Source organism: Manis javanica, chromosome 3 (genome assembly GCF_040802235.1).
Source record: "Manis javanica isolate MJ-LG chromosome 3, MJ_LKY, whole genome shotgun sequence".
Classification (NCBI taxonomy): domain Eukaryota; kingdom Metazoa; phylum Chordata; class Mammalia; order Pholidota; family Manidae; genus Manis; species Manis javanica.
In genome coordinates, this window is record NC_133158.1 from 110,372,828 (window position 1) to 110,444,916 (window position 72,089).

At 36.4% G+C, this 72,089-nt stretch overlaps 1 long non-coding RNA gene across 1 annotated transcript; it reads left to right on the forward strand.

The window, feature by feature from the left end:
• Positions 1-4,507: 4,507 nt before the first annotated feature.
• Positions 4,508-43,748, forward strand: LOC140848190 (uncharacterized). The gene is made up of 2 exons (XR_012128742.1): positions 4,508-4,725; positions 43,539-43,748. It is a non-coding gene; the product is annotated as an uncharacterized lncRNA (long non-coding RNA).
• Positions 43,749-72,089: the final 28,341 nt, after the last annotated feature.

Sequence of the window (72,089 nt, forward strand, 5' to 3'; positions counted from 1 at the left end):
GTCAAATAGAGGATGAAGGCATAGCAATAAAAGCATATTGCATTTTTGCAATAGATTAAATTTATTCTGTAAACTAGTGGAAGACAGAAAATGTAAATCTAGTGATAATTAAGAAGAAGGTTTTATTAAGCAAGCCTATGTAACAAATCAACCTGTTCAGAAATGGACTCTGCAGCCCTGTGATTACTCCCTGCTGGTGGTATGCACAAGAACCTTTGTGATTCTATATGGGAGGGGACAGAAAAGAGGTTCTTGAGTTCAGAGGGAGGGTGCCTAACATGATATCTAAGATTCTTTCCAACCATATGACAGTATGATTATATCATTACTGTGAGGGAATTTCTCATTAGAATTATTTTCATACTGTAAGTACATGATTTCAAATGATTTGAATGTAATTCAATATGCATAGCATCAATTAATCTTTTGCTTTAGAAGGGAGTTATTCTAAGGCACTATTTCAGCATTAGGAATTTGAATGTACCTTAATAATAACTGTTAATAGAAAGTTAGTAAAACTACTTTCTTTAAAGCACTTTCACCTTGATTCCTTCTGTTGAACTGTTTCTCTTCCCTCAAACATCCCATTTTTATATTAACTCCAAGCTTATTCAAGCGAATGAGAGGAGTGAAAAAGAACTGCCCCTTCTAAACCAAAGAGAAATGTGATGGGGAAAAGCAATTTTCCTCAAAGTAAAAGTTCTAAATGTATTCTTACTGCTTTATTTAAATATTGTTTAAACCCAGAAAATTAGACAACTGATACATTCATGTAAATTCAACCATGAGTTCTTAAATCAAATCTTACCCTATTTTACATCAATTTACATTTCATCTATCAGAAGATGACTTCCATGGAAATGGCTCACCTGTAAATGTAAATCATTGTTGCACTTCCTAAGGTTTTCCTTATTGACAAATGATATCTGCTTCCTCTTCTATATATAAAACTAGGTCTATATATCATTGGCCAGTGTTAGAATAGTTTCCAAACCTAATATCTTTCTTTGAAATTTTGATGTCTTTAAGATTATGTGAGTCTAATAAACAGATGTAATGGAATATAATGAGCATTTAAAAGTTAAGCCGTTTACATAATTGCAATAGTATGAATAGGAAAAGAATGTGGCTAATGGCCTACACACAGCTGGAATAGCAAACAGGACTCAGAAGCAAGCGTTCTGTTTTAGAGCTGATGGAACCAGATTTTTGAGTGTATACAATGGAGTTTTAATGCAAAGTATAAACAGCTACACTGCAAGCATCACAAATATCATAAATAACAACACCAAAACATTAAGCACACTATGGAATTGAGAATCTTTTACTCCAGTACCACTGTGTAATGACACTGTCTTGTCTCTCACAGTTTGTGACCAAGCTCAATATTGATACGCAGAAAAATAAGATCTTCAAGGAGTAGGGTATTGAAAAAATGGGAATGAAAGCATTCAGAGGCACATCATCTAATGACATAAATTTTGAATTTATGTATCCTCACTAAGCAGTAGAAGACAGTATTTCCAAAGGCAATTAGGTAAAAACAAAGTATTTCTGCTCCATTTGTAAGTTTGAACCTATTGCTGTTTCAATTTTCTCTATTCAATTCTTCAGCAATCAAAATACAATTTATAAGTGCCTAAAAATAATGATCTTTTGAATAAAGCATTTTTTATAATTAAGTAGATTTGAAAATATAAATCAATTATTAAAATCAAGTAGATGATTCATCCACTTTCAGATTAGCATACTTAGATATAATAAAAGGTAAAATATGCCTAAATGGTCCTAATCTTAGGTTCTTCCAAATCAAAATCAATAATTTCTGAAATCAATAATGAATGTTTAAATTATTAACAAATCATTGCTGTATTTTCTCACTTTGAAAATACATTTTAGAGAAATTGTTATTGTGAATTAGGTAGAGGCAGGCTTTTGCTTTCTACTGCCATCAGTGACTCTTACTCTAACTTTCTGTCTACCACCCACATATTTTTGTGATGGATTTCATTCTGGTACTGGTTGCCTTGTGGCTACAGGATAGTTACCTCAACATCATGTTTAAGTTCTGTCATGGGTTGAATTGTATCCCCCTCCAAAAAGACACGTTGGGGCTCTAATTATAAGTAACTCTAAATGTGACCTTTGGGAGGTAGACTCTTTAGAAATTAGGGCTAATTCAATACGACTGGTATCCTTATAAAAAGGGGCAATTTGGACATAGCGACATGAGTGGAGGGAAGACAATGAGAAGAGACACAGGGAGAAGATGGTAGGCTATAAGCCAAAGGGAAATGCTCAGGACAGATTCTTCCCTCATGCATCTGAGAAGGAACCAAACCTTGGACACCTTGGTTTCAGACTCTTAGGTTTTCAGAACAGTAGACAATACATTCCTACTGTTCAAGCCACACAGTCATAACACTTCATTATGGCAGCTCCCTAGCAAGCTAACAGATTCAAACCAAGAAGATGGGAAGCCTTGTCTTTTCCAACTGTTCCTCTTTTTTTCAAGAAAGTACCTGTTCTAAAAAAACCCCAGCGGACTTCTACTCAGGTCTTACTGGCTGGGATAGGGTGTATGATAACCTCAAGATACAAATAAAGGAGTGGCTAGAGGGAGCAAAGAAAGTCACCCCACCGTGTTTTGGCTTTTAAAATTTTTAGTCCAGGAATCTCATTTATTTTGTTATTTCTACACACCTTTATTTTACATACACTTTTAATTATTCTATGAGAGTTTGGCTAGCTATACTTATGAAGATGAATATGTAAAGTAAATTTATAAGATTGAAAGAGAAGATGGAATGGTGAAGAAGGGCATTTAGGTTTCAGGGAACTTGAAATAAAGTTACTATGACATATTCTAGATATATTATTTATTTTCCTTCTGTAATTTAGTAATTTCAGACATTCTACACATTTTATCTCATTTAAAGTCGTCTGTTTATAATATAGTATAATACTGATAATCTAGATATATTATTTATTTTCCTTCTGTAATTTGAAATTGCAAATTTCTTTATTGCTTGATTTTAGCTCATGTTAATACAATAATTCAATGTTATTTCAAAATTCTTTTCTTGAATAGTCATCCCAGTGCTGGAATTATCTTTATTTGAAGAAGACAACCATTACCCAAATTTCCAAAGCAGATATTTACCAAAGGAAATATATTCTTTATGATAAACCTAAATCTGGCCAGAAAAGAAATTTTCTGCATGAAAAACTTAACAATGTTTTTGTTTATCAAATATTTTTAGGCTTTTTAAACTAACAGTTTTATCATTAATACTTCATGATTAATTAAAGGTATGAATGTAGTAAGGTAACTTATAAGTGATATTTTCTGTTTTACTCTGTGAGAAGTCTAACCATTCACCAAAATCTGGTCTCATCATTTATACTGTTAAATAGTAGCTAGAAGGTAGTTGACAAACCAATTATTAAATTTGCTCCCTCTATACACCACCTCTTTATTACCCTGTGTAATAATCGTATTAATCATTTCATTGTACTAGTTGTACTAGTCATCACCCAGAGGAATGGAAGTAGAAGTGGTGCATGCCACTTTGGGACCAGGCTTTCAAGAAGTGGTTGTGATTTCCTTATGTCCTTTCTGTTTGCTGGTGGTTGATGACAGTGAGGCCATGGCATCTACAATGGGATGGTAGAATAACAGAATAAAAAGAGTCTGAGTACATGAGTGGCAGCATGGATGAAAGCAAGTTCCTAGACATAAACAACTTGCCCAAAATTTAAATATGAACAGGATATAAACTTCCATTAGTTGAGCCCCCGTCTCTTTGGATATATTTTTACAGTAGCCAGCCTATTCTAACCAATGAGACCTTTTCTTTTCTTTTCTTTTTTTTTTTGCTGTTTTTGTTGAATACTTTAAGTGACCAACCAGTGTTTTTTAGATTGCAATTTCCGTAACAGTAGGATTGGTGTGTTGTTAACTGCTGAGAACTTACAGTGCCTGTCATTTCATAAGTACTTAATAGATGCTTGATGAATGAAAGAAGAAAATATTTTAGAATGCAATAAAAGAAAATGATGTTTAGTGTTGTCTGACTCATGCACAAAAATATGGATCTTATATTCTTAGCAAATATCTAGCTTTTGTATTTCAACCTAACTGAAATGTTTCTTCTAATGGCTTCTTAACAGAACATTCCCAGCTGTTTCAATACTGCATAGCAAAGCTCTGACAGCTTTTAGAGCAAGAGTCAATATTAGTTAGTAATCCATCTGCAATTGCAACTATTTTACTTCATCACAGTGACAACTTATATTCCTTCTGCTATTATTTCCTTTGGGATTGGTGTTGCTGAACTTTAGTATTCACAGCTAGTCTCAGAACTACAACTATAAATACCTTTGAGTTATTTATTATTAATTCCCACTCAACATGTTATAATTAACTCATAATAAATCCTCCCAAAATACCACATACATATCTTACATTTTGCATTAGGATCTAATAGGAAAGAAATTTTACCACTTTCCCTTCTGTTAACAAGCCATTTTTCTGCATCTCTTTACACCAGATGCATTTGATAATGCATTTTAGTTTGACATGTCGATTATTCAGCTCCATCAATGATCCAAATTATATCTTTCATTCTATAACAGAATACATTCAGAATTGATGAAACTTCAAGACAGGGAAGACTACATTCACTGACTAAGGGTAATCCTGGAGGCATTCTGGCATGAAAGGTGAGGATATGTGCAGTAATGTACAGCCTATTGTTATGTATTGTGTTCTGAAGAATAAAAGACCCTCTTATTTTCAATTTTTCATTTGTATTCTAGATTTATTTGAAGAAATTTTAGCACTTTTTGTTTTGATCTGTTTTTTAAAAATAACCTTACTTCTACTATTGAAGTAGTACATAGATGAAGAATATGTATGCTTTTCAGTTTTATGTGATGTGTGTGTTTGGTGCTTTTGCGTTGCTCTGATTTTTTGAATAATTTTGATGTAATAAAAGACCAAAGAATCTGAGAATTAGAAGAAATTTACTGTCCAAATAATTAAACCTTCTTGTCTGTTGGAGGTTCTTGAACAGATGTTGTTGAAAACCAATCTAAACTAAAGGCAAATTTGCAGATGAAAAGTACCATTGCTAGTTTCTCTTTGCTGATGCTGTTAAATAGAATGTCAGCCTTGCCTTCTTCCTCTATGGTTATCATACTGGCTGATGCCTCTACTCAAAAATAATAATTTTAAAAATGCCAGATTTGTTATGAATTATTTGGAATAGGTTTTCAAGTTGAAATGAAGAAAATGAAGAAGTTCTGAAGTTGTGTCAACAGAACATTAGAAATATGTGTACACAAGGTTAGGGCTATTGCTCGTGGGCACACAAATATAGCAGTTAGTGTTCTTGGTAATACATACACTGGATCTCAGGGTTCTGGGTCCAAGTTTTAGAAGGGTGGTAGAGAATGTATTTGCATAGTATTTGCATAGCTGTTAAAGCCTTATGAAGTCACTTTTTAAAAAAACATTTCAGCTTTTCTCAAATATTTAGGAATCTAGAGGTTGTGTATTTAACCATTCTTTTTTTTTCTTTAGTTAAGATGACATGAATTAAATATTCAAATGAAATAGATGTTCTTTCCGCTAATAGTTTTGGTAAACCCTTGGTTTAGGATACCACCATCTAAGCAGAACAAAATCAGTGTTTCTCCGTGGCGAGAGCAGCTTTACATAGACTTTAGCTCGCCAGAACTGCGTTGAGTCGTAAAAACTAATTCTGTAGTTTATTAAGCTTATTTTGAGATCCTTTAGAGAGGGGCTGTTTCATATATTTCAGTTTGAAAACAAAAATTCTAAATGGAAGAATTCTTTGTCAAATTGTATAGCAGAGGTTCTAAAAATATCAAAAGTTGACTGTTAGGTCCTAAATGCATATTCATTACAGTAGTTTGAATGATGTTAAAATTTAAAGAAGGGTCATGAAACAAGGTTTTTAGGCCTTCCAAAATAAGTGAAATAACAGTATTTCATTCCTGCTTCTCTTAATCACTATGGTTATAATAAGTGATATAAGTTTGGCTTTCAAAGATGATTATATTTGAATCATTTGAAAGGTAAGACATGAAATTTCAGGTGAGGAAAAACATCTTGGACAGCCGATAAAATGGGATTAAATCATAGCATCTAGTGTGTGCTCTGTGGAGAAAATCAAGTAATAAAATGATGGAATACTGCACTGGAAGGACAGGAAAGAGAATGCAAATAATAAATAATAAAATAAATCCTTGAATCCACAACCCTGAGATGGGTTGAAGTCAGTCTAACAGGGAAAACGAAGACAAATGATGAATCAAAGATGGCAAGAAATTAACTTCAAAACTAAAGAATGAAAGTATCCCAAAGTTTACAGGGAATGTAAAGCATATTGCTTTAACCCTTAACAAAGAAACTGCAGTAAGTTGGATATTTTGCATCTAGCTAACAGTTGTGTCTGAAGTGTTGTGGAGATAAAGGAAAATCATCCTTCTCCCAACTTCAAAATAAAAAATATATATATATATTTTTTTCCTTCAAAATTACCAAAAAATAATTATTTAGAACATGTTTGCAACTTCGGTGGATTTGTCACTCTTTCTTAACTGAAGAGTTTATATGGTAAGTATGATTCGAATCCTAATGATTTTACTGGCAAATCACATAAAAATCAACAAGTTTCTGAGAATTATATTTTCAGATACATGAACTAAAACTTAAATTCTGCATAATTGTACTTCATGAAAAAACAGATAGCTCATGTGACAAAACCTAGGAACGAAGATTAGAGGGCAAAAATAAAATAATTTTTATGCAGGTAATCATTTCTTTTACTAGATACTAAAAATTAAAAACAAACAAACAAGCAAACATCACCTAATCGGCTGAATCTACTGAATTTTGGGTTATTCCATTTTTCAAGTGCTTTATAAAGTATAATCCTTTACTTCAACTCACTATTCAATTATATAAAAGAAAATACAGGGGTAAAGGAAAATTACTGAGTGCTATTATGTCTAATGATGTTTAACATAGCGACAAAAAGAAAATACCTACTTGTACAGAAATCCTATGATTTAGGCCAATTATACACTTGGGAGGGGCAAGTCCTGTTGAATGTGGAGTATGTTGAAATGTCCAAGTTATTTTTTACATGTTTTGGGTCTTTTTTTCTTCTTTTAAAGAGTTTTTCCCACTATTTAAAAACCCAATGGGATTATAATGGAAATGGGAAATGTAATCCATATGTTTTAGAATCTTTTACAATTAAGTCATGAAATTACTGCTCAAAATATTTTGGCCGTTTAAAATTCAAGGTCTTTTTATAAACATAATATACCCACAGAAGAAAATCATGCAAAATTCATACAATTACTTTTTAGTTAAATATTTCATTTCCAAACAGTTATTTCCACGTCAGTGTTGAATGGTATATTAAACAAATACATGATACTATGATATTAGTAGTAATGTATTATTTAAAACTTATCAAGACCAATTTACTATTAAGTAGGAAAAAACTTGAATTCAGTATTCATGTATCTATCACCAATTCATTGTCCAAATGTAAATAAATATTCCTGCAAACGAATCCAACAAGGGGAACTTTCAGATGCACTCAAACCTGTTACCATTCTGCTGATACCTTTGGGAAAATAAAAACTTTTCAGGTGAATAATATGAGCATTTGATGTTTGGTGTCTTCATTAAAATATCTATTGGGTAAGTTCTTCATTCCATCACACTTGATTCAGAAATATAATATTTAATACTCTCATGAAAATATTTTAGAAAAAGTTGATTTTTCTTCTTCATTGGTTTAACACCATTTATTCTTATATCCATGTTTTCTTGTCTCTGGCACTAAACGAGTTATTTAGAAAAAAAGTCTTATGTTGGAAGAATCCCCTACTTTGTAATTTGCATTCATAATGTATACTCTGGGTATTAGTCATCATTTCTCAGTTACAGGTGAGGTAAGCTTAGCTTTACTCGCTGTGTGAGTCACTCCGTGGGCTGGATGTTCCCAGGGAGTCCTTTTCCTTTGCCTAATTATACTTGTGGGTATTGAAACCTTCCTTTCCTTTTTCTTAGCTAAGATTGAAAGAATTTTAACAAATGTTTCTGTCATTAGAGATTATTTATTCAAGCAACTCTAAATTTGAATGGTGCAATAAATTATAAATTGAAAGAGAGCATTTAAGAAAATGCAAGGTACAGGTATTGCTAATGAAACATTCTTAACCATAGTGCGTTTATTTCTTTGTACAAAAACATTGGTATAATGCTTATTATTATGAATATACTTTACATTTAAAGCAGTTTTTAATTCACAATAACCTATATTTTGATAATTCTGTTTCTTATAAATTATAAGCAAAATTATAGATGGGTGTCATGTACAATTTCTAAATAAACACACTATTACGGTTTTCAAAGACAAGGGCACTTGCTGTAATAACTACATGTGAGTGTATAATTACGCATGTGTTGCTATTGTTGTGTGGAGATAGCACAATGAAGTTACACAAACAGAATATAGCCATATAGCTTACATTCTAAAGTGTGCATTATGAAATCATTTGCAGCCCTACCCTGAACTTCCACAGAGAAAAATTACACAGATGGCATAGACACATGGGCATTGTGGTTTAAAAGTCCTGTGGAAGGTAAGATGAGATAAACTCATAAAGCAGAAATCCTCTTCTCTCACAATTATGAATATTGTGTCCTGGAAAGACCACAGATCTGGAGTCAAACATATGGAACTGTAGTGTTTCCACCTGGGCACATAATTCAAAAAGTTTCTGATTCTTAGTTTCTCCATTTCTAAACAAAAAATCAGACTGCTGAACTTTTATATACATTTGTATGAAAATGTTTAGAAAATAAGCATGTAATAATTAGTTGTTCGTGTCTGTATTTCCCTTCCAATCACATCACCACATATGAAATGCCACTTTAATACCTTAAGCTTCTTAGAGAAGGTCAATTAAAATTAAAGTAAAATAAATGTTATATGCAGTATCCTGTAACATGTTATATTCCTCATTTGATAATTAGAAAAGTTATTATTTATTAGAAGATTCAGGTAATCGCCAAATGAGTTTATTAACCAGATTAAAGTTCTGCATGTGAGAAAACTAGGAGAATACTGAGTCTTCACTGAATTGATAATAAAATATAGATCATGAACCAATAATTGTGTTACTTAGTATTTACCCAAATGAGTTTAAAATATATGTTCACACAGAAACCTGCACCTAGATACTCATAACATATTTAATCATAATTGTCAAAACCTGGAAACAATCAAAATGTCCTTCAAGAGTTGAATGGATGCATACATAGTGGTACATCCAAACAATGAAATATTATTCAGCATAAAAAATAGCTATCATGATGTGAAAAGATGTGGAAGAAATTTAAATGCATATTACTAAGTGAAAAAAAAAATCAATCTGAAAATGCTCTATACTGATTCCAGCTTTATGATATTCTAGAAAAGGCAAAACTATGGAGAGAGTAAAAAGATTCATATTTGTTAAAGATTAAGGGGAAAGAAAGGTGAATAGGCATAGAATAGGGACTTTTTAGGGCAGTGAAACTACTCTGTATGATATTACAGTGGTGGATACATGTCATTATGTACTTGTCCAAATGCACAGAATGTAAAAGACCAAAAATGAACTGTAGTGTAAACTGTGTATTTGGGTTATAATGATGTGTCAGTGTAGGCCCATTGATAGTAAAAAATACACCACTGCGCTATAGGATGTCGATAGTGGGGAATGCTGTGCATGGGTGGGAGCAAGGGCATCTGGGAATTCTCTATATTTTCCACTCAGTTTTGCTGTGACTCAAAACTCTAAATAATAAAGACTGAAATGTAGATGGTGAACACTGATTAAAAAATTTAGTAATTTTACAGAGAGAACATATTAACTTATCTCTGATTTATATAAAGTCAGCTTTTAATTTTCTAAGAAAGAAGATGTCTATGTATTAGCTAACTAGCTGAAAATATATAGAAGCAATAGTCATCACAATAATAGAAGAAATTAAATATTATGTTGTGCGAAGAGGCAGGAAGACACACAGCTTCACAAACACCTATATCGCCTACATTAACAATGGCAATCCTCATAATGACTCCAAGGTAGATACTATAACACCCACCATGTGCATATAAGGACCCTGAGTCTGGTTAGGTAATGCTTATCCCAAAGCCACAGAACTAGCAAATGCTGTAGGTGGCTGCAATCCCAGAGGGCTAACTTCAAATATTGTGTGTATAAACTTATGTTACCTATGTATACTAAATATAGTACACATCTCTCTTTTTCGGCAATTTTTGTAAATGAAGCTGATATACTGTTACTTGTAATGAGAAAATTCACAGAAATGTACCATGCATTACTCTTGAAGATGAAATGACTAAAATAAAATGAAAATTAAAAGTTAGGTTGGGGAGTTCCAGGTGAAAAGATGGCAGAGTAGGAAGGCAAAGCAGAAACCTCCTCCCACATACAAGCCAAGGAAGCAACTACAGCGCATACAGCTAACCCTGGGAATGAAGGCTGCAGAACAGGACTCCTATACCCAGAGAAGAAAAGAAGACCACACTGAGAAGTGTGAAGTGGCAGACTGGTGATTGATCTGAACCTAAGACCTCCTACCATCCCAGCCCACAAGCAGGAAAGAGAGGAATAGGGTGGGGAAAGGATAAGCATGCAGGAATCCTGCCCACCTGGCCCTGGAGAGCTGCTCAGGGAACATGAGTCCACCTTTCACTGGGCTTCCGTGATGTAGGTACAGGACACCAAAGAGAGTTGGAGCATCCTAGGAGGCAAGAGTCCTATTACCTGTGGAAGACAGGCATGCTCTGTCAGTCCTGCTGAGACCCAACACAGAGGTGGCAATTTGAAAGATTTACCAGAGAAATGGGGGTTGGAAGGAGCTCTCTCTAGAGGAGAGAAGGCATGTGGACGATGCTACCTCAGCCCTCCCTCAGCCCAGCTGGTTGCATGTCTGTGGGAGCCAGATCCAAAAGCTCCATATCCCTCGCTCACAGCTCAACCCCACAGCACACCTCCCCGTGCACTGGCCCACCTGGCCTACTCAGCCCAGCAGTGGTCTGACTTTTCTGCCTCGTGGGCAGGAGACTTCCTGAGCTTTCTCAGTCCTGTTTCAGCCCAACCTGTTGGGCATCAGTGGTAGCCAGGTCCAAATGTTCCCTCCCTACTGGAGACTCAGCACCAAGGTGCTTCCCTGTGCATCGGCCCTGCCTACCCCCTCTGGCCCAGTAGTGACACCATTGCTGCCTAGCAGGCAGAGAGTAGCCCCACCACAATGATCCCAGCAGAGGTAACTCCCAGTACACAAAGGGCACTCTGAGGTGAGCTGTCAGCCTCTGTTGATAGAGATCTGCCACTGCTGGCAGACAGTCAAGGCAGCCCTGCCCACAGCCCACCAAGAGCACCTGTGGTTGCACTGTAAAGGAGAATCAGGCAGTGCTGAGCAGAGTCTTGAACTTCTAGGCACCACTTGATGCCTTCTTCATAAAGCCATGATTTTCTACACAGGGAGGCATAGTGGATCCATCTAATACAAAGGAAGAAACACAGAAACTCAGACAAAAATGAAGGGGCAAAGGAATACATTCCAAACAAAAGAACAAGATAAAAGAACAAAATGAAACAGATCAGCAATATTCTTGATAAAGATTTCAAAGTAACAGTCATAAAGGTGCTCACTGATCTGGGGGAAATAATTGATGATCTCAGTGAAAGCTTCAACATAGAGAGAAAATTTGAAACAAAGCCACTCAGAACTAAAGAATACAAAAGATTAAATGAAAAAATAAAGTGGAGGTAATGAAAAGCAGACTGCTAGAAGTAGAGGAAAGAGTAAATGAGATGGAAAATAGAAAAGAGGAAAATAGCAAACCTGAGGAACAGAGAGAAAAACAATTTCTAAAAATGAGAAGATACTAAAAGGGCCATGTGAAAACTCCAAATGAAACAATATTCATGTAATATGGATCCCAGAAAGAGAAGAGAGAGAGACAAAAGAGTAAAAAGTCTCTTTGAAGAAATAATTGCTGAAAACTTCCCCTGGAAGAAGAAGAAAATCTAAACAGACCAACTGCTAGTAATGAAATTGAATTGGTAATCAATAAACTTCCAACAAATAAAATTCCAGGAGTAGATGGCTTCAGAGCTGAATTCTACCAAATATTTAAAGAAGAGCTACTATCAATCCTTCTTGAAGTATTCCAAAAAAATAGAAGAGGATGGAATACTTCCAAACTCATTCTTTGAGGCCAGCATCACTCTAATATCAAACCAGACAAAAAAAGAAAATTATAAATCAATAATTCTGATGAACATAGATGCAAAAATCCTCAACAAAATATTAGCAAATCAAATTAAAAAGTACATCAAAAGGATCATCCATCACAACTAAGTGGGATTTATTCCAGGGATGCAAGGATGGTACAATATTTGTGAATCAAGCAATGTGATATACCACAATAACAAAAGGAAGGATAAACACCATATGATCATTTCAATAGATGCTGAAAAAGCATTTGACAAAATTTAACATCCATTCATAGTAAAAACTCTCATCAAAATGGGTACAGAGGAAATATACCTTAACATAAGAAAGGCCATATATGACAAATCCACAGCTAACATCATAATCAATGGTGAAAAGTTGGAAGTTTTTCCTCTAAGGTCATGAAAAAGACAAGGATGCCCACTTCCACTACTTTTATTCAACATAGTACTTCAGGTCCTAGCCACAACAATCAGACAAGATAAAGAGATAAAAGGCATCCAAATTGGTAAGGAAGAAGTAAAACTGTCACTATTTGCAGATGACATAATACTGTAGATAGAAAATCTTAAAGACTCCACCTAAAAACTATCAGAAATAGTAACAGTATTCAGCAAATTTACAGGATACAAAGTCAATGTACAGAAACTCTTCATTCCTAACAATAGAATATTACTCAGCCATAAAAAAGAAAGCAATCCTGCCATTTGCAACAACATGATGGATCTATAGGGCATTATGTTAAGTGAAATAAGCCAGGTGGAGAAAGTTACATACCATGATTTCACTCATATGTGGAATCTAAAAACAAAACAAAACAAAATGAAAAAAACAGTAGTAGACTCACAGATACTAAGAGTGACTGTGGTTACCATGGGGAAGGGGTTGGACTGGGTGGGTGAAAGAGGTAAGGGGGATAAAGAGGCACAAAATCTCATTCATAATATAAATTGTCACTCGGATGGAATTGCAGCATGGAGAGTATCATCAATGGTTCTGTAACATCTTTCTATGTTGACAGTAATTGCACTTGCTGAAGTGAGGATTTAATATTGTGTGTAACTGTTGTATCATTCTGCTGTATACTTGAAACCAATATAAAATTGTATATTAACTGTACTTCAATAAAAAGGTTAGGTTGATTTAATTTTATATGAAATACATAGTCCAACTGAAATGCAACTATAATCTAGAACAAATCTTTCAAATTTCTTACACAGTATATTGTTGGATAAACATGAAAGATTTATGAGAAAAACTTAAGGTTAACCCATTATTGTCTGGTTAACAATTTTTATTTGTTTAGCCATGTATAGAATTAAATTTCAATCATTAATTTAGACTTATGTTTTGAAGTTTTCAGACTTATTTCATGCTTTCTTAAGAGATTAACAAGATTATCAACTCATAAGATTATTTGAAAATCTTCATTACTTTGAGTTTGAGTCTTTTTCCTAATATATAGTATTTCTTTCTACACATGGTTTGTTTCATTCCTATGCTCATCCATGAAAAATATCCATGAACAATGAATTACATCACTAGCTTGAATTCTAAATTACAGAAAGTTAATTATCTGACAATTTCTTATTACCTGAAAAGCAAATTACAGAATGCATAATTTTAGATTTGTTGGTGTTTTACTGGAGAAATTATGTTACTGTTGGGACAGATAATTGCTGTCAAACTATATTAAATTATGTATCAGTTTTTATTTCTTTTAGTGTCAAGGGCAGATATTAAAGGCCTAACCTTGAATGTCAAATTTAGTTGTTTTTTTCATTGACTTTGTTTCAAAGTTGTTAAAATCTCAGTTGACCAGCTGCGTGTGTCAGTGCAGGTTTAATGTTCTTGCACAGACCAGGCTGCCTGCCAGTTGCTCATTACTTCCAATTGCACAGGCATATTTATTCACAGTGTAAGCTATCAAGATTTTATTTGAAAAAAATACACACAGTTAACATTTAAAAGATCTCAGTTGTCATGGTAGTTTATAACTCATTATCAAAACAAGTCATTCAAAGAAACTAATCCAAACTTACTCTGAAATTTTCCATAATATTTGTAATAATTTGTTTATATATATTATACTTATTATGATAAATGTTATTATAAATAATTACATATTTAGTATATTAAATGTACTAATCAATTATATAGTCAAGTAGAATTCTTAACATTAAATCATCTATTTTAGCATAAATAGATGTATTATACTTATTCATCATTTATAGTAAATCATCATTTATAGATAAGGAACAACAGTATTCGGTCAGTGACATCAGAATCACATTTTGCTAAGAGGCTCTGACTACTTTCCTCCTCCTTACATGGTATCATAGGTTATAAAGATTTTAGCATAGTCACTGTTAGCCATTTGAAATCATGATGATTTGTTCCAAAGAGCTTAAAATAACCTTTAGTTTCCACAAATGTTAGAAAGACATTTATAATAATTACATCTGGAAGTAGAATTTGGACACTATTCCATTCTGCTACTCATTCTACCACAGTGAAAATTGAAATAGAAATAAAATTTCCATTGCTTTAGTTTTGTTTTGTGTTAATGTTATAGGAGTTTGAACATAAATGTTGCCTTAAAACATCTATATTTAAAATGAAGTCATAAATATAACATTGCCATTTAAACTGGTTTATGGCAGTCAAATTCATGTATATGTTGATTAAAAAGTTACTTCATTCCAAATTTCCAGTAAGTCATGGAGATGTATGTAACATACTGCAAAGTGTCCACCGTAATAACACTGTAGAGCATATTTGGAAGTTGCTAACAGTAGGTTTTAAAAGTTCTCATTACAGAAAAAAAAGGTTTTTATAACCAAGTATGGTGACAGATCTTAACTAGATTTATCTCTGTTCCTTTAATAATCCTGAGCAGTTGATGGCTAAAGATGGAGAGATTTATACCAGGGCAAAACCTCAACCCTGTGTTTATATACTAGGTTCTTTGCCAGCTCTGTGGGAGGGACCTGCTTGCATGGTGTGACTAGAGGAATGACAAGCATGCCAAATGACCTTCTCCCAGTTCACTACAATGTTTCTGAACTTTTCTGAATTAGACATGCATTAAGGGCTCCACCTGAGCAGGTTTAAGAGACGGTGGCTAAAAACAATTAGCTTGTAGAGTTTATTTAATTACAACAGTTTACTATGTAGCTGTAGGCAAGGCTTGGAAAGATTGACAAAGAGGTAAGTAAACTTTGATGAAAGGGGGGGTAAAGAAAATACAGTAAGATGCTATTCAATTATAACTCAAACTCATCGAAGAGTACTTAAAGTCAAGCTCTGTTTGTTCATACATCATTATGTCTTAATGATTATATCCAAAAAAAAGCCTACTGATTTAAAAAAGGAAAAAAGAAGGAAAGAAAAAAAAGCAAATGTAGGAAATACATGACCAAAATGTTATATCTGAGATTCTTTTAAGACCTTTTCTGTTTTATACAGAGAACAAACTAGAATTAGTATCATCTCATAAATGAAATACACTGATGTTGACTTATTTATTGTATACTGTATGCTCATCTGAAAATTCAAACTTCATCATCTGGTTTTATTTTTCAATTGTGAAATGCTTTAATATTGCAGAAAATTTATATGAAAAGTGTGTTTTAAGAAATATTAGTAAATATCTATGTAATTACCATCCAGGTTAAAAAAAGAAAGAACATTGCCTGTGGCTTAAAAGTCCTGTAAATCTCTCTCAAATTACCTCCTACTTCTATTTGCAAATCAAGAGAATCTTGGTGTACTAGTCAGGGATTTTAAGAAAAACATACATCTTAAATATATAAGGATAATTGATTAAATTAATAATATATTCACAACTATTGTAATTATAACTGTATAATTAATCAATGTAGGTAAAATTGCAATATTTCCAGAATCTCTCACCTGGCCTTAGTGCATCTCTGTATCAATAGGTGTTTCTAAGGAGTAGAGAGAAGTAGTCCATCTCCACATCAGTAAGTGATTACAGGGGGTGAGGGAAGCAAGGTGTGTTTGGTCTGGAGAGGTGTGGTGGGATCCTTTTGCACTCGGGTTGTGAGAGACATGGGTGAGCAGAATTGACGACTAAGCAATAAACAGGTTTCTCATGCTTAATTTTTCCCTTTGACAGGCTTCAGCTTCAAAGGTTATTTGCCCTGGGCTGAGAACATATTTACCCTGGAGTTACACCTGATGGTAGTAGGCAGGACCTCTGAACCCAAAATCTTTCTTCATGGGTACAATGCTTGGGCAGGCTGCTCATAGAGATGGTAGGGAGATTTCTGGAAATCCCCCTGTGGATGGTGGGGAGGCCCCGGTGGCTGCTGCAGTAGGGGGCAGTGGCTCATCCTTACCTCCAGCAGCAGTGGTGGGTGCTGCTTCATCCAGGAGTCTCCTATCCCTGGGGCTTCTGCTTGGGGAGCTCCTAGTGGGAAATTGGTCTCAGGTAAAGCACCTTCTAGATGGGTGAGCTCTTCCCCAGAATTGGGGAAGGGTGGATACTGTAAATTGTGGAATTAGCCCTCTATGAGATAGAAGACTGCTTAGAAGCCCTGAGGGGCCATGTGGCAGCCAAGGTTGGTTGATATTTGTTTCTCCATACAGTATAAAGGGTTATCTCTTGGAGGAGCTGGGCAATGACCTGTGGGATGCCCTTAAGAGACACAATTATTGAGAGGACAGGTCATGCTCCTGGAAGATATGTTAGTAGCAGGGGAGGAAGCAGTAGGCAAATCTGTGTTGCAAGAGACCGTGGGGAAGCGGGAGGAAAGAGCGGTGCCTTCAGCCTCCATTGTGATAGAGGATATGTCAGGAGAGGATGAGGGGGTGGAGCAAAGGGCAGACTGTTGCCAAGGCCACTGAAAGAGGTACCAGGCCCTCCCGCATTAAAGGCCCATCTAGGTGTAATTAAGAAAATAAAAACACAACAACTATAGGCTCCTCAGGGGGATGAGCAGCCTCCTCCCCAGGTTGTGGGGCACTCCATGCTCCGCCCCTATGCCCAGGATGAGCTGGTAGACATGAGCATCTGATTTTGGCCCAAGCCATTGGAATGTCTGGCTACATGGCTTTTGCATCTCTGAGATATGGGGGTGGAAATGTCAGGTTCTGAAATAGGTAGACTGGCTTCCCTGAAAATTCAGCCTTCCCTCCATCAGTGGTTGTAAAGTGCCCATAACATCTTAAGGAATCAGGTGCTCCTGGATTGGCTGATGGCAGCCATCAGGACAGTTTGGCCTAATCAGGGTGATTTACCATACTTACCCACTAGCTAGAAAATGTATGCAGAGCTCCAGAGGTGTTACGGGAGATGGGCATGAAAAATATCATCTATAATATGGGTCACCAGGACCCTGATGAGGAGTTGTTCACCATAAGAATGAGAAATCAGGTGCTCCATACAGCTCCTCATCTTCCTTTGGGTCCCTGGTGACTATTCTTGCCCCCCACACAGGGCAACTCAGAAATGAGGCTACTTGTACTTTAGCAGATCTGGGGAAGGTTGAAACATAAGAGCACAGAAGGAAGTATAGACTACCACTGAAAGGAGAGATACACAGGGCACCATGAAGGTCTCAAGGACAGAGATATGGGTTGATTTGATAAAGATGGGGTAGTGAAAGAAAAACTTAATGGGTAGCCCAATAGGATCTACTTAGAACTGTGGCACCAATTAAAGCCAGACTGTCAGTTCTAGCCACTGAGGTCTAGGACGTGGAAGCTGGAGACAAAGTCCCATGTCCGGCCCGTGTCCCTGCAGGACTTCCTGAGGGACAGTACTCAGGCTCTGCCTGAGCCCTCACCCCCACAGGTCTGACTGAGAGGGGGTTGAAGGCTGCCACCTTTGGGGACATGGTGGGTACTGGAGGCCACATATAAAATAAGCAATTCATTGGTCGCCCATGAATGTACAACATGTCCTCACACTGGTGGATACAGGAGATGAATGTTCTCTGATTTATGGCAACCCTGAGCAATTTTCTAGGACCCCTGCTGTGATAGATGGCTATGGCAGTAAGGCAATTAGAGTGAAGAAAGCCAAAATCCCATTGGGGATAGGGCATTTACCCACAAAGGAGTATGCTATGTACATTTCTCCCATCCCTGAATATATTTGGGGGTTAGATATACTGAAAGGCCTGTGGTTACAGACAACTGCAGGTAAGTTCAGACTGACAGTATGTGTAGTAACAGTAATTCTGAGAGACATACTAAGCACACACCAGTAGCTCTGCCCATACCTTGGCAGGTGACAAATACTAAGCAATATAAATTGCCTGGGGGACACAAGGAAATTGGAGAAACTCTACAGAAGTTGGAAAATATGGGCATCATAAAGCTCACTCAGAGTCCAGTGAAGAAGCGGGACAGCTCCTGGTGTATGACCATGGATTACAGGGAATTGAATAAAGTCATACCCCCATTTGCATGCTGCTGTCTCCTCTACAGCAGCCCTTCTGGACACCCTCAGTCATGAACTAGTGACGTATCACTATGTTGTGGACCTTGCTAATGTTTTCATCTCTATTGTCATAGCAGGTAGTCAGGAACAGTTTGCCTTCATGTGGGAAGGCTGGCAGTGGACATTTACTGACTTTCTACAGGGATACCTCCACAATCCCACCATTTGTCATTGATTTGTAGGCCAGGAATTGGCCACATGGAAGAAACCATAAATGGCTTGGTTGTGTCACTACATTGATGATATTATGCTCACATCTGATTCTCTTTCAGATTTAGAAGGGGCAATACCTAGATGGCTGCAACATCTAAGGGGAAAGGATGGGCTGTGTACAGCACCAAGGTCTAGGGACCTGGTTTCTCAGTAAAGTTCTTGGGGGTTGTCTGGTTGGGTAAAACTAGAAGCAGTCAGAGGCAAGATCTAGCCTTTCCCTACCCCTACCACTGTGGCAGTATTACAAGAGGTTTTGTGTCTTTTGGGCTACTGAAGAGTATTTATTCTACACTTGGCACATATTCTGAAGCCTTTAAACTGGTTTGTATGAAAGGGCATCAGTGGGACTGGGATGAAACATGTGCAGCTCCTTTTACTGCTTCTAAGTGAGCAGTCAAGGCCTGTTTGAGTACAATGGATTCATCAAGGCCCTGTGAGCTAGAAGTTCATGTAACCGAAGATGGTTATGGATGGGGCCTTTGGCAGTGACTTGAACAGATCCGCCACAACCTATTGGATTCTGGTCATAACTATGGAAAGGAGCAGAGGTCTGGCACACCTTGATAGAGAAGGAACTGGCTGCTGTGTACCACACCTTGCTGGCTATAGAGCCCATCACCAGAACAGCTCCAATCAAGGTAATGACTACTTATCCCATCACAGAGTCAGTGCAAGGCTGGACCCAAAAGCCATGGACGGCCATGACACAGATGCCTACACTGGCCAAATGGCCAAATTTACAGCAGCATAGTACCTTTCCCACCAGCTCCTTAAGTGGAGAACTCCAGTGCTGACTGGGGCCAGTGACATACACCAGTAGAAAGCATGAAGAACTTGCTTTTGAGTCATTGTAGCCAAGAGTCCTTATCAGAAGGGAAAATCCCTGTACCTGATGATGCTTGGTATAGAGACAGCTCCAGTCAAGGGCATCCCCCGAAGTGGAGGGCTGTGGCTTTCTATCCTAAGACTGTAATAATATGGATGGAGGATGGAGAGGGGAAGAGCAGCCAATGGGTTGAGTTGTGGCAGTATGACTCGTAAGCATCAGGAGCCTTCCCTTATAGTTGTCTGCACTAACAGCTGGGCTGTCTATTGCATCCTGACCCTGTGGCTACTGACATGGTACCATGCCAATTGGATGGTTGGTCGCTGGCCCCTTTAGAATAAGAGCTGTGGCAAGACCTATGGGCCTCTGGTCAGACTAAGACAGTTGCCGTATATCATGTGACTGTCTATTTGCCTTTGGCATCCCCAGGGAATGATGAAGGGGACACATTGGTCCAGGTACTTTGGCTAGAAAGAAAGTCTGCCTCTGATGTGGTCCAATAGTTACATCAGTGTTTGTTGCACATGGGGCAAAAGACAATGTGGACTGTAACCCATCGGTGGGCCCTGCTGTTGATCTTTGAAAAAGTCAACAGGGCCCAGAAAGAGTGTCTTGTGTGCTCTAAGAGTGACTTACATCAAGTCCCACAGCAACATGGGACAATTGTCAGGTAATAGACTGTATTGGGCCTCTGCCCATATCAGAGGAATATCGGGATGCTATGACTTGTGTGGACACACCTACTGGATTTTAGGTTGCTTTTCCTGCAATGTGGTGCAGATCAGCAAATGACCAAAAGAAGCCTAGCAGCCTATGCCTGGCCACAGGTGACTGAGAGTGATCAAGGCACTCACTTTACTAGACATGCATTTAAAGAATGTGTGAAGCAATTAGGAATAAAGTGGAAGTTTCATGTACCATATAACACTACTGGGGTAAGCATGATAGAGAGGTAAAATGGTTTGTTGAAATCTGGCCTTAAGTTGGACACCAATATGCAACAAGGCTGGTCAGTTCCCTTATGGACAGTGCCATGGCATTTGATTGGGAAGCCCCAAAAAGGAGCCTTGAACCCTGTGGACATGCTAACACACATTGTTACCTCTCCTGTACATTTGTATGTACAAAACAAAGAGAAGTTATTAAAGACAGGATATGGCCAGCAGAGCAACATCCTGCTGCCAGCCCTAACTGTGTTAAACCGTAGAGACTCTGTTGAGAAGACATGGCCCTGGACATTTCAGCACATGGACCAGTGATGGCTGGCCCTTCTGGCACCTTGAGGAAAATGCCTGGAAGCTGGCCTCCTGTGTGTACTTGGAATAACAGCAGAGTGGCCTACAAAGATAATGGTAGTGTACCTAAAACATCTGGGAGGTAATAGCATCTTGCGGGGAAGTTTTGTTTTATCTTTATGGTTAGTGCAGGTACTTCCTGTAGCCCCATATATTGACCTATCTGTAACTCCCACAGGGAGCAGGGTGAAGGTCTGGTGTACTAGATCAGGACAAGATCCCATTCCTGCCACTCTACTATCACAGGACCACTCTCTTACATGCATCCTACCTGATGGACAAGATTTGCCTACTTTGGTGTCATTAAAACATGACACCACTCTTAAGGTTATTTTCTTCCACAGTCCCTATGGCCTGGATGTGCCCCCTGGCTGCAGCTCCAAGTTATGGACTTAACCAGCTTAGGTCTTTGAACCTAGTTGAATCCTCCAGCTTGAGGATTATTATGATTTTATTGCTGTTGTAGCTTCAATTTTCTCACACAGGGGTCATTGTGGAAGATGAGGAAGAAATAGATTGTTAGGTGAGATTTCTGGAGGAGTGGGTTGTGGGTAAAATTGCAATATTTCTAGAATCTCTGGCCTGACCTTAGTGCATCTCCATATAAATAGGTGCTTCCAAGGGGTGGAGAGAAGTAGTCCATCTCCATATCAGTAGGTAATTATAGGGTCAGGGAGCAAGGGCAAGTCTGCACTGGATAGGTGTGGTAGGGTACTTTTGTAGCTGGGTGCAAAAGACATGGGTAAGCAGAAGTAGACAACTGCTTGTAAGCACTAAATGGAATTCTCCCACTTTATTTCTCCCTTTGGCTGATTTCAGCTTCAAAGGTTATTTGACCCAGACTGGGAACATATTTCCCGCCCAGAGATATAATCAATAATATCTAATCTTATTTATAACCAAGTATTTATTTCTTAAATATATTTGAAAGACTTGGTTTACATGACTATGAGGGCTTTGCAGTTTGAAATCTGCAAAGCAGTACAGCAGGATGGAGACCCAAGAAAGAGTTGATGTTACAATACTTCAGGGAAACTCAGTCTTTTGTCTAAGGCCTTCAGTGGAATATGTGAGGTCCATCCACATTATGGAAGGTAATTGCCATATTCAAGTGATGAATCAAAAATTCTAGAGACTGAGAGATCTCCGAAATAAAAAGGTTTATTTAAAGATGCTAGGTGTAATAAGGACTGAGTCCTGGGACAGGAAATTTCTGCTTCACTAGCAACAAGGCCAGTTATCAGAAAAAACTTGCCTAGCAGAGTCAAGAAACACATGTATGAAAGGTTTCAAGGAAAGGAAGTTCTTTAAATTCACATTTGCTACAGATAAGGTAGGTGGGCTAATGCAAAGCAGAGCAAGTCCGGGGATAGGTAATTAGTCCATAGGGAAAGATCACAGATGGGTGGTTGGTGATAGTTGACACTGGTCACACACAAAGGGGATGCAGTGGTCCTGGGGACCTTCTGGATGATTGGTGAAATGTCTTCATCCAGTATGTACAGTTTCTGGTTAGCTATGCCTGCGGCTATTTACTGATGACTTCCTTTGTCTCCCTCATTCTCTGACCCTTACATTACCTAATTTAGGACATTTCACAATATTTCCTTATCAAAGGTATACTGATTCAAATGTCAATCACCTCTAAAAATACCTTCACAGCAACATCTAAGACTAGTAGTTGACTAGTTAGGTACCATAGCCTAGTTGATTTGACACATAAAATTAGCATCAGAACAAGAAATCTCAAATACGTCAATTCGGATGTTTATTTCCAGGTGAAAACAAAGATGTGAATGCAATATTACTCTATACCTCATATTTTAATTATGCCTTTTAAATTTGGGAGGGCCTTAGTTTCATGTCCAATGACTTATAGAATGGCACTATATGTACTAAACCCCAAAATAATAATTGATACTCTACAGAATATTTACTTTTATTAATTGGCAAGACCTTGTTTTCAGTACCAAATTGGGAAAGAAAATATCCAAAATATACGCTGGTATTATAGTTATTATTCCTCTAACATAAAATTTACCTCTTACAAAGATATAATGTAGCTTTCATTTTCTGCTACCAGTCACACAAATGTGAAATATACCTGAATCTAAAAATAGTCACTTTCTCCCAAAACTGCCAACCTATCTTTTTATCTTGTCACAAACCTCACCAATGTTGTCCATGTCCATTCTCTCAATTTCCTCATCACTGTTCAATTCCTTATCTTTATTCCTATTTGGACAAACCTACTTTATTATTCCACCAAAATCACTCTTGCTAACACTAGGCTAGTAAGAGTTTTAATTCTCATGTTATGAAACTCTTAGAAGCATTCAATACCTTTGACTTTGCTCCTCATCTTGGAGGGATCAAGTTACAAGGTCAAAATCAGTCAGCCATACAGGACTAGAACTCTACCTAGATGTGTCTATCAGAGATGTAATTGTGTCATTTAAACCAAAGTAGGTAGTAACATGCAATTATGGATGAAATCATCCAGGAACTGAGTATGGTATGTGAAGAAAGAGCTAACAAAGGGGCTGGAAAAATTGATTAGTACCTCTTAAAGATTCTTCTCCAATACACTATAAATCATACCCATTCATATTCCATTGGTCAAAGCACATCACAAAGCCAATTCCAATGTCAATAGAGTAGGGAATACATCGTCCTTCATAATGAGCCCCTTGAAGGCCCCTTGTAAGGCAACCAACAGCAACGTATAATTCCTTTACAGGAAAGGAAGAATGAGTAACTATCTGCAATAAAGTTATCTCCAGTGCAAATATTTATTCCTATGTTTTTTCCTATAATTATTTATAGGAATATAAATAATTCCTATAATTTATTATTTTTAGAAGCACTTATATTTTAAATGGCATCTGCTTTTCAAATTATAGTCTAGCATCTTCCTATGCTGATAGACCATGACTGCACTAGAGGGGTGAGGCCTTGATAATATGGGTGAATGTTGAAACCACAATGTTCACATGAAACTTTCATAAGATTATATATCAATGATATTTTAATTTAAAAAATGTAGTCTAACACTATTAGTCATCTTAAGGAATACAACCTGCACCATTTACTTTTAATCCTCACTTACACAGGGAGAAACAAGTTGTACTGGGCTTGTCAAGAGAAGAAGTGATACCTTCTGTGAAGGCCCAGTGATGCTGATGGAAGTTACGGAGAGCTGAAAAACAAGAGTCATACTCATTTTACTCAGAAGTCTAATTCCTAGTATACTGAGATCAGTTTTTAATCATAATTGATGGTAATGTGCTAAAACCACAGTGTATTATTTGTGGAGATACAGCAAATAATTAAAGGATGAAGCCTTCAAAACTTAAATGATGTTTACAATAAACCTATAAATAAATATGCTCAAAACCAAGAGTTCTTTGTAAAAAAGACTATTGATTTAAAAAGATGATAGAAACAGATGTTCAACATTTCATATATAAATATTGGTACTTTGTGGGGTTCTCTTAAAATAACACTTAGAGTTGCTGAGACTAAAGCACATGCAATTGTTGACACGTAAAAGAAAGATATTTGCTTGGACAAAAGATAATTGCTTGGAAGAATCTGCGGTATGAAGTTAATCAAATACTGCTTTCCAGTGATATTGTGTATTTAGGAACTGAGTGATGGTTATAGCAGACCAATTAACAGAATAACTAAAGCCTTCGGGGTTTTTTTTTTATTGCAACTGGATTAACGTACCAATACTGCTAACGTGCATTCTTTAGGCATACAGCATTTTCAACATGATGTTGATAGATGGAATTTTTTCTTCATTGTTGACTTAAAATGACTAGACATGAACTGTAAAATGCTATGAGTGGTTAAACAATGTAGTGTGGAAATTAATTGTGGGAGGAATATGTTCCAATAGCACAATATTTATGAGAGAAAATATTCTGGCATAGTTTCTCAGATATGAAGCTTAAAACAAAATGAAGGTCAACACACTGCTTTGTCTATCAAAGTCTTGTTATGCATAAAATGTCAGCCTAAATAAACATAGTGCTTAATTGCTTAGTACCACTTGTGAATTAAGTAAATGCTAATACAATGAATTTGAGATCATTTTCTTTATCAAGTGACAATAATAAAAGCTGATCATAGACTCACATTATTACATGAAGAGGCATGACACTTTTGCAGAAGAAAAATTCTGTTGGAAACATTTGAATTAATGAAAAAACTCCTAATATTTTAGTAAGATAATAAACCAGTTTGGTTTCAACTTACTGAAGATGTTCAATGGTGGTGTAGGGACCAAGGGCAAACCACCCCAAAATCTGTCACTTTGGTATGTAGATAATATCCTAGCTGAAAACAATCAAGGCCCAAAAAGACTCAAAAAAAAAAACTTTACCTTCCCTCTCTGATGAAAAAGAATTTAGATGGAGGAACTGCTGCAAGAAGGCAACTATCCCCACAGATAATTACATTATGATATAACCTAAGGGTGGTATAGGAGAAATGTAGGAAGATCTGTTAAAATTCCTCTCTGTGCCCCATTGTTTCTTGTGGCCCAGCAAACATTTGTTAACACATTAAAATTTACTCTTTTTATATTATACACTCTTTAAACATTACACATATCATTTACTCTTTCATATTCCCTGTGAATTGCTTCCCTTGCCCTTTGAAGTCTCAGACCCCCTACCCTCTTCTCCTCAGTTCACGATGATGTGTATACCTCATTGTCCCTGGATGTCTTTGGAATCTAAATCTATGGACTCCCAGTATGTACACAATTAAACTTTGTGTTTGCTTTTTTTCCCCTGTTAATCTGTCTCATGTCAATTTGATTGTTAGACTAGAAGAACCTCAAAGGATGGAGGAAAATTCTTCCTATTCAACAATAGCTAGGACTGTTTGTTTATATGATACTTTGTGTACATTTTTTTAATCATCTTAATACTTCTAGGTATGGTAGAATGAAGGAAATTTTTCAATGGCAGACTAGATTGGAGGGTAAAAATCACACTTAGAGGCCTTGTAAAAGTTAGTTTTTATAAATTTTATGAAGTTAATAACAGTAATCAATGAAGTAGATGTTAATGTTAATTCTTTCACACTTGCAAATGATATCACCAAAAATTAAACTGAAAGTATGGTGGTTTTTATGTGTCAACTTGACTAGGCTAAGGGATGCCCAGGTAGCAAATAATTTATGCATATATCTGTGAGGGTGTTTCTGCAAAAGATCAGCATTTGACTCCATAGACTGAATAAAGAACACATTGTCTCTGTGGGCGGGCATCATCTAATCCACCGAGGTTCTGAATAAAACACACAGCAGAGGAAGTACAAATTCACTCTCTGGCTGAGCTGGAACATTCCTCTTCCCCTGTCCTTGGGTACTAGCACTTTTAGTTCTTGGGTCTGTGGACTCAGACTAGCACCTATACATGGCTCCCTTAATTCTTAGGCCAGGGCTTGGACTGTGTTGGAGAGGAAGAAATTTCCTCTACCCCTTGAACTTGTAGCTGGCCTAAGAATCAAATTAAAATAACACAAATTAACAGGAGAAAAAAAAAAGCAAATTTACTTTATTACATATGGGGATTCCATAGAAATCTAGTCCAAGACAATCAGGAACAATGAAGTATATATGTCATCCTGAACTAAGGAGAAAGGCCTGTGATCTCAAAGAGAAAGGGAAGCAATTCACAGAAACATGAAAGAACAATTATTTTATAAACAAATATTTGATGGGCCATACAGAAACAATGAGATACATAGAGGAATTTCCCATATTCCTCCATATCTACCACACCTAGGTCATATTATTATTCAGTTATTTATGGTGAAGGCTCTTCTCCTGGAGCAGCTCCTCCATCTAAGTCCTTTTTTGCAGTTGCAAGGTGGAAATGTCTTTCTGAGTCTTTTGGGCCTTGACTGTTTTCAGTTCTGAAATAATCTGTGTGCCACAAGGCTTGTCCTACGTGGCCTGTCCTTGGCTCCAACAACTGGAAAAACATCCACTTTTCCTGGGCCTTCAGCTTGCTGGTGGCAGATTATGGGACTTCTCAGCCTACATAATGACGTAAGCCAATCCCTCAAAACACATTTTTTATATATCTGTGTCTATTTATATATTCTATTTGTTCTTCTTCTGTGGAACTGGAAAACCTAATACAGATTTTGGTACTGAGAGTGGTTTTATAGGAGCAGAATTTTAAGGATGAGTTTTTAAAATTGGTTCTGGGGCTTGTGGAAATGGCTCTCCAACCTGATTAGATTTAAAGATTCTAATAGCTATTTCTAGTAGTAAAGAGAGCACTGACTGTATATGCATAAACTATTTATAGAGATATATAAATTATCTGCAGTGGATAGTCCACTCAATCACTCCTAAGAAGCAAGGAGCTAAGTTATGACAATTTTGAACATTTTTGGAAAACTGAAGAATATTTGGAAAACTGGTTGCTCCTAATATTGCTGGACAAAGTGGTGGAAGAAAATTATGAGCTTAGGGATTTGAATTATCTGAAGTATTGCATAAATGACCTAAGAGATTCTTTGCATGCCCTGAAGGAGACCCTTATCTTCTGCAGTCTTAGGACCTAAACTGCTGAAAATCAAATACAGAACTTCATTCTACCATTGGTTGAAGTACAAGTTGAACCAGCTTTGCAGGGTGTCCACTGTTGAAGTGTGCATTGTTTGGGAAAGAGTGGCATTTTGTATATTGGAAAGAGGACTTGCAGAAACCCCAATGAAGCTGGGGACATTGAGCCCCTACATTCTAATGAGTCTTCTTTGCCAGTGGACGAGGTGTCCCAACCCCCAGGGACAGCAGCACTTTCACACTTAGTGGTGGTGGCTGCCCCACTTCAGTCTTTAGAGATTAACCTTGAATTGCCTCAGTAAACAGCACTGGTCTCCCCTGAGGCAGGTGTCATGCAGAACAATGCCAATTTTCCTCAGAAGCCTCCCCATAAGCCCTGTTGTTTCAATATTTATAACTAGACTCAAATCTCAAGAGGCCCCTAAAGATGAGGTAAAAGTGTGACCTTGGGCAGATGTGCTTAAGTTTGAAAGAACTACTTGATTTTTCTAATTTGTAACAGCAGTGACCCAGGGAATTTATGTGGGAATGGACACTAAAGCTGTGGGATAGTAGAGGGAGGAATGTAAAGTTGGATCAAGCCAAATTTATTAATATGGGCCCACTAAACAGAGGTTCTGCATTTAATGTTGTAGTTTAAGGGTTTAGAAAGGGCTCTGACAGTTTGCTTGATTGGTTGGCTGAAACATGGATCAAGAGTGATTTGCAAATGACTGACTGTCTTGGTTTAATGTAGATGAAGGCATTAAAAGGTTTATGAAGATTGGAATGTTAGACTTAATTTGTCATTTAAGACCTATTCACTCATACTGGGAGGGTCCAAAAGAGATATCTTTCACCAATATTTTGAAATGTGTGAGGGGAGCCTCTTCACCCTTGGAAAGCTCCGAATCTACTCTTCCCTGTAGGCCAGATGGTACAGTGGGAACTGTAGTCCCTCAATTGGAAAAACTAAATGCAATGGGAGTAAACTGGATCTAGGGGTGACAGGGGTCAAGTGGCAGCTCTCCGCCATGGAAGGCAAGGTGGGTGTGGTTACCGTAATGGACTGCAGCAATCAGAATAGTGTGACTCATGAAGATTAATGACATTGGCTAGTTAATCATGGTATTCCTAGAAGTGAAATAAATGGGAAGCCTATTAAATTCTTACATGATCTGTATAAACAGAAAAGTTCTAGGTCAAAAATTTGAATCATAAAAATGAAATCACACCCCCTCAATCAGTCTCTGGGGTTAAGCTAGTTTACAGACCCAGAACCTTTTAAAGGAAGGGAAGGACCTCTTTATAATACTGAAAATCTATACTATTAATCATTCTCCCAGACTTTCCTCAAAAGACCTATGGCCTTTTACCAGAAATACTCTACACTGGGGAAAAGGAAATTATCAGATATTTTGACCACTACAGGCTCTAAACTGACGCTAATTTCAAAAGACCCAACACATGAGTGAGGTCCACTAGTTACAGTAGAGACTTATGGAGGTCAGATGATCAATGGAGTTTCACCTTGTCCTTAGAACAGTGGGTCCAGTGGTTACTTCCCTAATTCCAGAATACAGAACTGGAGTAGCCTTACTTAGCAGCTGGTACAATCCCCTACATGTGTTCCCTGACTTGCAGTGAGGTCTATTATTTTGGGAAAGGTCAACTGGAAGCAATTAGAACTGCCGCTATCTAGTCAGCCCCAGCTCCAAACATGATGGAAACATAAACTGATAGAACCAGCTAATGATGAAACACTGAAGGTGAATTTTGAAAATATACAACCACCTGCTGTATTTTTAGATACAAGTTAAAAGCAAATAAGATGAGCTTGCTGAAATTAAAGACTCTTGTTCCTTTCCAAACCATACATGTCTGTGAGATTGGTTTCTATATGAGTGTCATTCAAACAAAATCTAGATAGTGCAGATAGTCATCATATCATGTATTAATATCAATAAAACCTAGATTAGATATGTTAACAAGAAAGAAACTATTTGCATTAGTCATATCAAAAATCTTAAATACTTATATACAGAGTATTTATAAGTGTGTGTATTAGTATCTATTATATGAAATTACATTTCACATAAATTTTGTTTAGTAGGGATTATAAAAAGAGTATAGCAGCAATTTTCTATATTAATGGCCTATGTACATTCCTTTATTAAACAATATGTGCTATTTTGAAATTACTTTATATATTATGTTAAAATGGGAAGATATTTTTGATTCTCAAAGTAAATTGTTTTGTATTTTATGTATGTTGTATTTCAGTTTTCTAGTAACTTTTTAATATTTTTCCAAAATACTCTTCCATGATATATTTTTTAAAAATGTGTTTCTTCCCTATAAATATTACTTCTAACTTTTCTTATGTTGAAATAACTATAGAATCCCAAGGAATTACAAAAATAGTAAAAAGAAGTATCATATACCTTTCACCATATTTCTCCCAAAGATGATTACTTGAATAACTATAAGGCAATATCAAAACCAGCAAATTTAAATTAATATGATATGTGTGCTTTAATTCTGTCATTTTATTATTAGGTTGGTGTAACCAACACCACAATCAAAATACCATAAAAGTCGGCCTAGTGCTACTTTTTTTCAATCACACGCCTCCTCCACCTCCAATATCTCCACCCAATGGTAACAAAAAAATGTGCTCTCCACCCCTATAATATTATCAATTTCAAGAATGTTGTATGATTATAGTCATTCAGTATGCGATATTTCAAAACTTGTTTTTTTTCACTCAGAATAATGCCCTTCAGATCCTTTTAAGTAATAGAGGTTGGAACTCCAATGTATCTTTTGGTGACGATACGATTAAACCCATAAAGATGGCTAATATTGGTCTGCAATTTCTCCCTCCCTCCCTCCCTCCCTCCCTCCCTCCTTCCTTCCTCCCTCTTTCTTTCTCTCTCCCTCCTTCCTTCTCTTTCTTTCATCCATCCTTCACTCCTTTCATTCTTCTTCTCTTTCCTTCCTTTCCTTTTTTCTCTTTTTTTTCTTTCTCTTCTTTTTTGCTTTTTTTCTTCCATCCTTCCTTTCTTTTCAAGGTCTTTTCAACTTTTGATATAAGTATTAGGCTGGTCCCCCAAAAAGAGCTAAATATTATCCCTCCTCTGTTTTCTGATAAAGTGTGTGTAATTTTTATTTCTTCAGTGTTAGATAGAATAAACCAATAAAACTATCTTGGCCTTACATTTTCTTTATTGTAGCAAATTCAATTTATTTAAGGAAGTAAAAGACAATTCAGATTTTCTGTCTTGTTAATTGTATCTTTCAAGAAATTTTATTATTTATTTTATGTTGTCAGCTTTGTTGTCATATAGTCTTTAATAGTGTTCTCTTATTATTCCTTAACATTTGTAGGCTCTAACTCCTTTTATTTTACTGCTATCATTAAAACTTTTAACTCATTGTTTTTTCAGTCATGCTACCATCTGAATAGAACTTCCCTCCTGTGAACTTCATCATTTATTCTTTTACCATCTTTACTGAATACCCTGGGAGTGCTAGATGGGAGCTGGAAAGCAGAGACCAAGACATATGTACTCTCTGCCTTCATAGAACTCATACTCTAGTGAATAGTGTGGCTATTAAGCAGCAATTCAGAATCAAGTTTATTTGGTATAATGATAAGACTTCAAGAAAGCCTTCATGAATCTGAAGGGTAATCAATTTAGTTAAAGACAAGAAGGATGTACTTTCTAGCCAAAGAGAAAGCTAAAGAAAAATTCTAAAAGCAAGAGATAAGGTATGGTCCAAGAAGTTAAATAAAAATACAAAAATAACTTCAGTATTGGCAGATGCAGATTGCAAAAAGAGTTTTTTGAATTAAACTAAAAAGAGATTGCATTAAGGGAATAATAAGAAATGATACGGATAAGCATGCATGACCAAATGATAGAGTGCATGAAAGTCATAAGAGATCTGACATTTTCCTAAATGGAATGGGAAACTATCATTTGGACTATGCTCTTTTGCTTAAAATACTTCAATAGTTTCTCATTCCATTTAGGAAAATGTATTTTAAACAAAAGAGCATAATGATAAAATTTTCATTTTTCAAGCCAACTCAGGGGTCAGTGTATAGGATATATTGGCAAGAAACAAGGTTAGAAGCAGGGAGGTGAGTTAAGAGTCTGTTCCAGTGATCTGTACAATACATGATGGTGCCTTAGCCAGGAAGTAACAGTGGAGTTGAAGATAAGTAAATGGATATATTTACCAGAACTGACTCAACCTCTTGTTTAATTGGAACTGTCAATAAGGGAGACAGTGCAGGCATGGGTGACACCGGTTTCTGGCTTAGATGCTTTGCGGTTGACCTACAATGGTATGAGAAACAGATGGAGAAATTTGATTCCAGGGACAATGTTATTTTTGGATAAAGAGATAAATTTGAGAGAGCTCTTGGCTACCAAGCAGAAAAGCACTATAACACTGTTAGCCTGTCTGAACTCTGTAAAGATTGGAGTAGGTAGCTTCAACACTGGTACACAATATTTAGTTTACAGGTACCAGCAAAGTGAAAGTGACTCTGGGTCCAAACTGAATTGGAATTTTGTCAGACTTGTTGAAATGGAATAATTCAGACTGAGTACTGCTATCAAAGCCATTGAAAGAGTGGATCATGGAATCTAAGCTTGTCAGAATATAAAGTAAAATGGAAGGAATAGTTGGGTGAAGATAAAGTGATTCAATGGCTCACAGCATTGTATAAAACAAGAGCTCTATACCGAAATCTTACAATAATAAATAAGTGAAAGTAGCGATATGGGGATTTGTCCCAAATTCAGATTAAAAATTACTTAACAAAAAGCACAGGGCAAATATTTCCAAAATGATGTACTCAGCAGCTCATAGAGCCTCCCTGATTACTTCACAGCCATAAATATTCCAAGTTTTTTGACACCTTGCTATCTTCTTGCTTGCTAGATCCTATCAATATAGTTCTCAGAGACAATTCTGCAACAGTATGATTACCAGTCAGGAAGAGATTCCCTTAGAGCAATAACTTTATATAGATAAATGTAAAATTACTTGATAGTTGGAATTAGTATAGATATTCTAAGTAGTATTCTGAAATAAACCTTAAATTTGCATTTTTATAGTGAATTGAAAGGCAGACTCTTCTCCCTGGGAACTAGCTTCAAAGGGTGGTACCTACTTAACAGTCTTTTTAAAAAAACTGTCTTGAAACTGATCTTGCAAACTGATTTTTTGATGGTTTTGGGTAACATTACATTTTAAACTTCTGAGTTTGCATTTTCCGCTTTTTATGCTGAATCTGTCAATTGGTCTTAATTTGCAATTTATGGCTCTGCAGCAATCCAATATTCTTTATCCTCAAGTGATCCTATTCACATCATGAAAATGTATACACTGGTCAGAGTCATTTAAGTACAAATTGTATTTTGGAATCATGATATGATGCTTCTGAATATGTCGCTCTATGGGTGATATCCCTGCACATCTTTTTCCTGAAAGATCTTTGATAGTACAACAGAAAAAAGCTGATAAATTAATGAAATGTCAAGTCCTTAAGCTATCTCCCATAATACCATCTTTTTGAATAATTCATTTGCAGTTTCAAATGTTAATCGTCCTTAATTTGGTTTCAGTAATCTTTATTTATATCCTACTATTTACTGGAGCTTCATATAATCTAAGATTTGGGGGGAAAAAAACATCAGTAGCAGTCTCTAAATTCAAGTGCTTTTAATCAATCTTGTAGGGAAAGCAAACATCTAAAAATATCATTTAACTTGAAGTTTAGGGCACATTTTTTGTGAATATTTATCAGCTAAAGGTCTGGTGGAGCTGAAAATGCACAAACATATATGACTACACTGATCATCATGTGGTTGTGTTTTATTTGAGTAAAAATAATCTGTATCAGACAAAATAAAGCTAAAATGCTTTATTTTGTCCCATACAGAATATTTAATGTTCCATTTATTGCCTAACACAAAACAGCTTCCCTGTAATTATGACTTTCCTAGTCCATGATTTGTTTTTTAAACCAGTTACAGTGGTAACTTGAAAGCACAGAAGCCAAATTCTTAGCAGAAGCATAAAACTGCACCTGTCCACTTCAGCTTGAATCTCTGCACATTATTTCTAGCTCCAAAGTGCTTATTCATGAAATAGGTGACCTTGCTATTCACTGAGAAACTGACTTTGTATGTTAATGTCATTTCTCCAAATTAACCTACTTACACACAAGAAAATATGGATGTATTTTAGGGCAACATTTGACTGATTTAGATGAACTGTTTTTTGTATTCACTTCCAAGATTTTTCTGAAGGAGAAAATCTGACATCTTATGTTCACTGGTCAACAGGTGTTCCATGAAGCATTGCCTTCATACTTACAGGCTGTGCAGTTTGGCCCCTTTGGGAAGTCAGAAGAGCCAGATATTCCCTGGGTCCAATCTGGCCAGTGTAAAAGCAGGGCAGTCTTTCTTCATCAGCCAATATGGGGCTCCATGGTTGACCAAATTTTAGTGGTGGTAGAGCAACTAGAGTTGTCTAGACTTGGAAGTCTATGGTTTATCATTCTGTCTGTCCCATAGGAAACAGGCAAGGGTAAAAGTCTGGGGAAAAGTGAATAGGTGAGTGGGTGGGACTGAGAGGATCTCTGTGTGGTACAAGAACTAGGTCTTCTATACTACCATTGTTTTTTAAAAAATGTTGATATTCCTTTTCACATTTAATTAGTGATTTTGTTCTTCAGTTACCTGCATTGAGACTATAGATAAGAAACTTTCTTAAACCTTACCTTGCATCCTATGATATCAGCTATATTGGTCACAAAGGCTAAAAAAAAAAAATTATCCTTATCCCACCAAGTTCAATGCATATATTCAACCCTCAGTAGGGCCCTTCCCAGTGGTAATTCAGAGGACAAGGCTCCTTCTATTTACTACCTCCCACTGTTAACAAGTTCAAAGTTCTCTACAATTTTGAAGTCCTCTGGTGATCCCCTAAATCTGGACTTGAAACCAAAGGGTAAATTGCTTTAATGAAATGACCTACTTTATTTTTACCCAAATTCCAGCAGCCAGAACTACTCACACTCCTTTCCCTTCTACTACTCTGAAATATAAAACAGATTTACTGAGTAGTTAGCATTCTCTGCCAAACTATTAGGTTTTCCAAAGAGAGAAGGGAATATATACAAAGAGCAATTTTAAGAAAGAATCCTGACAAAAAGACATTTGACATTCCTACATTATTGCCACCACAGTGTTGCTGTCTACACATCAGAGTGTATTGTGCTTAGACATATATAATACTCTTGTGCAAGGTTTTACCTTTCTTCATTTTGGGGGGAGCATGCATTGTTGGTCACTGTAAATTGATATTCTATAACTTTAAATTCAACCTACAGAGTAATGTTGTCAAGGAAACAGTAATATTAAGAAATGCATCAAATTCCTCATCTCAGCCCATTCCCCAAAAGGCATATTAGTCTAGTTGGGCATCCTTAACAGTAATCAAATTGGCAAATATCCAACTAATATTTTGTGAGCTGAGAAAAAGGTTTTCTCTAGGAAAGGAAAACAGAATACTCAAAACTAGCAAAAATATTTAATACAGTAGTTTTTTAAATGGAAAATATGGTGCCATACTATTTGTAGTTAGCGCTTAGCACATGGTACATATTGAATAAATGTGAATAAGTATCTGCTACATAGTGCATTTCTGTCTCATTATAAATAACAAGTTTTGCTTCTATAACTTGAATAATAGTCGATAGCTTTCCTATAGAATGGAAACAATTTATGAGACTTCTGCTTGACAGGGAGTCTAAATATTCAAAGCCAAAAATGTGATGTTCACTAAACTCTGATGTCAATTACTGTATTTTCAAAGGACAATCATCAATTGCTAATTATATCAATATTCATATAATTCTGTGGCAAACACTTTCACCTTTTTAAGATTGCATTTTCCAAAATGGCCCATCTTTTGTGCTCTTTTTAATGTGACCTTAAGGTCCCTTCTGTTGTATTTGGTGATGTGGTGGATATGTGGCTTGCCCACTCTCCATGTTGCAATTGTGTATACCTTTCTGATTGCTTCAACCCATACAATATGGTTGAAATGATGCCATGAAATTGTCAAATTTGATTCTGAAAATGCTATGCAATCTCACCTTGCTCTCTTGGCATATTTACTCTCAGTCACATTCTCAGAAGAAGTCTAAATGAGACTTAAGGAAACTAATTATAGGTGAAGAGGTTGCTTGTAGGTGCCCAACCAAAAGCCCAGCTGAGGTCTCAGACAACAAACAATATCAACAACCAGATATGTGAACAAAGACACTTCCAGATGACTCCAGCTTCTAGCCAGAAAGTCTTCTCCTATGTAGCCCTATATACTGTGGACGTGACACAAGCCATTCTGAACCCCAACATCTATGACACTGGTAAAATAGTATTTGTGTATGTGTGCATTTAATGCAACTAGGTTTGAGATGATTTGTTACACAGGAATAGTAACTGAAACAATTGCTCATTCAAACATAATTTCACATTGTAATTCCCCATTAAACTTTTTTTAGTTTTTTCCTAACTTTAACTGTATGTAACAATGTTGCATACACACTTCACCCTCAATTGTTTCTACTTGACTTGGCTTCCACCAACTGTTCTTCACTGAAGAAACATTCTTTATTGACAATTATACACATATATTTCCATTCAGTCTTTAGTTTGACTCTGATATTTATTCTAAATATTTTTGACTTTACCATTATTATATGATTTGATTATGCAAGACACTGGATTCCATGGGGGAAAAAACTGTTAGTGATTTTTTCTAAACCATTAGATCCCCAATGCATAGCAAAGGACTGATGCACGGTAAATGGCCAGTAAACACGGCATGAGTAAATGCATATGCATATGCAGCCACTTTTAATCTGTTTCAGAAGTGTAGATAGAATGCTGTAAAAGCAGAGGTGTGCAATGCTTGACTTGTTATTTCTAAATGGAAATTTTCTATTAGCTTATTTGTGCTCTTATTATTTAGTTAAGGATTTAAACATTTGATGATGAAATTGAATAAGATTGCATCACTCTATCATCCTATATATATTATAAAAATTGTAGCTATTCACTTGGCCAAAAATGTTCTCATCATTCCAATAATAATAACATGATGACAATAGTAACAGTAACAGCTAACATTTCTTACATGCTTACTATCTGTGTGCCAGAAATTATCCTAAGCTCTATGTGGGTCACTGAATTATTTTTTTAAGTCAAATTTATTGAGGAATAATTTACTCACAAATTCACCCCTTTACTTTACACAGTTCTATGAATTCCAACAAATGCATGCAATCAGGAAACTATCACAATAAAGGCATAGAACAATTTCATCACCCCAAAATATTCCCACATGCCACTTTGTGGTCAATCCTTTCTCCCACACCCAAAGCCAGCAGCCATTTTCTGTCTACACAGTTTCACCTTTCTAGAATTTCATATAAATGGAATCATATTTTATGTAGCCATTTGGTGTAGTTTATTTCAGTTAGCATAATATGTTTGCAATTCATCAATGCTATTGCATTGTTTTTTTGTATTCCATTGTAAATCATAATTCCTATACCTTTTCCTAGTTGATGGGAATTTGGATTTAGTTTTGGGTTGTTATGAATAAACACCTGTATGTAGGTATTTGCACAAACATATGTTTTCATTTCTTTCATCTTTACCTAGAACTCTGGTTTGTTGCACTGTGTGGTGAATGGATGTTTAACATCTTAAGAGACTATCGTGCTGTTTCCCAAAGTAGCTGTGTCATTTTGCATTGCTATCAGCACTGTATGAGAGTTCTAACTTGTCTGCATCCTCACCATACTTGATATTGATACTTTCACTTTAAAGCTATTCTAACAAGTGTTTGTTGATAATTCATTGTGGTTTTAATTTACGTTTCTCTAATAATGATATTAACTATTCATAAATGTGTGATATTGATAAAGGGTTCTAATATTTTTCCCATATCTAATTGGAATATTTTGTAATTATTAAGTTGGGAGAGTTTTCATATATTCTTAACACTAGTCCTTTATTACATATATATTTTGAAATATTTTCTCCAAATCTGTGGCTTGTCCTTTGATTTTCTTAACACTGTCTTTCTGAAAGCAGAAGATTTGTTACTATTTTTATTCTCATTTTGACAGAGACCACTATATACCATAATTTTTCTTTTATGATTCATGTTGCTGGATATCAAATCTAGGCCTTAAGCTAAGGTTCTTTTTTTTTCTTGAAGTTTCCTTATAGTTGTTTTATAATTACCTCCTCTGTATGGCACATGATGTGTTTCAAGGTTTATTTTTGCATAAATATTTACAATTTTTACCAGACCATATGAGAAATCATGTTAACTAATTTCATCTACATCATTGTACCTTTTTTTTTTATTTATTTTATTTATTTATTTTTGAGAGGACATCTCTCATATTTATTGATCAAATGGTTGTTAACAACAATAAAATTCTGTATAGGGGGGTCAATGCTCAATGCACAATCATTAATCCATCTCAAGCCTAATTCTCATCAGTCTCCAATCTTCTGAAGCATAACAAACAAGTTCTTACATGGTGAACGAAATCTTACATAGTGAATAAATTCTTACATGGTGAACAGTACAAGGGCATTCATTACAGAAACTTTCGGTTTTGATCACGCATTATGAACTATAAACAATCAGGTCAAATATGAATATTCGTTTGAATTTTATACTTGATTTATATGTGGATCCCACATTTCTCCCTTTATTATTATTATTATTTTTATTTATTTGTTTATTTGTTTGTTTATTTATTTATTTATTTTTATTTTTTATTTTTATTTTTTTTTTGAGAGGGCATCTCTCATATTTATTGATCAAATGGTTGTTAACAACAATAAAATTCAGTATAGGGGGGTCAATGCTCAATGCACAATCATTAATCCATCTCAAGCCTAATTCTCATCAGTCTCCAATCTTCTGAAGCATAACAAACAAGTTCTTACATGGTGAACGAATTCTTGCACAGTGAATAAATTCTTACATGGTCAACAGTACAAGGGCATTCATCACAGAAACTTTCGGTTTTGATCATGCATTATGACCTATAAACAATCAGGTCAAATATGAATATTCGTTTGATTTTTGTACTTGATTTATATGTTGATCCCACATTTCTCCTATTATTATTATTATTTTTATTTTTAATAAAATGCTGAAGTGGTAGGTAGATGCAAGATAAAGGTAGAAAACATAGTTTAGTGCTGTAAGAGGGCAAATGTAGATGATCAGATGATCAGGTGTGTGCCTATGGACCAAGTATTAATCCAGGCTAGACAAGGGCAGCAAAACATCCACGGACGCAGAAGATTTCTCTCAAAGCAGGGGGGGTGAGCTTCTGAGCCTCACCTCCGTTGATCCCCAAATTCTCACCTGATGGCCCCCCTGCGACTGTGCCTGTCTTAGGTTGTTCCTCTCTTGAGGAATCTTACCCGTCTCTGGCTAACCAGTCATCTTCCGGGGCCATACAGGGAAATGTAAAGTTGGTAAGTGAGAGAGAAGCCATATTGTTTGCAAAGGTTAGCTTTTTACTTCTTTGCAGATTTATGCCCTGTGGCTTCTATGCCCAGCACTTGTCTCGAGGTATCTTTACCACCTGGAGGAATTATGATACTCGGTAAATTCGATATGAGGCACGAATTCTATTTAAGGGTTGTAATTAGGAAGGAAGAAGAAAAGCTATAGATGTAGCATATGAAGGAAACATGGGAGGATTGATTATTTCTTTGACATATCTTCTTGTAGAGTACCTTAAGTATGTATAGGTTTTAAACTACTAACTAATTTGCACACACATATTAACATGATAGGAATACGGTGACATAAACAAAGCAAATCTATAATTACCATCCATCTCCAGTGAAGCCAAGAAAACCATTTAGGCACCCTAGGCATTTGTGAAAATTTATCTATGATATGATGGATATTGTCCAACTGTACTTGAACCATCAGACAAATTAAAGCAGCCCATTTCTGGGATCTGTTCACATCCCATATGTTCTTTTAACCATAGATAGTCTATAGTCATCATTGTACCTTTTATGATCCTACCATATGATAGTTAAAATTAAAACCCAGAGGTAAAACAAACATAAAAACTACATTGAGTTGATTTATTAAAATATCCTTTCAAGTAAAATTATTTCCAAATTTGAAACTTGTTGAATATAAAATATTTGATTGTTGAAAAATATTTGATTGATTTGCACAATGCTCTTGAAAAATATTTTTTTCTTAAATTGTGATAAATGAGTAACAAAACGAATAGATAGTCAAATTTGAAACAACATTTCAAAGCATCTGTACTTAGTACACTTTTAAGAAACAATTAGAATTATTTAATTAAAATAGGACTAGTTCTTGTAGCATCTTTGTTACCACATCAATACTCTGGAAAGGAAAAGTAAAATTTATTTTTCTGTTTCTTGTTCATTTTTAACCAGTACTTGTGAAATATAGAACCTGGAAATTTTAATTCTTAGGAACTGAGAAGCAATACATAAACAAATGAATATGGCTGCAATCCCACTGCAAGGGGGTTAGCTAGACTGACTGGAAAGGGTGCGGCATTTCTGCAGGCCCACAGAATCTGTTCAGAATCATCTTGGGATTCAAGATTTTCAAGGCATTGCTCACATATCCACGTATCAAATTGCAGAACTTCTCTTTCTTAAATAAGGACCCTGACATGGCTTCACAGACTTGCTGATTTTGAGAATTTAGTCTTCACTAGAACTCTGCTTATGTTTTTTATAATCAAATTCGGGACCTATTACTCAGTTCTCTCTGCCTGTGGCTATAGGGAATTAGAGTCTCTTTATGTGTGTCTAGGATGTCTGATATTCACATGTAGTCTGAAATGGGTGATTAGTCACCCTCAGCCTTTCACTGTCATTTTCTAAAACACTGATTGCCCCCAGAAAAAGCCAACTGATTCCGTGATCCCTGTAATGATTTCCTCCTATGAACTCGCAAATGCCTGGGATTCTGCTCTCACGACTGCGTATCCTTCCACCACAGCACTTTACCAGGCACCCTGCTATTGCTTCCCAGGACGATCTATGTTCCACCATCAGCCGTCTGACCAATGGAACATAGACAATGGGAACAGAATTCCCATTTAGACTCTGTTTCTATAAGTACATTCTTGGTACCAAAGGTAATCTTTCTCATGTTCAATAAATCAGATGTGGAGATGGAGGCTCATACACCTTTGGTTTATTTTGGGATGCTCTCAGCACCAACACCTGGGGGAAGTGAGGGAGTCCTCAGATTAGGCAGTCACACTCTGATGTAACTTTAACAGAAGCCTTAGCCAGTCCACAAGGAATTGCAAATGTTGTGACGACCTTTCATAGATGCTCTTAATTGAGGCAAAGGGGCCAGGCTTTGTACCCCTGCACTGACCCGGCAATGCATGTGCACCCTCTCTGGGATGAGGAAGAACAAGGGAGCTCTGGCTGGCGGAGAGCAAAGCCTGAAGAAGGCCTTACTTCTGGGTTGCCAGCAGACAGAGCCCCAAGTACATGGAGACGAAGCACCTCGGTTTTGAAAGGGAAGATCTCTGAATCACACCACAGCACCCAATCCCATGTTTGCTGTGTTTAATGAAACCAAGAACTGACACAACCCACTGTGTCAGACCCTAAAGGAGAGCTGTGAACATTAGCTGATATTTGGAAAAGATGCCCAAGAATCTTGTTTCCTTGTTTGTTTTCTAGCACCCTCAATTTTTTTCAGTTCTTTCCTCACCAAGTTCTGAAATTCCTGCTCTATCTAACCCCCATAAGAGTTGCTATTTGTTCTTCTGGGCTTGGAACTCATCTCTGCAGCAGGGCTCAGGCTCATGGGTCTTGTAGGGCCTTCAGATCCCCTTTTGTTGTCTAAAAAATTGGCTGTTTTGATTTTCAGGTCTCTCATTTGAGAAATTCAGAGAGTATTGTCTCTTTCCTTAGAGTACATAGGAATTTGGCTAATTCCAACTTTCTAAGTAAATTTATAGGTTATTTGAACCTTGTTTAGAAATACATTAGTTAATAAATTTAATAGATATTCATTGAATGTTTACTTTGCATTAGCCACTGGACTGGTCCTCAATTATCTTTGTGAATGTAGATATCAGATAGCTAGTCTCAATTAAATGGATTCCCAGACATTTTCCCATAACAGTTTGGGGCCTGCATCACCTAAGAGCCAAAAGACTATAGAGAAATTAACTTGCTTCTTTGAGGTGTTTCCATATGAATCAGTTGTCTATTAATATAATAAGGCCATATAATAAAACTCATGCAAAGTGTTACTTATTGTTTATGAATCCTGTGTCAGTTGGGAATTTGGGGTTTAGCTGTGCTCATGCATCTGCAGCTCAGCTCATCTTGGCCAGGCCGTACAGTATACTCGCAGGTTGGTTGTCTGCAGGATGGTCTAGGATGACATTGGTTAGGACAACAGGACTGCCTACTACTAGATCTTTTATTCCCTAGCATGCTAGTATGGACTTTTTCACTGGGCACTGGCAGTGTTTCAAGAGAGAGAGCCGAATTCTCTTCAAGGCCTCCTGAGGCCTCAGTTTGAATGTGGCACGGCATTACATCTGCTGCCTCCTCGGACAGAATGAAGTGCAAGGCCAGCACATTTTCAAGGTTGGGTCAGTAGACTTCTACCACTTAATGGGGGGAATTTTGAAAAATCACATTGGAAAAGGGTATGAATGCCAGGAGGGAAATAATTGAGGATATTTTTATAATTAAAATCAGCCTCAATATAGAGCGAAGCTTTCTACTAGGCAGTTTTTTTCTCCCTACACATTCCACAGCTTGTTCAATCTCCAAATTTTTGGATACCTAACTAAAACCTTTACTATTAGGTAGGGTTTCTGAATCTATTTGCTACTAACAAACAAAACAAAATACAAAATATTCAAGGCTGTTCAAAATAAATAAGTAAATCTTAGCAAGCTCAAACAATCTAGCCAATAATACAAAATACAATTTTCATTTTCCTTGTTAGTTCTATTTGATTGCTGGCCACCAAAATAAACACCAGCACAACTGTAGGATTTTCAGTTCTTTCAAGTAGGAGTTGGAAGTAACAGAAACAGAAATCGGGGGATGCAAGGTCAGCACGTGATACAGCCTTATAATTCTGCTCTGCCTGCTGTTCCTGCTGACACATACATCTCACATACAAAGCACTCAGCTCAGCTGTACTGTGATGCCAGCTTTCTCTTATGATTAGTTTTATATCAAAGTGATTTGTGTGGTGAAGAAATAAAATGAACTGCTGGAAGGGAAAAATTCAGAGTAAGTTTGGTATAATTTTGGAAACTGAAATGAAGAATACAACAGGAAAGATTTTGGCATTTCACATCTATGTATGTTAAGTAAGATAAACTAAACAAACATATGACCAATTGCTTACAGGATAATTATGTGTGTGTGTGTGTATGTGTGTCAGGGGTGTAAAAATTATTCTTTCTTTGTACACAGATGTCATTATGTAGAATATCTCTGAGGTCATCTGTAGCCATAATGCTGAATACGATGATTAGCAATTATTTGTATTCTCTATTTGTGTCTTATTCTTTGACTTATTAAGTATATTTCAGGGATTTTATATTATCATTAATAGCAGCTCATCGGTTTGGACATTGGCATCTTTTTTGTCTGCAGGTTTATCTGTTGCACGGCAGCTGTTTCACATTCCTGGAATTCCACTTCATGAAGATCAGAATTAAGAACCAATCCCGCCTGTCCTAAAATTCAATTTATGCTAGAATGAGAGACATTTGAAAAAACAGACAGTTTAATTGTTAAGATATCATTTTCAAAATCAGTATGCAAGAGTCTTCTGCTGCTGACAAATAAATAGCTTTATTATTATTTGTGTTTGTATTTTTTATCCATTTATGTAGATAAAGGTGATGAAATTTAAAGATAGTAATGTCTCCATGTACTGCTCTCTCTTGGACCTAAGCATTTCTTATCAGAGCGAAGTTGACTGCGAAGACACATTTGAGGAAGAAAGCCTAAGGGAGCAAGCTCTTGACTACCTTATTTCTCCGGGTTATCATTCATCATAGAATATCTGTAGTCAACACAGCATCTCATTTGAGTGTTGATACTAAGCATTGACTTGGGGTCAAATGATTATAGAAGCAGCAAATATTTCATATAGCAATATATGTAGCAGTTTAGATAAAATAGTAAGTGATGATGGGTACATAACAGAATTCTGTAGTCCAGAGTTTATCATAAAATAGTCTACTAGGAAAAGAGTTCCCATGATCTATGCTGTTATCCAGGCTCATACTTACTGAAGTAATACTGTTTTTCATTGTTTAGCAATTTTTCTATTCAACATTGTCTCATTGTTTTCATCTTTATCACCTGATTTGATTCCCGACACAATCCAGTGAGATAGAGGCAGTTTTTCTCTTTTACAGATGAGAAAACTGAGACATGTTCTTTAAACACTCCCCATATTTGACATTCATGTATTGCTAATACTCCAGCATAATTAGATTGGCAAAAGAAAAGGGCAGTTATGTTATTCCATTCATAGGGATATAAAAAATGAACAAAGTGTATAAATAAGATAAAATTAAGTAGTGGTAGGCAATATGATACAAAAAAAAGAAAGTGGTGTAATTTAAAAGTTGTCACTGCAGCTCCTTCAAACTGTGTGAATAAAGCAAGATATAATGAGGGATTCACATTTAAACTGAAACTTTAATGTCAAGACAGAACTAATTTTGTGGAGATTAGGAGAGTACACAACCCATGGAGAGGCCCTTGAAGGGTAGAAGCCAATCTGGTGTGCTTTTAAACCCAGAAAGAAAGCCAACGTGGCTGGAGTGAGCGAAGCGTAATTGGTATTGGTATGGCATGCAGTCAGAGAGTTAGACAGGGAACCAGATCCTGTAAGACTGGCCATTATGAAAGGTGTAAATTTCATTATAAGCAAAATGGAAAATTATGGGAAGGTTTCAGACAAGAAAAGATCTTGAATATGAAGTTAAATTTTTGGAAGATCATGTAGTTTGCTTCTGGACGAATGTATTTTAGAGCTGGAAGCCCAATAAGGGTCTCTTGTAGCTGTCCATGTATGCAGCATGGAGACCTGGACTTGGGGACTCACAGTGACAGCACAGTATAATAAACAGATAGTATACAGATTTAGCAAAAGTATCTGAAGATTTGCATATAGATTAATAGAATAAAGAAAAATAAGGAATGAAAAACAACTCCTAAGATTTTGTATGAACACCTGGGCAGATAATGATACTATCTATCACATCAGGGGTAAATTGATGAGTTGATATGGTAAAGTTGGTCTACTTGTTAGAATTAAGTCAAAATGTCACATGAGTAGGTGATGCATATTTCTCAAGTTCAGAGAAGAGGAGAAGGTTGTTATTAATGTTGGTCTTATTAGTCATTTATATTTAAAGGCATGAGACTAAATGAGATCCAGGGTGTAGACAGAGAAGGGACATCAGGGCATTGGAGCACATCAGCATTTAGACTTACAGTAGAAATATTTTTAGAGATAAAATTATTATTGTTGAAATATTTTCACCTTTTACTAATGGCTGTAACCCTAATGATTTATGGTACCATTATCTCATACTTTATATGTATATAATCCAAATTATTAGCTTTTAATATTAGATGCTCTGTTCTTAATTTTCAGCTTTCACCTTTATCTATTTATTTTTTCATGGAAAAGGAGTTTCTTCTTGGTCATGAATGGAATTTGTGGTAAGACTATGTTGGCACCAAATTTACATATTTTTTTTTCAGTGACAGTATTCATTAACTCTATACTTTTTCCCCAATAGGAAAAAAAGACACCCTGAAATGCAGGAAATAACTGTTAAATAAAATGGAATAACTTCCACATGAGGCCCTCAGAGACAATTATTATAACCAGAGTAGAGAGCTTTATATATAGTTGATCCTTGAAAAACAGGTTTGAACTTGTAGGTTCACTTATACATAGATTTTTGTCAATAAATATATTGGAAAATTTTTTCAGATATTCATTATAATTTGAAAAAACACTTTCTTTAGCTTACTTTAGTGTAAGAATACAGTATATTAATACATTTAACATAAAAAATATGTGTTAATCTACTATTTATGTTCTTGTTAAGGCTTCCAGTCAACTGTAAGTTGCTAGTAGTTAAGTTTTATGGGAGCTGACAGCTATATGTTGATTTTTCTTACTATACTGGGGTCGGTGTCCCTAACCCCTGTGTTGTTCAAGGGTCAGCAGCATGTCTTATTTCAGATTGCTTCACTGTGTATAGTAACAAAACTTTTGTGTTTTTTGAGTCTTTGAAGTCTCTACCTTCAAAACAAAACAAAACAAAACAAAAACTCTCCCTTAGGCACAGAATGACATCAATAAGAACAATCACACATGTACACAACACAGACCTTTCATAAAAGCAAATAAGGAGAGGGAACTGAACTGTTGGCCAAAGTGTGAAATTGTGCCTGAAACTATTCTTGTTAATTAGTGTTGAAAACAACCCATCAATGGATTAGGCTAAACTTAGAAAATTTCATAAAATGAGAAATGCGCTGCTTCTGTGGAGGCACAAAATCCTTGGGGGGCCTTATTTCCAAGCTAAGAAGCATTTCGAACTGCATGTGGGGTATATTTGTATTGAAAGGATTCAAGTACAGTTAGTGTTCAAGGTTGAGGGGCATTTAAGATGGTGAAAGAACAGGGAAGTATGCGTCAAAAATTATCAAATAAATGCAATTTCTTTAACACTAGCCCAGGATCTGAATTTGGATACTTTGGGAACCATATTTTAAGCCCCTCAAGAAGAGTACTTATTATTCAAATCATGGATAATATACTCCAACTGAAGCAACTGTTTTATAGATTTGTTCCATCAGGAAAGTCGTTCTTCACGTTTTCTTGCCAGCACATCTAGTTCTTAAGCTTTCTTTACTCGTGTGCTGACAAATCAAGGACCCAGCAAAACCAGTGCCTAGGCTGTGTGAGGCTGTGTGATTTGGGGGTGGGGTGCTGTGGCACTTAGAGTCCTTGGAAAAGCCTTTACACTATAGTGATGCCACAGGTCTTCTTCAGTTTATCTTGAAAAGGCTTGGCTTGAGTTCAGGGTGGGGCCTTTCTGCCTTGATGTGAACTTCTAACATACTCTCTAAACTCTTCAAATTGTGAACGATGCAAACAAAATCTAGTTCATTTGTTTCTCATAGGATCCTGGCACAAAATTTGAGACTGGTTTGAAGTCAGACAATGTTAGTAATTTGGGGAATGTTTATTTTTTTTTCTGTTTGCTTAAATCCTTGCTATATGGTGAAACTACTTCCTAGGAGAACAGAATGTTCTCCAAAGCTGAAGAACCAACCCTGCTAAGCAAATATTCATGTCATCAATTACCATTTTTAAATGTTTCAAAACATTCTTCGAAGTAATCCTTCCTCAAATCCTGTTTGAAACTGGATTCATATAACGGTCAAGTGTGTAAACATCTTGAGGAATTAAATGGATGAAGGCAAAATGAATTGTGTCATGCATAACATTGTTATCTTTAAAGGAATGCCTAGAGAATTTCCTTCTCAGAATGCTGGTACATCCAGATGGAGGATTGGTAAACCTAGTAATACCTAAGTCATAGCAGGAAATGTGCTGAGGATTTATAAAAAGTAAGTTTAGTGAAGAAGGGAGCTGAAATACCTGAGTGTATATAGAAATAGGCTGTTTATTCCAATTTTACATGATCCTTTCTATTCCGTTTTTTTTCCATTTGTCTTTACCCAAAATTTGCCAAGTTTCTTTCATCATAAGGACTATTTCTAATCCTAATTTGGAATTCTATTAAATAATATGATAGCCACTCAGTGTTTTATTGAATTAACAAATATAATTAAGAATTAAATATAAATTACTTCCAGTGTTACATATATTATCAATGATAATAAAATCAAATATTCACACCCTTTCAAACTGCCATCAAAAAATTACACTATTAGAAATATTTTTTTCAAAATAACTACATATAAAAATAAATGTAAGTATACTTGTGAGCATTGAGCAAAGATTCTTTTTAATAATGCAAGTTACTTAAAAAACCTTGTTTTCTCCAATAATGTTGCTACTGAAATGGATGATGTAAAAATACATATAACATTGATTAGTACAGAAAATAATTAAACCCATTAAGATATAATTTATTTGTTCGACTCATTACCACTGCCTGCTACTAACAGGACTTTGACAAATGAATCCTGGCAAAGGAATTTTCTTTAAAAATTTAGAACTTTAAATGTGTGAAATTTTAAAGCACACATCTTGGATTTAGGTGTAACATATGTATTATTTTACAGCCCATGAAAAATTCAGGGGTGTGAATATGGGGGGGAGGCGTGACCCTATTTCTCTGTTGGATCTATTCCACATTGAGCTTATCTAAATTTGAACCTAGATTCCCAGTGAGTATTATATAAGGGGTGTTTTAAACATTCATCCCTTAGCTGACCTTAAATCTAGAAGGAAATGTCAAATTTTCCTTTGTTTATTGCTTTCTTCAGTTTTTCATTCTTATATTTCTTCCTTCTTTCCTTCCTTATTATGACACAATTGTGAAATTTTGAATATAAACTGATTACTAGGCAATTTTTGAGATTATTGTTGATTTATTTGTGAGAATGTAATTGCAGTTATGTAAAAGAATATCTTATTCTTAGGAGATGCATGCTGAAGATTTTAGAAATATAGTGTGATGATGTTTGCAATGTATTTTCAAATATTTTCAAAAATATATACACATAGAGGCATATAGAGCAGATCTGCCAAATTTTAACACATATCAAGTCTAGGTAGAGAGTATGTGGGTGTTATAAGTTTTTTCCTATTCTTCTGAATGTTCAAAAATTTTTAATATGACATTTGGGGGAAAAAAAATTGTGTTGGTCAATTTTTTGTCAGTGTAGCTAGGCTATAATACCCAGTTGTTTAATCAAACAGTAATCTAGGTCTTGCTCTGAAGACCTTTTGTAGATGTGGTTAATATTCACGCCAGTGTACTTTAAGTAAAAGAGATTGTCCTAGATAATCAGGGTACGCCTCATTCAATCAGTTGAAAGTCTTAATAAAAGAACTGAAGTTTCCCTGAATAAGGGCATCTGCTTGTGACAGAAGCTTCAGCTCCTGCCCGAGAGCTCCACAGGCCTGCCCCACAGACTTGGGACTTGCCTAACCAGACTCCGGAATGAGTGGAGCCAATTCCTTGCAATGACTCCTTTCATATGTAGCTTCTACTGGTTCTGACACTCTGGGTGAACCTTGACTGATAAAGAAGACCCTTTCTTCCAAGCATAGAGTATAGGTGTGGAGACATATAAGTTAAAAAAAAAAACAATATAAAGAGGTAAAAGCTATATAAGAGATTATCAAAAATTTCTATGATATGCTATATGATAGGTCACTAACTCAGACTGGGGGCACAGTTTTGAAGAAGGCTGTGTAACTTTCCTAAGGAAGAGAAGCAGGATTCAAGATCTGAAAACCATGCCATAAATGAAAAAAGGAAAAGAAAATTACTTTCAACTATATTTAAAATTAAGTGGGTTTATTAACATAAGAAAGGTAGCTTTAGGCATTAGATACAAACACTGGAAACACTATTTGAAGAGGGTTGCATGACTGTATTGACTTTTCTAACAGTCAACTAAAAGGTGTAAGTTATGGGTAACAGCATTTTTTGGGGTATACACACCTTCTGATTTACATACTTTTTGAAGGGCTTACTATTAATTAAAGGTAGAGGTAGAGGATACTTCAGTTTGCATTTCCTATGTGGATGGCATGACTACTTGTCAAATAAAGTTATTTTTTCATAATTTTAGCACAAGTTAAACTTTCTTAGCATAGCAGATTACTTTTTTAATCTAGTCAACTAATTTACTCTGAACTTGTTTATAGAGATTTTAGATTTAAAACTGGAAATAAAATGCCTAAAATCTAAAGATACCATCATTGGAAGACTAATTTCTATTTCCAGATTTCTCACTTTAATCCCAAATAGCCAAAACAGGAAAACTGGAATAAGCAGCATGGAGGTATGGAAGGTGGTGGTGAGAGATGGAATGAAGATAAGAAACAGACTTCTGCTTGAACCTGGAAAAGTAGCACCATCAGTTTCTTTCATGTTCTAAATAAATGACTTAACTTTTGACCATATTAATTTTTGTCAATCTGAGTCATTTTTTCTTCTTCTTATTTCCTTTTCTGCCCATTTCAGTCTCAATATATGGCTTTCTACTTCTTATTGAATACAGTTCCTGCTAAGAATATAAGTTTCTTTCAAAAGTCTTTTTTTTGTGGTAAGAACTTTCAAGACCCATTTAATCAAACTTTAAATCAAAGCATGGTTGGTTTGCTTCAATGAACAAACATGAGCTGTGTTTATGAAGGAAGCCTAACTATTCAGATGTTTTTCTGTCTAGGAAGAAACTGAAAATTGAAAGAACAATTCATTGGCAATGTTTGTTTTGTCTAACCTAAATGTGGAATAACCCACAACTGTGTTTTCATTCACCCATTGTTCAATCACCGAAAGCTTCATGAGAATCTAAAGCAAAAATTGCTGAAATATATATTTGGGAAAAATTAACCCTAATATAAATATGGAATGCCAAAAGAAATAAAATGGTTTTATGAATACCTTCTACAAGCAGAACAGTTTGTAAACAGAAAGCAATGCAGAAAACACTAAATGAGGACAGCCGAAGCAGGAGGACAGATCGAGCAATGTGGATTCATCGGGATTCTGTCCCCTAGAGCAAGACACATGGCAAATCAATGTTGGAGATCTGCTCAAGCTTAGAGGCTGGCTACATTCACCCAGATCTCACAATTTCTGATACTTATAAAAGGCATTTTCAAGACCACACATAGCACCTGCAAGAGAGAGAGAATAAGGTACTCGCAATGTCACCAACCCTAGTGGATCATTGATTTAATAATCTGTGATTTTAAACAATAATAGCAATGACAACATTTTAAAGCTAAAACTTTTTTTTAAATTTTTCACATAAAGACCATGATGCACTAAATATTTTGGGGATTTTCTTGCACTACAACAATAAACAACGTTTTCAGTTTGAGGAAAACCTTTTCCCTGTTTTCTGTTCAGTTCTAGAAATGAAAGGTAAACTATGCTGCTTTTTTTTGCTTTAAAGCATTATAAAGAACAAATGATTCCAAGTGTCTCTATACCCTGTCAGCTTCTTCTCCCAAGGCTGGTCAGAGAGGTACACTGAACATGCTGTAGATCGTTATTTTATCTATAAAAACTTGTCCCATGGGTGTGAAGCAGAAGGAATAGTTGTTGAAGTCAGGAATGGCCTGTGTCCCCACCCTTGTGATTAACTCAAGACAAGAAGGGATGAGGCAACAGCAGATCCTGGAAAACTCAAACTTGAGATAGAAACCGTGCTCTTGTTTTTCTCAACAGATTATGCTACAACAGTGCCAGACAAGCCTGCAGTTTTGGGAAGAAAGACCAGCAAGGGGGAATAGGCAACAGCAGCAAGAAGAAATGTCCTCATTTCTCAAATATTCTTTTATGATTTAGAGTATTGTTAGAGTGCCAAACATGATTTTTTGTTGAGGTTTTTGCTTGATTAATATTCTTGTCTGTGTTTTTTTGAATTTTTAATTTTTCTATAAGAGTATTTAAAATTTACTGTACATTTGTAATTAAACCAAACCGAAGTTAAGTGGTGAAAGCAGAAAGAACTTTTCAATAATGCCAAATATTGTCAATGAGCAGACAACTTGGAATCAGAATCAGGGCCATATTTGGTAAGTTAAAAAAACAATTATACTATTATGTACAAAATGAAAACATATAAACTGCATGCTGTTGTTTTTAACAAATTTGGAAGTGAAAAATGGTTAGGCTACAACTGTATAGGAATGCGGTCTCAAGGAGACCCAGCTATCTCTCTGTCTGCCTATCTATTTATGTGTTTTTTAGAAGAAGGAGAAGGCTTATAAATTTCATGTCCTCAGGGAAGGGCTCCTCACCCTCAGCACTGCTGAGTCTTGGTCTGATGATTCCTTGTGTGCAGGCAGGCAGTCCTGCACTTTTCAGGGCAGTCAGCAGCCTTCCCGGCCCTTCCACACTACGTGCCATTGTGACGATCAGAAATGTCTCTGTGCATTGGACAGGATCTCCTAGGGGGCAAAATTGTTCTTCTCACCCTCAATTGAAAAGCACTGCTTTAAGGAAAGAAAATAATGACAGTGAGAATGGGAAACAACAATTTGAAAATATTATAACTTACAGAGAAATGGCACAAAGACAGTTTTTAAAAGATGTCATGGAGAAGAATGGCATAAGGAAGGGTGGGTGAAAATATAGGTTTGGGGAGGGTATGTTCATAACTGGAGGTCTCTGTATTTTTTTCCCCATTAATGTAAAAGTAGAATAGCTATTAACAATGAGAGGGTGGTTTGATGTTAGTAAACTTTTAATGGTTTGACCAAGAAGATGATCAGGGTTTTGCACAAACAACTTGCCAGAAAGTATTGAGGGAGTAGCTGAGGTTGAATAACGTGGAACGGTGCCACTCAGTGAGCTAATGAGCTCTCTCCAGGCGATGTTCAGCCTCAAGGGAATCAGTATGTAGAAAATGAATGGTGAGACTGATCCGTGTTTGAGGATTAACAGGGCAGGTGTGACTCTGCAGTAAGATGAACAGAAATTAGATCCCAGGATAGAGTGTAGGTAAAATGATTGATGATTGGGCCCAGGCTCAGGTATAAAGAAGAGAATCAGGGTGAGTGTGAAAACCAGGGAGGAAATAGTGGCATATTAATAGATTAGAGGTTTTGATAATTTCCAAAAATACGGTTCCTGTAACTAATAAAGTGGGATAAGTGAAACTTTCAAAGAAATGATGTTATTCAAAGGATTGGGTGCATGTGTATCCATGGGAGGAAGAGAGACCTGCCAATGGAGAAATAAAGACAGGCTCTGTGCATTAGATATACACTGCTTTGAATGTCATATCTCTTTGATAGTCATATATGTATAAATATACTGTATCTATCTTTCTTTCTATTTAGTTAACATTTGAGAGTATTTTTTTTAAAGCGTTGATTTCTTACAACATGGTGCAGGAGAGTAAATGTTCACACATATTCTATATTAGGACTCATTAGCTGTAATAATGAGCTTAGTTATTTTTGTCTCTCACTGTCCCTTTGTACAGATGGAGGGGAAATTTTTCCTTTGCTACTGGATGAAAGCTTGATAAGGATCCCATGAATTTCCAGTCTCTTTCAGACAGTATAAAATCCTTTGGTCACTTTAAATCGCAAACATAATCTCATTATTTTAGTAAATTAAAGTGTCTAGTTACATATATTAATTGGGATTTTCATCTTTATTCCAAGTAATTTGCCTGTCCATTCCTCTGCCCCTGAAGGCCAGCCTCAGGAGGATTTCTGGTTGTCAGAAAAATTAATCGTGGTGGTCTTCACTCTGCTTGTCTCTCAGTCTTAACCTCATTGCTAGATGGTATTTCTCATCTCCCCAGGGTTGGTATGAAGGCAGAGCAGATGCAAAGGACCTAGGAAAGTTCCTCCTTGACTGTACTACCACATGTAGGCTCACTGCATCCTGTGCTGAGCAGAGAGCTAAAGCTGTGGCTCCTCTTGCAAGGTCCTTGTGGGGTTCTTGAAGGCAACCTGGTGGTGTCTTTGGCCTATAGCTTCCATCACGTGAATGATACCTTTTGTTGCCTGGCCACTTTGGAATCCCTTAATCTATTGCCTCCAGGGGCCACTTATTCTTATAATCTTCTGGTTATAGGATGCTGTCATCTTGGGTAGGGGTCATTTTTTTAAGCCCAGACTAATGTTCCTTCTGCATGTGTCATATCCAGTCCTGGGATTCCTGCACTTTGACCCACCTGTCCCCATTGGAATGCAGTCACTTTCCAAATGCAGCTTCCCCTCTGCTGCCGAGGGTGCTTTGTCTTCTTCCCAAATCAGCCAACTTGCTGCCTCCCGCTGGAGAGAACACAGGTCAAGCTTGCTGGGTGTGCCTCTGAAAAGCCCTCTCAGTTATCCCACCTTCACCCATGGTCTTTATGGGAAGGAAGAATGAGAGTCCCAGTGCAGCAATCTTCCTGACTTCCGAAGGCCCAGATGAATGTTGCCTGTGTGCACTAGAGTATGCATCTTCATGTTGATACTAATGAATAGACTGGTGGGAAAATAAATTGTAATTATTATAACAATTAAGTTGTGCAGTCTCTTATTTCACATGTCCAGGCTATTAGATTTCCATTTGTGTGGTGCACAAAATTAGAAAAATATTATTAATCTAGAATACTTTGGAATCAGTAAGAGAATCTGGTGAGGCATATTTTCTCACATGAGAAGTCGGTGAATTCACCTGGTGCTTCTGATCTCACATTGAGATCTCACCATCCCCTTCCCAAGAGCTGTGTCAGGAGTTTTAGCTTTTCCTCTTACAGTTTTTATTGTTTTAAGACCTGTATCTCACCTTTAAGCAAACATTTCCACATCCTGCTTAATGAAGACACGCCTTTAGAGATAATAACTGGAAATGATGTTTATTTTGTGTCATCAGTTTTGATGTTTGATACATCAGCTAATTACATTTTAGGCTGTGACTGCAAAAAGTAAATGCAGTGAGCATTGGTAGTCACATACGAATTTTGAAGGAAAATATTAATTTGATTGTTCTTTGTTCCAAGTTTTTTATAGTTGAATTATATAATTGGTTATTAGACTACACAATGATTGAATTACAAAGGCATCTTGTTAAGTGATATTTTAGTTAAATGAGGCAGAAAACTTACTCATCTGTATTAATCTTGTTTTATTCAGCATCTCACACATTCTAAGAGCAGGAATAAATAGCAGGCAAGTTGTGGAGGTTCCTCTCACACTGTATTTTTGTTAATGGAGAATTAGGACTTGATATTATCTGAAGTTCCTGTAAAATGATCAGTTTCCTTCTCCCCACTTCTGGGACAATAAGGGAACAAGGTCTGTCCTGGGTAAACCTATCTATCGTCTGGAATATATTCCCCTTCTTATACCTTCTTAGTATATGTATCCTGAGACAGTACCAACATCTTGCTTAAAGGGTCCCCCAGTCTCTGCAATGGCTCCTTCCTCTGGCAGAGGCCACATGCCTCAAACTCACCATTCTCTCTTCTTTCTGTCCTCTCCACCCCTGCTAGTAGTTCTTTCTCTGATCTGCTTGATACCTTATGAATATTTGCAAAACAACCAAATGTGATTATGTTAATGAGGCCTCTTTATTATTCATAGCATAACCTCAAGTTTCAGGGCATTATTCCTAGAAATAAGCCTTATGCTTGATACAACTCTTCCCTTTTTCTGACCAGTAGGAAAGAGATATCAACTTTCTGGACTCACTACACCCACCACCTACCCAGCTTCTAGAAACCCACATGCAAGAACTCATAATGAATTGGGATGGGAATGTCCAGCCTTTACCAGTTTATAAGTGAAAATGAAGTGATATTTTTATTCATACCCCAAATTCAACAACTTTAATCCTCCCACTATTCCTTAAGCTGGAATTCTGGACTTGCCTATGTGGAGTTCTATCCAACTATTATTCTAAACACTCCCAGAGTTACTTGTCTTTGTTGGTGATTGCATCTTTCTTTAATTCATACCTAATCTTATTTGATTAGAGAAGAGAAAAAATCTGTCTCAGGCATATTCCACTTGATTAGAAAATGATAGTGATCTGGGCTTTGGCTTGAGCAAAGCTTGTAGTGAGCTCTCCTTTTAGGGGAAGGAGAGGAAGGAGCCCAAATTCCCAGCTCCTCTCAGATACTTTTCTAACAGCTCTCTGACTATGGCCCACAGCACTCTTTTTTACTGTGCTAGGAAGCTTGGAGTAGTATTTCATATGTCCCTGTTTTCCCAGGAAGCCCTGGCTTATGCCTGTTGTACCACATTACTCTTAGAAGTGTCTCTCTGTGGATAATAAATTATAGCTGAGAGTTTAAAGTCTCTCTGAAAATCCCCCTGGAAGAAAGACAGCTAGCATCCCTGTACTATTTTCCTACTCATGTTCCAGGCTGTTTTTCCCTCTGCTTTGACTTGTCCATCAAAAATATGCCAACTACTCTTTGTATTCCAAAATTGCATCAAAATCTCTGGCCAATAATGACAGTCTCCTTGGTATCCATGGCATGCAGGCCTTTTATAATTTTTCTCAAATCATTACTCTCTTTTTCAAAGGGTCTGTGGATAAGACACACTAGTTCTAAAATATGCAACACTTTTCCCAAAATGAATTACATGTATAGATTCTACCCTGTGAGCAGAACAAGGGTTCCCCACAAAAGGCTGGTTCTAGAAGACTTTCCGTTATAGTCTTTTCTGGTAACCTAGCTTCAGTAAGGACATTTATTTTCTTAAAGTGTGTTTATATATATTGGAATCTCCATATGTACAAAAATGCATACGTTGTACCATTCTCTTCCCCTCAGGAGGCTCTTTCTCATTTTTGTGCATTCATGCATGTTCATGGATACATGGGGAGGAAGGTTCAATACACCATGTTATGTTCAGAGGAGGGATGCCACTATCAACACAGGCTCTTGCCTAACACAGGGTAGTTTTATTTCTATAAAAAAGCCTAGAAAAAGATATAGTTAAGACAAAAATCAAAACAAACACACAAAAAAACTGCCTCTGGAAATAGCATATGTCTCTTAAAAGCCTCAAATAGCAATCATTGAAAATTAAGAAGGACCCCAGAAGAGAGGCTAGCCTTGTGAGGGGCTCAAGTCTCCAGGCCTCTTTGGCTCTGCCTGACTCTTTTATACCCTTATTAGAAACCCCTTCACACTCAGCCATGGCCTGGAGACAAACAGGCTTAGCAATGCTATGTCCCGCTTGCTTGTCGCACTTGGTGATCTTCTTCCTTCTGACTTCCTGTATTTGTAGAAAATGACAGTAGACAGCACAGAGACTTAAGACTGTATTCACACTCCTTCTAGTGTCTCAAAACCAGTTATAGTCCAATATATTCTTCCCAAATTGTGCTACTATCCCAATTTGCAGTAAACATGTAAATATATAAATACTGGATACCCTTCTTAATATGCATAAGGATTTGTTTTAAAGGAAATACTTTTTAATGAAATGAATCTTTATTATGTGATATTCCTGGCATGTAACTCTTGATGTGAGGGTGTCAGGGATTTTTTTTAAACTTGGAGTGTTTTCTGCTTAGCCAATGGGAAAGGTGCACAGAATAAGTTGCCTTGGTGTTCCAGGGTTTCAATGAATTGGGATGGGAATGTCCAGAAAGAAAATTTTGTTAGGAAGGAAGATTTGAAAGAAAAATTTGTTATTAATTCTCATAACTACCATTAGAAAAGCTCAGTCCCTATATTCCTTCTTTTAGAATTTGTTTTCCTAGAAGCCAACTGATGAGTTTCCAAATTTATCCAGCTTGTAGTTTATATACTGTATCAATAGAATCATTTGAAAGTCCCTTTTGGTAAATTGCAAAAACAGATAGAATCTTCCACTCTTTTAGTTTCCATTCCACAGTGGAATGGGACTTTGAAGCTCTGATTATCAAGAATGGAAGTCTAAAATTATCCCTGGGTTGGTATCATGACTTGCTTTGACCAATAGAATAAAGCAAAAAGTTGTTGATGTGCAGCTTCCAAATCTAGGCCTTGAGTGGTCCTATACACTCCTACTCACTCTTCTGAGATCTCTCTGTGTTCCCCATGTAAACAAGCTGGGGCTGGTCCACTGAAAGAAGAGATTTCATGTGGCTCAAAATCAAACTGATCTCCTATTTACCCAATAATATTATAATCACATGAGAGAGCTGAGCTGAAATCTGAAGAACCACCTCTCTGAGCCCAGTCCCCATTGCTGACAAACAGAATCATTGACTGCATGAGTAGTGTTGTTTTAAGCCACTAAAAATTTTATTCTTTTATTATGCTGCCAACTTTTTATTGCTTTAAGCCACTGTGTTTTGTGATAGATTGGTATCCAATGTAAGGTAACTCATACACATCCCTTATAATTCACAAAATAAATTCCAAATGTTTTGGCATTATACTCAAGATCTTCTACAATTCTCTCTAAGCCTGCATTTCAGTCTCAGCCCTATTACTTCTCTCCTTGCAATCTATTCTCAATTCATATACTGCACGTTTTCTTAATTAAGTAATATTTTCTGTATTCCTGCATTTCCATTTTTAATACATGCTGTACCCTCTGACTGTAATGCTCTTGCCTATCTTTTCTCCTTGTGAACTCATACTTTTTCTCCAGATCTAGTTCTAATGTTATTAGCTCCATAAAGATTTTTTCAACTCCCCCCAAAGATGAAGTTTCAACTCCCTTCTTCCACATTTTTCATATAGCTCTAATCTACAACATTTGTGACAGGCTACTTTGTTTTTTATGTCTCTTGCTTCTAGCATACTGATAGACATAACTGCAGTGAATTCAATCATTTACCAAAATTTGCTCCCTACTCCATCTCAGTAGGAGACACACACTTCCCCACTGTAGCTAAAAGCAGTGGGTCAATTCTGACCTAGGTCCTAAAAAGCATCCTGCTTTTGCACCCTTTTGGAAGCTTCCACCACCCTTCTTGGGTTCATTCAGAAAAGCATGTGGCCTGATAGTCTGCAAACAAAAAAAAAAAAAAAAAGAAGAGGAGAGCTCCCTTAGCTTCCCTGTCAGCATGTGAGCGAGGAATTCATAGCAAGTCTTGTAGTTTTACAGCAATGTAGTAACAGCTGGCTGAGATAATCACTGATTTGATATTTGAGGGGCACACAAATAAAGAGTTTATATAGAATCTTAAGATATCCTAATATGAAAGGCTTTGAATCAGAACCTAGGAAACTTTGAAAATAAAGCTTCTTTGAGACTATCAAATAGTGTATAGGCCATCAGTTCTTTAAATTTAAACACATTTTCATCAGTCTTTGTCAGAAATTTTGTCTTTAAGCACATTTAACTTGATTGAAATTTCTTTGTTAATAAATTGATTTTTTTTCCGTGGCTTAAATGGAAATACTCTCAAATGCCAAATTTTATATCCCTAGGTACACACAGTCCAAGATGATATGAGAGAATAAAATGAAGTTAAAAAGGAGTGGCATTGCTTCCTCTGCCACCCCAGTTTCTAAAATAACATATGTTTAAGTTAAAAACACTTAAAAATACTGAAATGTATAAACCGTAAGCTAAAATCCCTTAATCTTGTTCTTTAGAGTAAAGTACCGTTAGCACATTTGTATGTAATCTTTCAGGTTTATTTTTTCTGTGTATGTGACAATCTTTCTCTTATTTAATATCTTATATGGAATGAATATGTTAGCTGCCTTTTGTTATGCATTCTAAGAATAGTGAAGTAAATCATTATTGTTGAAGTAAAACTTAAGTATTGAGTGATTGTTTTCAATTTCTAATAGAAAAATGACATATTATGCTTTGTTTTTAATTCTGGATAAGATCCATGAGGGAAGATGTTTTGCATTTTTTCCACTGATACTGTGTGCAATGCACAGAATTACATGATGCTCAGTTATGACTTATGAATTAAAATATGTAAATGTAAACAGGTTTGTTTCAGAAATATAAGTGAGATTTTCCATTAGCTCTTTTATTTTGTGAGTTGTGGTTTAACATTCTTACCACACTGTAAACATTTGAGCTTACAAAACACATGGAGTTGGCACATTACATGAAAACATTGCCATCCTACAGCATTTTCATTAAATCTTTCTTGATGAAAATATTTTTCTTAGAGAAACAAGATAGTTGTTCTTTTAATGAATTGCAATTACAAGGAAGACAATTATGAAAAATCCCTATATATGTTCACAAATTAAATTGTTCCAAATGATATGAAAGTTTTTCATGCATGTCTAAATTTATATGACCAGAAATTCAATACTTCAAAATCTATATTTTCTGAGCCATCCAAGGAAAATGGGAACTTTATTTTTTTCCCTTTGATAAGTTATCTAGTCTTTTCCAAAGGGTTTTTCCTTGCAGAACCATGACTCGTCCTTTGCTATGCATGACTAAGTATGACTTACTTTCTGCTAAATTCATTCAAAGTTTTTTATGATCTACATGAACCATGCAGAGAAGACCATCTACAATCATTCAGGCAGTCCATTCAATTTAGCAAGAGAGACAAAGGAGAGATTAATCAATAAGTATGTATAATGTATAAATAATACTAGGTACTAATATAAATAGATTAATAGGTTTTAAGCAAATGCTATCATTTTGCTTATAGAATGAAAGGAAATAGGCCATAAGATCATCTCTGGAAGTAAAAACAAGCTACTTTTACTGAAAGAAATGGAGAATATTTATTTAGTCATTGCTCTAAATATGTTAGTTAATTCTTAGGAGGAAAGAACTAAGGATAGCCCAGGAAATGTCTTCATAGTCTCATATATCTATATATTGAATAAGAAATATCTAAGTGATAAGTCTAGTAAACAGGAATTTGGCATATGAATACAATAAAAATAGTTTGAATGTATTACATGACTATTATGAGCTAGAATATAGATGTTACTGACCCATTTAATTTCAAAAGTCTATTAGGCAAACTATATGGTGGCACAGAGAGTTTAAGTGTCTTGCACAAAATCACACAATTGGCAAGAGACAGATTGGGATTCAAATGCAGGAAAGCTGGCTCTTGAGAACCATCTCTCAAAACTTTATAATCTTCTTATGCACTCTAGAAGGTGCTGGGATCTCATATGAGCATCTAGAATATCTTGGCAGTTCTGATTCACAAAATATACAACCTTTAGAGTTTAGTCCACTCAGTGGGTTCACACATTCATTGTCTTTACTTCACTTTCAGAGAAAAAAATCTCAGACATGATAGTGTTAGTTAGAGAGAGGAACAGACGAGTATACAGGGATTTGCAGGCTGCCTATGACTGAGAAATTGAATTCCAGGGTTGACATTTACCCAGGCAGATGATCTTTATCCTTGAAAAATACCCGTATTTGCCATTGAAGCCACAAAGTAAGCTTATGAAAATGAATGCTTTTAATTTCGGAAGCTGACAAAGGAATTACAAGTGGATTATGGCAATGAAACTTCTCGTAACTTCAAAAGAAGCAAAATCTAACTGGAATGGCTGGAGTTAATATTTTGTCTTCAAAATGTACATGGGGAGGCAATTGTATAAGCAGAACAGAAAAAAACGCATGGTTGATATTCAGAGGGATTTCAAAAAGTAACTCTTGGATCATCCTTAGTTAATATGTAACAGCAGTGTGAAGGAGGTCTTATCTTTTATGACCCTAATAATAGTGGGAGTTATATTATACCTCTCCCTCTCTCCTTCAACTATTGTCTCTCTTTTCTCTGTATTTACCTTTTTATATATTCTGACACATTCATGCACTCTTTGTCTCCCACACAATACACTGAGTTCTTCAACAGCAGGCAATTTGACATGTTTGTCTCTGTACTTGTAATAAAGAGTGCTTGGTGCTCAACATATGTTTTTTATTCATTTTATCATTAATATATAATTACATGAAGAACATTATGTTTACTAGACTCCTCCCTTCACCATGTCCCCCCCACAAACCTCATTACAGTCACTGTCCATCAGCATAGTAAGATGCTGTAGAATCACTACTTGTCTTCTCTGTGTTGCACATCTCTCCCCATGCCCCCCCCCACATTATACATGCTAATTGTATAGTGAATGATTAGCATGTAGTAAGGCCTCCTTTCTTCACCCCCACCTTATCCCATCCTTCCCACCCATCTTCCCCAGTCCCTTTCCCTTTGGTAACTGTTAGTCCATTCTTGGGTTCTGCGATTCTGCTACTGTTTTGTTCTTTCGGTTTTTCTTTGTTCTTATACTCCACATATGAGTGAAATCATTTGATACTTGCCTTTCTCCGCCTGGCTTATTTCACTGAGCATTATACCCTCTAGCTCCATGCATGTTGTTGCAAGTAGTAGGACCTGTTTTTTTCTTATGGCTGAGTAATATTCCATTGTGTATATGTACCACACCGTCTTTATCCATTCATCTACAGATGGACACTTAGGTTGCTTCCATTTCTTGGCTATCGTAAATAGTGTTGCGATAAACATAGGGGTGCATATGTCTTTTTCAAACTGGGCTGCTACATTCTTAGGGTAAATTCCTAGAACTGGAATTCCTGGGTCAAATGATATTTCTATTTTGAGCTTTTTGAGGAACCTCCATACTGCTTTCCACAATGGTTGAACTAATTTACATTCCCACCAGCAGTGTAGGAGGGTTCTGGTTTCTCCACAACCTCACCAACATTTGTTGTTTGACTTTTGGATGGTGGTGATCCTTACTGGTGTGAGGTGATATCTCATTGTGGTTTTAATTTGCATTTCTCTGATGACTAGCGATGTGGAGCATCTTTTCATGTGTCTCTTGGCCATCTGAATTTCTTCTTTGGAGAACTGTCTATACAGCTCCTCTGCCCATTTTTTAATTGGATTATTTGCTTTTTGTTTGTTGAGGTGTGTGAGCTCTTTATATATTTTGGATGTCAACCCTTTATCAGATCTGTCATTTATGAATATATTCTCCCATACTGTAGAGTACCTTTTTGTTTAATTGATGGTGTCCATTGCTGTACAGAAGCTTTTTAGCTTGATATAGTCCCATTTGTTCATTTTTGCTTTTGTTTCCCTTGCACGGGGAGATATGTTCATGAAGAGGTCACTCATGTTTATGTCCAAGAGATTTTTGCCTATGTTTACTTCGAAGAGTTTTATGGTTTCATAACTTACATTCAGGTCTTTGATCCATTTTGAATTTATTTTTGTGTATGGAGTTAGACAGTGATCCAGTTTCATTCTCTTACATGTAACTGTCTAGTTTTTCCAGCACTATCTGTTGAAGAGACTGTCATTTCCCCATTGTAGGTCCATGGCTTCTTTATCATACATTAATTGAACATATATGTTTGGGTTAATGTGTGGAGTCTCTATTCTGTTGACTGGTCTATGGGTCTGTTCTTGTGCCAGTACCAAACTGTCTTGATTACTGTGGCTTTGTAGTAGAGCTTGAAGCTGGGGAGTGAGATCCCCCCACTTTATTCTTCCTTCTCAGGACTGCTTTGGCTATTTGGGGTCTTTGATGCTTCCATATGAATTTTTGAACTATTGGTTCCAGTTCATTGAAGAATGCTGTTGGTAATTTGATAAGGACTGCATCAAATCTGTATATTGCTTTGGGTAGGATGGCCTATTAATTCTTCCTAGCCAAGAGCATGGGATGAGTTTCCATTTGTTAGTGTCACCTTTAATTTCTCTTAAGAGTATCTTGTAGTTTTCAGGGTATAGGTCTTTCACTTCTTTGGTTAGGTTTATTCCTAGGTATTTTATTCTTTTTGATGCAATTGTAAATTGAGTTGTTTTCCTGATTTCTCTTTCTATTGGTTCATTGTTAGTATATCGGAGAGCCACAGATTTCTGTGTGTTAATTTTGTATCCTGCAACTTTGCTGTATTCCGATATCAGTTCTAGTAGTTTTTAGAGTGTAGTTTTCAGGGTTTTTTATGTACAATATCATGTCATCTGCAAATAGTGACAATTTAACTTTTTCTTTACCAATCAGGATTCCCTGTATTTCTTTGTTTTGTCTAATTGCCAAGGCTAGGACGTCCAGTACTATGTTAAATAACAGTGGGGAGAGTGGTCATCCCTGTCTTGTTCCTGATTGTAGAGGAAAAGCTTTCAGCTTCTAGCTGTTCAGTATAATGTTGGCTGTGGGTTTATCATATATGGCCTTTATTATGTTGAGGTACTTGCCCTCTATGCCCATTTTGTTGAGAGTTTTTATCATGAATGGATGTTGAATTTTGTTGAATGCTTTTTCAGCATCTATGGAGATGATTATGTGGTTTTTGTCCTTCTTTTTGTTGATGTGGTGGATGATGTTGATGGATTTTTGAATGTTGTACCATCCTTTTATCCCTGGGATGAATCCCACTTGGTCATGGTGTATAATCCTTTTGATGTATTTTTTAATTTGGTTTGCTAATATTTTGTTGAGTATTTTTGCATCTACGTTCATCAGGGATATTGGTCTGTAATTTTCTTTTTTTGTGGGGTCTTTGCCTGATTTTGGTATTAGGGTGATGTTGGCTTCGTAGAATGAGTTTGGGAGGATTCCCTCCTCTTCTATTTTTTGGAAAACTTTAAGGAGAATGGGTATTACGTCTTCTCTGTATGTCTGATAAAATTCCAAGGTAAATCCATCTGTCCCAGAGGTTTTGTTCTTGGGTAGTTTTTTGAATACCGATTCAATTTCTTTGCTCATAATTGGTTTGTTTAGATTTTGTGTTTCTTCCTTGGTCAGTCTTGGAAGGTTCTATTTTTCTAGGAAGTTGTCCATTTCTTCTAGGTTTTCCAGCTTGTTAGCTTATAGGTTTTCATAGTCATCTCTAACAATTCTTTGTATTTCTGTGGTTCTGTCGTGATGTTTCCTTTCTCATTTCTGATATTGTTGATGTGTGTTGATTCTCTTTTTCTCTTAGTAAGTCTGGCTAGAGGCTTATCTATTTTGTTTATTTTCTCAAAGAACCAGCTCTTGGTTTCATTGATTTTTCTATTGTTTTATTCTTCTCAATTTTGTTTATTTCTTCTCTGATCTTTATTATGTCCCTCCTTCTGCTGACCTTAGGCCTCATCTGTTCTTCTCTTTCCAATTTCAATAATTGTGATGTTAGACTATTCATTTGGGTTTGCTCTTCCTTCTTTAAATATGCCTGGATTGCTATATACTTTCCTCTTAAGACTGCTTTCACTGCATTCCGCAGAAGTTGGGGCTTTGTATTGTTTTCATTTGTTTCCATATATTGCTTGATCTCTATTTTAATTTGCTCATTGATCCATTGATTATTTAGGACCCTGTTGTTAAGCCTCCATGTGTTTGTGGGCTTTTTAGCTTTCTTTTCACAATTTAGTTCTAGTTTTATACCTTTGTGTCTGAACAGTTGGTTGGTAAGATTTCAATCTTTTGGAATTTACTGAGGCTCTTTTTGGGGCCTACTATGTGGTCTATTCTGGAGAATGTTCCATGTGCACTTGAGAAGAATGTGTATCCTGTTGCATTTGGATGTAGAGTTCTAAGAGTTCTATAGATGTCTATTAGGTTCATCTGTTCTGGTGTGTTGTTCAGTGCCTTTGTGTCATTACATATTTTCTGTCTGGTGGATCTGTCCTTTGGAGTGAATGGTGTGTTGAAGTCTCCTAAAATGAATGCATTGCATTCTATTTCCTCCTTTAGTTCTGTTTGTATTTGTTGCACATATGCTGGTGCTTCTGTGTTGGGTGCATATATATTTATAATGTTTTATCCTCTTGTTGGACTTAACCCTTTATCATTATGTAATGTCCTTCTTTATCTCTTGTTACTTTCTTTGTTTTGAAGTCTATTTTGTCTGATATTAGTACTGCAACACCTGCTTTTTTCTCTCTGTTGTTTGCATGAAATATCTTTTTCCATTACTTAACTTTTAATCTGTGCATGTCTTTGGGTTTGAGGTCAGTCTCTTGTAAGCAGCATATAGATGGGTCTTGTTTTTCTATCCATTCAGTGACTATGTTTTTTGATTGGTGCATTCAGTCCATTTACATTTAGGGTGATTATCAATAGGTATGTACTTATTGCCATTGCAGGCTTTAGATTCATGGTTACCAAAGGTTCCAGGTTACTTTCCTTACTATCTAAGAATCTAACTTAACTCACTTAGTATGCTGTTACAAACACAATCTAAAGGTTCTTTTCTGTTTCTCCTCCTTTTTCTTCCTCCTCCATTCTTTATATGTTAGGTATCATATTCTGTACTTTTTTCTATCCCTTGATTGACTTTGGGGATAGTTAATTTAATTTTGCATTTGCTTAGTAATTAGCTGCTCTACTTTCTTTACTGTGGTTTTATTACTTCTGGTGACAGCTATTCAACCTTATGAACACTTCCATCTATAACAGTCCCTCCAAATAGAGTGTAGAGATGGTTTGTGGGAGATAAGTTCTCTCAGCTTTTGTTTATCTGGAAATTGTTTAATCCCTCCTTCAAATTTAAATGAGAATCTTTCTAGATAAAGTAATCTTGGTTCCAGCCCTTCTGCTTCATGGCATTAAATACCTCATGCCACTGCCTTCTAGCCTGTAAAGTTTCTGCTGAGAAGTCTGATGTTAGCCTGATGGGCTTTCCTTTGTATGTGATCTTATTTCTCTCTCCAGCTGCTTTTAACAGTCTGCCCTTATCATTGATCTTTTCCATTTTAATTACTATGTGTCTTGATGTTGTCTTCCTTGGGTTCCTTGTTTTGGGAGATCTGTGGATCTCCATGGCCAGATTGGGGAAGTTTTCAGCAACTACCTCCTTGAAGACACTTTCTATCCCTTTCTCTCACTCTGTTTCTTCTGGTATCCCTATAATGCGAATATTGTTCCATTTTGATTGGTCACACAGTTCTCTCAATATTCTTTCATTCTTAGAGATCCTTTTCTCTCTCTGTGCATCAGCTTCTTTGTATTCCCCTTCTCTAGTTTCTATTTCATTTATCATCTCCTCCACCGTATCCAACCTGCTTTTAATACCCTCCTTCATGCTCTTCAATGATTGGATCTCCGACCTGAATTCATTCCTGAGTTCTTGGGTGTCTTTCCATACCTCCATTAGCATGTTGATGATTTTTTTTTTTCTGAGAGGGCATCTCTCATATTTATTGATCAAATGGTTGTTAACAACAATAAAATTCTGTATAGGGAGGTCAATGTTCAATGCACAATCATTAATCCATCTCAAGCCTAATTCTTGTCAGTCTCCAATCTTCTGAAGCCTAACGAACAAGTTCTTAATTGGTGAACGAATTCTTACATAGTGAATAAGTTCTTACATGTTGATGATTTTTATTTTGAACTCCCTTTCAGGAGGAGTCACGAGGTCCATATCATTTAAATCTTTCTTGGGAGTTGCATTAATAATTTAACTCTATACCAGGTTTCTTTGGCATTTCATATTTGTATATAGCGCCCTCTAGTGTGTGTCCAGAAGCTCTATTCTGGAGCTGCTCAGCCCCTGAAGCAATGTCGGGGGTCGCAGGGAAGCAGTATTGGTGCCTTGGGGGAGGAAAGAGCTGTTACCTGCTTGCCAGCTGCTGTGCCTGTCTCCACTGCCTGAACCAGTGGGTGGAGCACACAGGTATGGCTTTTGTCCCAGAGCAGCTGGATATGGATCCCTGCTTTCCACACGCGGCCGGAATCCCAGTCTCCCCAGAACTTTGCCTGTCCCAGCTTTCCAACCCTGTAATCAGAAGAGTATGATGAAAGCACCATGAAATGTAGGTTTGTGCTCCCAGCGCAGATCTCCGGAGGTAGGTATTCAGCAGTCTCAGGCCTTCTACTCCCTCCCTGCTCAATTTCTCTTACTCCCACCAGTGAGCTGGGGTGGGGAAGGGGCTTGGGTGGAGCCACAGCTCTGGTACGTTACCCCGTTCGGTGAGGTCTGCTCTTTTCTCCAGGTGTATGCAGTCTGGCGCTGTCCTCTTTCCTGTTGGTCTCTCAGGATTAGTTGTGACAACTATATTTTCTAATTGTATCCAGTTTTAGGAGGAAGCCTCTGTCTCTCCTCTCATGCTACCATCTTTAATCCTCTTCAACATATTTTTAAAGAGATGGTTTTATTGTAAATGTGAATGGTAGGTTAGTCTATCTCATGCTTTCTAGTGATGAAACTATGTAATTTTAGGTGAATACTACATTGAAAACTTGCATAATTCATTTGTGTGAGAAGGATCATTCATGTTCATGTGAACAGTACATCTCCATCTTCTGTGGAGATACATGGATGAGGCGCACAAAGCTCCTGAGTCATTCAACATCTAATGGGAAGCAAATGTCAGATGGTCAAACAGCTATGAAGCCAGGCAGAGTGGGAAATGTGTACTTTGGAACAATCATTATTGTAGTAATATTCAGGAAGACTGGGGTAGGAAATGTTCATACAGACATCAGCAAGACATCCTTATGAGGCAATTTTATTAATCCTAATTTAAGAGCTTGAATGCCCAAACAAGTGTAATCAAGGAGAAATGAAAGGCCAAATTTTGTAAGAATAGACTATCAAAGGATTAAACAAAAAAATCTAGAAAATCCTGCTGACAGATGATTTTGAAGAGTAAGAATCCCAAGATTCGATACATGTTGATAAGGTGATTATAGGCATTTGGAAGACAATAAATAAAGATTTAGGGTTCACAACCAAAGAGATATTAACTAAATAGGCAAAAGACCATTATAAATAGCACTGTTGCAAAGAGCAGGTTTTAAAAATGACATTATTTTAGCTTTAGAAACAGAAATTGGACAATAATAATCAGGATATATTAAAGGGAAAATACACTGGATTGGAAAAGGCCAGAGGTGATGGTACCTTAAAAAAGTTTAAAAGGACATGAACTTTGGTATGGGCAATAGGAATTAGAAAGAAAGAAGGAAGAGATAATTGATAATATTTGTGGTAATACAAAGTACATCTTATAAAGGTCATATCAGGACTAAGCCTAGAGGATGCTATAAGTGAAACAGCATATAAAGTTCACATGTAGTTTCATGATAATCAGAAAACAGAGAGGTAAAAGTATCTAGACTATCAAGGAAATGCTGAAATGAAACTTAAGCTTCGTCTTGGACAAAACACAAAATGTAGATGGTTCAAGAAAATATTTTCAAGAATTTCTAAGTAGGAAATCAAAGCCTGAGCCAGTTGTTTAGAATTAATAGACCCCTGGTTTGGGGGTGGTACAGTAGGACACAGACTGGCTGAAACTAAATGTTCATACAGAACAGATTTAGGGAAAAACAAGTTGGGATAAATAAATGTTTCAGATATTATTAATATTCAAACTAGAGGCAAATGTTAATGTAATATACATGGCATTAAGGTATCCTTGTAGGCTCCTAAACAAAGAAGCAAAAAAATAAATAAGACATTCAGAATCATTCTTAGAGCAACGTATCCTTTGGAATTGGGGCTTTGGAACAGGGAAAAGGCCCATAGAAAGGTGAAATGTCAAATCCAAGAAAAACAAGGACTTGGTGCCTCTTGAAAGAGAAAGGAGAGGTAAGCCAAAAACAGCAGGGTTAGGGAAGGATGGTAAGGAAAGCAAAGGGAACTGTTTGGAAGAGAATCTAGGTCAGTGTGTGTTCAGTTGGCAATGATGATAGGATATGCTGAGTAAAGGTCTTAGAAACAGATGGAAATATAAAACTGAAGCATTAGTGAGTAGTTGGGGTAGAGAGTTACATTTGAATATCATTAATAGAAAATAAAATGAGTGGGTAATTTTCTTAACAAGAACCTAGTGAGGGAAGACTTAAAATCCAAGAGCTGGTACATTGGAAGGTCATTACTTTTACAGGTTGGGAAGGAGAAAAGCCAACAAAGGAACTGATGATGAACATCAGGGTGATGATGTAATAACTGTTACATATGTCAGTTATTGAGCGTTATTCTGAGCCAGGAGCTGTGATAAGAGTTTCACACTGAATCTTTACATAAAGAGGTATATTTGGTAGAATCCAGTAAAATATAAAAGCAGTGTCTCAGTTATCAAGAGAGGGCAGATTTTCATGAAGGTCATGACCAAAGATTTGGCCATGGTCAAATCTACAGAGACCAGACAGGGGCTAGGGAGGTTTCTAGGCTCTGGCTGATCTGTGTACAGCAAACTGGAGAGCCTGCCTGGAGAAGCAGTGACTTTGGGAAAGGAGGCTTAAACACCTCTATGCTGTTCAGTTAGGGTGAGAGCCAAGAAAAGGCCAAACAACTGGTGCAGAAAAATGGCATCTTTCCACTGAAATGGACATGGTATTAATACGACATTTGAAGACATTATGGATAATTCCTAACAAAGATAACAGATGATGTATGAATACAATTACACATGTAATTCTACTCATAAGTATTCTTCAGTGGTTTTCATAGAATAAATAAATTGATTATATAGATTGTACCATAAAACAAATAATAGTAAGAATGATAATCATCTATTATGTATTTAGATTTATAATAACTAAAGGATGATATTAGTCCTGATACATGTAACAACACTTCAAGATAGATCTTTTTTATTTAATTTTTTTTTGTAGTTGATGTACAATATAATATTAGTTCCAGGTATACACAAGATAGATCTTATTATGTGATTTTTTTTTAGTTAACAAAATGGAGATTTGAACTGGTTACCAGTTCACCCAGCTCTAAGTGCCACAAACAAGCTTCCAAACCAGAGCTGCACGGTCCTATAGCATCCCTTTCCCCACTCCCCACACTGCCTTCTGCAGGATTTTATTATCTACCTCTTTGTTCCTAAACATAAGCATAAAAGGTATGACTTACACCAACAAAGGCATTGTGCATTATTCTCTTTTAATGGTTTTCTCACTAACCTGAAATGTTGGAGAACTGGTCTCAAAATAGTTGGCGGTTCGACAGTTTTAATCTCTAAAAAGTTGTCCATGTTATAAAATTGGCAAAATCATACATGATTCACACCATTCTCTTTATTATGCCCATGGTTCTATAGAAAATAAATAAGGAATGTCACAAATATTACTTGTGCTCTGAAATGATAAGAAGATATCAGTTACAATGTGAATGTTGAGAGGTTCACCATTACAGTTAACTCTGATAACAGAGGGATTGATTTGTGCTTTTTATAACAGCCACAAAATTTCCCTCTGAGGTCTTTTTTAACTTACATCCCACATTATTTCTCTTGATCCACCTTCTTCTTAAGGTATGCTGTGCTGAGGTTTTGTTTTGTTATCCCACCCACATGTGGTTGGCCTACACAAGCTCACACACCCTGCCTGGGTTGTTTCCAATGTAAATACCAATGGTATTCACACTATGGGAAGAAAAGTGGCTTGGCTAAAAGTTGATGTGGAGGTTAATGTCTAACTGCAAACTTATACTGCACAGGAAATGCTAAAAAATGACAGTGTTACAGAAACAGAGTACTTAAAAACTTAGGGACAAAAATATATATTCTATTTGTCACCTAGGAAATATAATTATTATTGCCCTTAAGCATTTGCATAGGAAGGAAAGTACATTATTTGAGGAAGTTAAAAAATCTTATAGGTTTCACCAATGGTGTGTTCTTTTACCTGAAAATACCACCAATGAGCTCTATTCTTTTAATAAATGGGTTTTGCACACATACACCCACACACCTGATGGAAAGAAAGAAGTTATCTGTAGGTGATCATTATCCAGAGTAATAACACAACAGGGATTTGTTTACCAATTTTACTTTTTAAAAAATACACAAAACTGTTAAGTATAAAATGCAACTCAGGAGAAACCAGATGGGAAAAAGGGTGTTTTTCACACTTAAAGAAAACTTAGATGAATTCATACTTTGGTGAATTTAAAGCTAAGGAGTAAGGAGAAGTCTGGGGAGTGAGAACTGGGAAATGGGGAAGAGAGGAGAGATGGGAGATTCACATGTGCACTGACAGGTGTAAAAGATTTTTAGAAAAGGCAATCAAGCATAAGGACAAAATGGCGCATTTATTTGCAGATGAGTATGGAGGTGTCAAACACACGCCGGTGCCTTCCTTCCGTTTTTGCTGGGCTGGCTATGTTATCATGTATGTTTTAGCTCAGCAACACCTCCAGTTACCTTACATGACATTTTAATACATGTACATTTACTTCTGAATTCCTTATCCTCAACCACAAGAATTTTATTTTGAGTGGATGTGGATCTTTAGTCATTCTGCTTGAGCATAATTAGAAAAAGATGGGACTAGTTGAGGAGGGGAGAGGGAAGTGAAACAGCAGAAAAGGTTTTGCCAAAGCAGCTATGATAGTTAAAGGAAGCCCTGTGCTTCAGAACCTTTTCACAGGAAGGAAGCTAAGATATCTGTAAAGGGCTAGAGAGTGCGAGGTCACAGCACAATCCTGGCACAAGGTACCTTAAAATGGAAGGTGAAAGGCAAGGATCCCCTTCTTTGTCAAGAAGAGTTGACAAGTACCTACTTCACTGCAGCAGACTGAAAGGGTTAGAAATGGTTACAAGAAACATTTTTGCA